The sequence below is a fragment of the Bactrocera oleae genome, chromosome 6, assembly GCF_042242935.1.
Source record: "Bactrocera oleae isolate idBacOlea1 chromosome 6, idBacOlea1, whole genome shotgun sequence".
In the NCBI taxonomy this organism is placed as follows: domain Eukaryota; kingdom Metazoa; phylum Arthropoda; class Insecta; order Diptera; family Tephritidae; genus Bactrocera; species Bactrocera oleae.
In genome coordinates, this window is record NC_091540.1 from 33,464,198 (window position 1) to 33,536,286 (window position 72,089).

At 35.4% G+C, this 72,089-nt stretch overlaps 1 pseudogene; it reads right to left on the reverse strand.

Moving 5' to 3' along the window:
• Positions 1-3,865: 3,865 nt before the first annotated feature.
• Positions 3,866-15,748, reverse strand: LOC138857895 (uncharacterized; annotated as a pseudogene).
• Positions 15,749-72,089: the final 56,341 nt, after the last annotated feature.

Here is a 72,089-nt window from a genome sequence, read left to right on the forward strand (position 1 = left end):
AGTGAATAAATTACAATCACATTTAGTATCTTCTTGACTTTTATTAAAGGTAATTAACTTAGACTTTATTTTATTCTTATATTTTAGTTCGCTTCAGATAGATCGGAATTCATTACATTAGGGATATGAGGTTTAGAGCAAGGTATAGACCAATTCCATTGTAATTAAGCGCTAAGCCACATAATTTTTAAGACAAGACAACTTGTCCGTTTAATTTTACCAAAATATCACACATTTTGACCAACTGAAACGGTTAAAAGACAGATGGAAAGACGGAAATCATTTTACGGGGTAAATTTTATTCATTGTAGATATTAAGATGCACTGTTATGATTAAAACACACTCTCGTATTGGCCATTATATGCGGTATAAAGTCACTCGGAAGTTCAAAAATTTGTATATTAGGTATATGCGATCTAAGGGAAGTGTTGACTCGATTTAACCCATTTTGGACATACAGACATACTAATGTCAGGAATGGAATTTCAATGATATATCTCACCCATTAACCGATATTTTCGTTAAAAAGTCAACAATATGTACTGGAGTGTTTTAATAGTTTTAAACAAAACCGTTATATGGGGAATGGGCGGGTTATTATTCATCATCACTAACGATGACGTAAGTTATATTCTAAGCGATGATCTAAGAAGCTGGTACAAATTCAGAGTCCTTTTGCAACAATTCTGTATTTTACTTGTAGGCCGAGATTGTGGCAAAAACAGAGAATATCAAGTAGGCTAGTAATTATCAAATCCACCAAATTTGATGTTAATATCGAAGCGGTAATTGAGCGCGATCCGTTGCGTCAGTATGAAGCATCATGCATAAAGTTATTGAAAACCCATTTGCAAATTTCAGAAATTTACTTTTTCAAAACTAAAATGTATCAAATATTTAATCTGTCTTGTCTTTATTAATGAAAGTAACTTCGAAATGCTAATTTTTCGATTTTTGTTGTTATTGAAAAATTAACATTGCAACGTTTCAAAAGAGATGTGACACTTGAAAAATGGTTTACGATATTTGCACGTTCCAGGTACTAAAGCACGCCTGTATGTGGTGAGTTGCTATACTCAACCAATAACAGAGTGTAGTAAGCGACATTTGAAGGGAAAATCCGAATTTAAAAATTTTAGAATTTCGTTTGAACTACTAACACATTGACCTGAATTATGTTCCTCTTAAAGCATTGACAAATCCGGATAGTGTAGGAAGTAGCTTGCTGTGGCCAGTTTAAACACCTTTGTGCACAATATAATTGTAATTAAACTTATTAGATAAATATTACAACATCATAATTTGATACAAACATTTGATTTTCAACTCTTTAAGGTTTTCCCAAAAATTTCGTATCTGGACTAAAAAACTGCAATGCACTCATGTTATTTTATTGAAATTCGGAATAGCACTTATATAATAATTCACATTAATACAACGACATGACACACGCACGGCATTCAGGTCTAACGGTATGTACAATAAATTCCTGATGTCACGAAACTTTTCAAAATAAGCAGGTTAATTGTTTTTAGAGAAGCCCTTAAAATTATAACGCAACTAGCTTACCCGGCAAACATGCTTTTGCCATAAACGTAATTTTTGTGAAATATTTTTAAAAATAGCTGACACTATAAGTGTGTAGGGGATGTAATTATAAAGAGGAGAAAGTTGTAGATAATTAAAACAAACTTTATATAGGTTAATAAATTATTATTCATTAAAGTACATAAACAAAGACTATTCTCTCAACGTAATAGGGTGTGCAATATTTTTGGTCAGCTCGTCTTTATCGAATACAAACAAATTGGATGGTTTGCTCACGCGAGAACACCCCACATAAAGTTGTCCCTGGGAAAAGCATGATGTACCCAAATCTAAGCCACAAACAGACAACGTTTGACCTTGTGACTTATTGATGGTCATTGCGAATGCCAGTCTAATTGGAAATGGAGTGCATTTGAATTCAATTGGCACATTTGTAAGAATAATAGGGATTCGTGGCAGTAATATATTTTCACCTTGGAACTTGCCATTCCAAATGATGGCGTCGATAATATTTTTCATAAATTTTTTAAGGACTAATAGTCTGCCACTGCGAACCTGTGGTGGGTTCAAATTTCTAAGTAAAATAACCGGACATCCAATCATCTGTTGTAAATGCTAAGTCCCTTGGCAACAACTGTCGTATCTTTGAATTTAATCCATTAACGTCTAGATTTTTTGCTGACTAAAGTGATCTATCTGCCAGCCACATCAAATACTTTATGTGTACATCGGGAAATATGTGTATGTATATTTTCGATGAGAGTATTTTGTGAGTTGATGATTGCGCAGAAATCCGTCGGTAATTTTATTCAGTATTTTCATGTATAGCAAATTTTTCATTGCCAATATGTAACAGTTGTTTTGAAAAATTTTCGGCAGATGGATCTTGGAGCATATGGACGATCATGTTCACTGTCAGTTGTACTTTTCCAACCTTGCGCCACAGCCGTGATAATATTAAGCAAACGTTGATTTCATCAGTGTATGTTCAACGTGAAGTAACGGGAAGTGTCTATCTAAAATCACCTGAGAGGAATAACAGAGCGCCGCCAAAAAGTTTGTCGTTGTTTTTTAAATCGGGCGATTATATGGTTGTGTTGCACACTGCATCTGGGTTATTTTAAATGTTTAATGGCTATATACTAAACGAGCTGATCTGCGTCCATCTAATAAAGTTCAATACCAGATGTTGCAACGGTCAATGCGATGCTATTTTTTGATCGTATCTCAGCAAGAAGTAGCGAAATAAGGAATGTTTTGCCAATTCCACCTGGTGCCTCCAATAAAAGAAAAAAAAAATCTTCCTTGCCCTGCCGAAACTGTCAGCATAATGCTATCGTAAATTGTGTTTTGTTCATCATTTAGTAGTAGAAGATTGCAGGTGACAGTCGCTGTCAATTCGACAGTTTCATACTGCAGTTCACGATTTATATCTGTGTTGTTTAAATCAGATGCACTTCGATTTTGGGAATTCATACCGAAATGACGGAGTGGTAAATTTGCAATGGTAATGCAATGATCCTCAATAGCAATCAATGCTTCATTGTACATTGCCGCACAGAATGATATCGTTAGATCATTGCACCTTGTACGATGTCGATACAATGTATCATCAGTCATCGAATCTTTGTGATTATCCCACAACATCTGTGATCGGGTTGGGGAACATTAATGTTGCTTCAGCAAGCATACTGTCCCATTGATTGCAAGGCGCGCGTTGGCCGTTTTCAAGATGCACAGCTAAATGGATAATAGCTGAATCCCGTTCATTAGTTTGGAAGCCGAAGATATGCCAGTCAGCTTCATTTTAGCTAATATATCGGCCAATTTGGTAATTCGTTATTTCATCATTTTCATTTATTTGAGGAGCAATTGCATTAGTATTATCAATTCTAAATACAGCCATAAATAAATCACTTCCTTTATTCACATAATTGCAAATATATTTGATGCTCTTCACCGAACTGCAAAACTCAACAATTATATAAGCATTGAATGTTTTACTCAGCAGAGGTGAATATGGTACCACCCATCAATTGTCCATGTCAATGTCTGCATTACTGATATGACTATTTCTTCGACGATATATTGAATATCCGTCAACATGTGTGATCGTATCGTTGGTGAAATCTTTAGGGAGACGCTTTGTACATTTTCGTCTACCATGCAAGGCGTCGAACGATTCAGATCTCTTTTGTTGGTTATGTTTCAATTATCGGAGTCGTTAACTCTCTATTTTTATATAAATGTCCACCATGAATTGTTGACAAAGCTCACAACATCGTAAAATGAGGTTGTCTTGCCCGCATCTAATCATCAAATGATACGCATAATAGTCTTTCGAGCTAACGTTCTTGTTTATTTCGGCTCCGTTAATAATATATATTTTAATTAATTGCCGATTTATTCTTTAAGAATAAATTAATTATGTTCTCAAGAATGAATGAATTACCTTGGCTAAATGACCACTCAATCCCCCCGCACCGTAAGACACTGTCACACTACACCAATTCACATCCACATCACCACACCTACTTACCATACATTCCACATCACTACACCATGCACCAACACGCACACAAATACAACTTAACACCGATCACACCACCATGAAGACATCAACAGATATATAAGGGACAACTGCCAACAAAACTAGCCAATTTTGAAATTACGGGAATGGGCGGAAGAGTAGTCCAAAACTCAAATAAAATCTGCCCCATTACCCTAATTTCCCCCCAAGCGGATAAGCACATACAAGCAGAAGCTATAGTCTTACCGCAACTTACAAATATGCTTCCAAGCTATCACATAAATAGCAAGCATTGGCAAAAGGTTTCACACCTAAAGCTAGCAGATCCCAACTGCAACACTCCCGCTCAAATAGACCTTCTATTAGGCAGCGATCTCATACCACAGATAATACTCGAAGGTATTGAGAAAATTTCAAATACACTATTAGCACAAAATACTATTTTCGGTTGGATCCTAAGTGGACTAGTTACGGAACCAGTTACAACCATGACTACTCAGGTTGAGGAAATCTCAAACGAATACCTCAATTCACAATTAAAGAAATTTTGGGAGTTAGAAGAGCTCCCCCCTATATCAATTACAACCCCAGAAGATCAGTATTGTGAAGACTTTTACAAAGCCACAACTACTAGATCAGATAATGGTCGGTACGTCGTACGACTACCACTAAAACAACAATTTCCTAACACACTCGCCTTAGGTCACTCTCGCACCTCTGCAATACAGCAGTTTTTAAGTATGGAAAAGAACTTACTTAAAAAAGGTGAGCTTAAGCCAGAATACGATGGCGTGTTAGAAGAATACCTCCATTTAGACCACATGGAGGAAGTAAGCCCATGCAAAAAAATTATCAACGGCAAATACTACTCATTTTACTTGCCGCACCATGCAGTAGTAAAGCCAGACAAAAAAACCACTAAAGTAAGAGTTGTCTTTAATGCATCAAGATCCACTAGCTCGGGGAATTCCCTAAATGATATTCTATTTACGGGACCCACGCTCCAACCAGATTTAATGCTCCTCATATTAAATTGGCGTATATTCAAATACGTATTTAACGGAGACGTTGAAAAAATGTATAGGCAAATAGTCGTACATAAAGACGATCATGATTTTCAGCGATTTATTTTCCGAAAATCTCCCAATAGTCCACTACGCGACTATAAACTTAAAACAGTTACCTTTGGCGTCAACTGTGCTCCATATTTAGCCATTCGAACACTCCACGAACTGGCAGAAAACACAAGGTCAGAATTTTCTCTGCCAACCAAAGTGTTAAAAACACAAACATATGTAGACGATATCTTGTCTGGAAGTCACAGTCTTCACGAGTCACTCTCACAAGTGGTTAAAGCCCTCAAAACCGCAGGGTTTCCGTTGAAAAAGATAACGGCGAACCACCCTAATATTTTAAAAAATATACCACATGAAAATTTGTTAGATACTAATTTCCTTAAATTCGAAAAGGAAAGTACAACAAAAACTCTGGGGATCCAATGGAATGCGATATCTGACCAGTTTTCATACACTACAGAGTCAATATCTGCGTTATCCGCCATAACAAAGCGACAAATTCTATCCTCTGTGGCGAAACTTTTCGACCCCGCAGGATGGCTTTCGCCAGTTATGATACAAGCCAAAATCCTAATACAAGAATTATGGCTAGATGGAACCGACTGGGACGAGCAAGTAAAACCACTTCGTTTAGAAAAGTGGTCCCAGTTTGCGAACAATCTAAACGATATCTCACAGATACAAATCCCACGATGGGCAAATTATGCCCCAGAGCACAAAGTCGAACTACACGGCTTCTGTGACGCTTCTGAAAAGGCATATTGCGCAACTATATATGTTCGCACACAAAATGACACTGCGACCACATGTCACTTACTAGTAGCAAAAGCAAAAGTGGCTCCTTTAAAAACAATAAGTCTTCCACGACTTGAATTATGTGGAGCGCTACTAGCCAAACTCGTGTCCATCGTACAAACGCATTTAAACATGGCACAATAAAAATTATATCTATGGTCCGATTCCGAAATTGTACTAGCCTGGTTAGAAAAACCACCACATGCATGGAAGACGTATATTTCCAACCGAACGTCTCAAATACTTGACCTAGTAGGATCAGCCACTTGGCGACATGTAGCCAGTGCTGACAATCCTGCTGATCTAGGTACGAGAGGATGCAAACCCCTGCATCTTGCCACCACCCCCCTCTGGTGGAATGGCCCCCGATGGTTAACAGAATCTCCCGATTCTTGGCCACAATCGCCCATGCGTAATATAATTGCCCCAGAAAGTCGAAAAATCGACTCTTTTCATACAACAGTGGCTGATACTGACATCCTCGAACGATTTTCATCCTATCCCCGAGCACTCATGGTATTCGCTTACATGCTCAAGTTCATAGAGCGACTCAAAATTAAACTTAAGGGAGTAACTTCATTACACTCCCAATGCGATACAGTGACGCACCTAGACTTACAAAAAGCAAAGGTCGCTCTTATCGCATCTACGCAAGCGCGCTACTTCAGCCGCGATATATCACTTTTGAGAGAATCAAAACCTATTGACAAGAGAAGTCCCCTCTTAGTTCTAAACCCATTCCTCGACACGAAAGGTCTTCTTCGTGTGAATGGTCGGCTTGCCAATTCAAGCCTAACGTATAACGAACGCCATCCCATAATTGTTCCAGAGAAGTCTCGACTTGCCACACTACTCATCAATTATATCCACATATTAATGCTTCATGCCGAACATCGCCTCATGCAACATATGGTCCGCCAGGAATTTTACATTCCCCGACTTAAGCCCCAAATAAAGAAGTGCATTTTCTTGTGCAAAGTCTGTACCACGCACAAGCAAAAGATGAGAACACAGATTATGGCAGCACTTCCCCCGGAACGCTGCAACTTCGCTCTGCCTTTCTCCATCACAGGTGTTGACTTTGCTGGGCCTTTTCAAATAAAGGCGTCCATGTTAAGGTCTCCCACTCTGATAAAAGGCTATGTGGCTGTTTTTGTCTGTTTTACGACAAGCTTTGTACTAATCTGACGAAGGAGACTTTTCTTGCGGCATTTGGTCGCTTCGTCGGTCGACGCGGCTTTCCATCGAAGATCATGAGCGATAATGGTAAAACATTTATCGGCGCTCAAAGAGCCACCGAAAAACAATTTGTGGACTTTATCAAACAAGTCTCACCTGAGATTGTACAAAAGTACGCGCCCCAAGGCATTAATTGGCAATTCATCCCCCCAAGCGCTCCTCATATGGGTGGTTTATGGGAACCAGCTGTAAAAAGCTTCAAGTCCCACTTCAAAAAAGTAGCTGGAAATTACAAATTAAATTACGAAAAATTCACGACATTATTAATTCGAATTGAAGCCGTTCTCAATTCACGGCCTCTTACAATCCTTTCGCAAGATCCCTCCGATTTCACAGGCTTAACTCCAGGGCACTTTCTCAAAGGAACACCCATTCTGGCCATACCTGAGCTAGGCGTGGAGTCGCTATCCTTATTAAATCGCTAGGAAAGAATTAAAATTCTCCATCCGTTGGAAGACTCCTGAACAAACACCAAAGCTTGGAGATTGTGTCATCATCCATGATGATTGGTTGATCTTCGTACACAAAGCGGAATGCTAACCAGACCGCTCGTGAAGCTATGCTTTCTCCCAACCGCCGATAATAGTGACACAGCAAATCGCAAACAATCAACCGATACTATCGCAATCCTATAAAATAATCAAATCAATAAGCAAAAAACCGAAAAACTCGTTAATAACCGTTAAAAATAACAAATAACTAATGAAAAAATGGTCGATCAATACGATTACCCATTCATGCCACATAACGTGGCACGATCATCCATATCCTTTATATGACAAGTCCGCATAATTAAACAACTCTTTCATACAGATTAACATGGATGTGGATACGCCAACTACTCCAACGCCAACTGTGTGGTCGGCTACCAACGTGCCACGCACGGGGCCTACCCCAACGCCCCGATCTGCAGCTGCAGCTGCCCCTGCAAGCGCACCTGCAACGACACCGATGTCAGCACCAGTTCCTCGCGGTGGCATGCGACCTTCACCGACGCTATCATCGCCGCCTTCAGAGGCACCTCGTATACGATGTCCCATTTGTCGGCGCCCACATCGCCTGCAGCATTGTGGGATTTTCAGAAGTATGCGACCATTGCAACGACAGCAAGTTGCCCAGGCACACGGGCACTGTCTAAACTGCCTATCGCACACGCATGGGACTCAAAAGTGTGTGTCCACGGGTCTGTGCCAAATTTGCAGCAGACCACATCACACACTACTTCATCGCATCTCGAGGCGCGACGTTGGTCGGTCACCTACTCTGCGAAACCGCGCAACAGGACCTCGACCCTCAACTCGTGCGGTACACCCGCGGAATGTAACACCACGGCGTCGACAGCCTAGACCGCAACCACGTCGTTCCAATGGTCTGAGCAGCGTTGTGGAAACGTTACAACAGCTGCAGCGACTACTAGGCTAATAATTTGCCTAGGGGGGCCGGGATGGCTAAATGACCACTCAATCCCCCCGCACCGTAAGACACTGTCACACTACACCAATTCACATCCACATCACCACACCTACTTACCATACATTCTACACCTACATACCATATATTCCACATCACTACACCATGCACCAACACGCACACAAATACAACTTAACACCGATCACACCACCATGAAGACATCAACAGATATAAAAGGGACTAAAAGAAGGATCCCGCTTCCCTTTTTTCATCGACTCGCTAGCGATCAGTTCTTTGAGCACCCGCCTAAATCGACTCTCTTTCTTTTTTAAATATTATTTGCTAACGGTGAGTGAAAGTAAAATTAACTTATTAATTATTCAAATAACCTGTTACAGGAACTCGTTGTTTAATGTTTATGCAATAACCGTCTTGTCCCTTCCAGAAAATTAGCGGGTATTGAAGAGCGTCATGTGAACGGTGGGTATCAGCAATGAACTTAAGATTTTATCTCTTTTTCGAATCACGATTTGTCGCGTAACAATACGGTCTCCAACTACGATTTCAGCAACATCGTCAACAATTACGTTGAACTTACATATATGCTCTCCAGCTGGTACTCTATCAGGATTGATTACAGTAGCGTGATTGTCACTTTGTAGCTGGGGCATTTGTGATTTGAATAATTTCAACAAATCATTGTGCTCATTTAACAGAGCGTCTAGCTAGCCGATGATTCGCCTGTAAAAAGGTGAGTTCGGGTTATTGTAATCGGAACGTGCATTCACGCGATTGCCGAGTGCGCGTTCGAAGTCCTCGCCACCTATGAAATAGATTTGTGTAAATTATGAGATTCGTTTGGCATTGAGAGCAATGAACCCACTTTGCACCAATATTTTGAACAATTTCTGTTGCTCCGAAAGATGTCATTTGGAAACATGAATTGAATGCATGAATTAACATTAGGTACTGGCTAGAATCTGGATCTGAACCGATAAGTAAACCGTTTAAAGATTCAAGTGGAGTTACAACTTCCATTATTTGCACTTTTCCTGATAAGCAACACATTCCGACAGGCTTATTTCTAAATTTAAGTGACCGACAATGGGGATATTCTTTGTCCAAAGTACCAATGTTCACTTTGAATTGAGTATAATATTCAACATCAGGATCATACTGGAATGCTAGTCGAAGGTATGATTCTGTTGTAAATGCTCGATGTACTTGTTGCCGTTGTTGGTCAATTGACCTACAATACGTTAGTTGACTATGTATCTGAGCGCATCTCTTCCTTGATTTCTCTTATCTCGTGCCTCTTGCGATTGCGATTGACGTAACTGCGGCATGCTCACACGAACATCTTCATTTTCTTGGCGGATTTGTTTGCCAGATGCGTCGTGTTGTCATCGTTGACTATACATAAAAAATATGAATAAATCAATTTGAATAGCCGGGAGTTCGCAATTTGTGCGCCTGCTGCTTTTCTTGAATGTGGTAGTCGTTGCTCAGGTTCCCTTTCCGGAATAATAATAATAATAATAAACCCAACGATTACCCTCCTCCCGCCCAACCGACGCGAGGGGCGCAATCCGCATACGTGCGGAATTAGCCGAGTCAGAAAAGGCAAGAGAGTTTTTTAAGTGTTGAGATCTAAAACTGCTCAGCTACAGAAACAAAAATTTCAACAGCAAAGTTACAATATAATAAATTGTTACATTTTCATTTATTAAGAGAAAACAATAAAGTCAAGTATCAGATAAGTCAAATGTGCTGGAATGAGAATTAAAATCATGACATATACGGCGGAATGGCTCGTTTAGTTTAAAATTTGATCTACAGGATTTTAACACTAAAGGTTTAAACTGCCTCGAAAGGCAAACCCGGATATTAAATTTAATTTCAGACAGGAGAAAAGAACTGCAAACAGTTCCATTCAAAAGTTTCACTAAGAACATTATGCCAAGTATTTCCCTACGACTAGAAAGTGTAGCTAGGTTAATAAGTTTTAAACGACTAGTGTATGGAGGTAGACTTACCCTAGCATCCCATCGGAAATGCGCTAAGGCGAAAAGTAAAAATTGTTTTTGAACCGACTCTAACTTGTCAGAATGGATTTGGTAGCTAGGGTTCCATACCACAGAGCCATATTCCAATATAGGTCTAACCAAAGTTGTATAAAGTGTTTTAGTAATATACGGATCTCTAAATTCTTTAGACCAACGTTTAACAAAACTGAGGACAGCTTTTGCTTTCAAGACCATGGTATCAATATGAAGACTGAAATTAAGCTTAGGGTCAATATTAACTCCCAAATCAACATAGTTAAAAACTTGCTCTAGAATATGGTGTTTTATTACATAAGAAGAGGGGCGCAGATCTACGGGAAAAGCACATCGTCTTACATTTATTGAGATTCAATGGCAAATCATTTCTATCACACCATGCAACCAAATTGTTTAAGTCTGTTTGCAACAGACACCTTTCCTCAGTTGAAGTGTATGATTTAAAAAGCTTTACGTCGTCAGCGTATAATAAAATTTTTGAGAATTCTATTACTGAAGAGATATCGTTAATAAATAACAAGAACAGAATCGGGCCAAGATGACTACCTTGCGGAACACCTGAAGAAACATTAATTGTATCTGAAGGTGTATCCTCAAATATCACTCGTTGTGTTCTATTATAAAGATAGGAAGATACCCATTGAAAGAATCTTGGCTGAAAGCCCAGCAGATCAAGTTTATGTATGAGAATCGAGATATTTACTTTATCGAAAGCTTTGCTAAAGTCTGTGTATATAACATCCGTATGCTTATGTTCCCTAAAACCCAATGATACATGGTTTACAAATTCAAGTAAGTTTGTTATAGTCGAATTCCCTTTACGAAATCCATGCTGAGATGAGGAAATTAACGGAGAAATCGAAAAGGTTATATGGTCAGTGATGATAGCTTCAAAAAGTTTAGGTATAACTGATAGTTTTGCGATACCTCTATAGTTTTCAATGTTGGATCTAAATCCACTTTTATGCAAAGGGATTATAAATGACTGTTTCCATATTGAAGGAAATATACCGTGTTTAAGAGAGGAATTAAATATCCTTGTCAAAGGCAGGTAAATATATTTGGCACTATTTTTTAGGAAGCATGAGGGTATCATGTCTGGGCCATAACTAAAAGATGGTTTTAACTTATTTAAATTAAATAGGACGTCTTCTTCAGAAATAATTGGAGCGTTAATTAAAGTATTCGAACACAGCACTTGCTGATAAGAAAAAGTTTTGGAAGAATTATTACAGTAGTTTGACTTGAAAAATTCTGCAAACATATTGGATATAATATCATTGTCACTTGAAATGATAGATTTGTATTTCATTGCGGACGGAAATTTGGAAATCCTGCGTTTGGAGTTGACGAAATCATAAAACGATTTTGGATTACTTACAATATTTTTTTTTACTTTATTTAAGTAATTATTATAACATTTTTTGTTTAGGTCAAAACATTGTCGACGAAATAGAGAATATTTAGAATAGTCGATAAGTGAACCGGTCATCAAACCCTGATTTACTACCGTTGTTGTCTGAGTTTAAAACACGTATTGATTTTTGTTATTAATTGAATGAATTCAATATGAGAAAATATTAACTTAAGAATTGCACTTATGATTCAATTAAATAGTCCAAAAACAACAATTTGTCAAAAGTGTTTTAATTCAATGTACACATGTAATGTCAAAATCAGCATTTTTTTATGATTCGAAAATTTTTTTTCAAATATTTCAACCAATGAAAATGTGAGTGATAACTGAATACGAATATATTGTCATATAAAATCATCAAAAAATGATGAGCAAAACAAAGCAAGGTTTTTTGATATTATGGATTAAACATTTTTTTTCGCAAGAGGACGCACGCTCCGAAGAGTACACTACAATTATTATATGCCATTGCCATCTTGTGGGTCTGTGAATAGAACAGAAAAATATAAAAATCGCAATTCAAAATTAGGGGCTTATTGTATAAGGGTGAAAATTTAGAATTACAAGTATGTATATATGTATTTTTCAATCCTGAATCGTGAAACAAAATTTTTTTTTTCCAAAATAATAAAAAAAATTAATATTTGGGGTGGTTAATCCTTAAAATTTAGGGGTATGCAAAATAGTTGTTGTCCGATTTTTAGACCTACCCGATAAACAAACCAAATTTCATCAAAATCGGTCCAGCCGTTTCGGAGGAGTTTGGCACCGTGACACGAGAATTTTATATATTAAAAAATATACTTAATTTATGTTTATTTTATGAGAGATATAAAATGTATATCAAACCAGTAAGAAAGAGCTAAGTTCGGTTGTAACAGAATATTTTATACTTTCGCAACTTGCAAAGATCAAAGCCGTGGAAAATATCTTCCGGTGTTGGCAAAACTTTATATTAAACAAGTTCAGGTGTAACCGGGAGTTTGGGTAATTCTATTACCCATTTCACATATTTTCGGCATTAAAATATAGTATATCCAATATTATACGTTCAGTTAATTTTGCTAAGATATCTTATTTATTTGGCGATATATGCGCTATAAAGTCAGTCGGAAGTTCGAAATTTTTCTATTAGGTATAAGGGGACTAAGGAAATGATTGATTGAATTCAATTCAATTTTGATACACAGGTATACTATTATCAGAAATGGATTCTCTCCAAATTTCTTTAATATATCTGATAGGCTGACCGGTATTTTCGGTAAAGTTCGCAATAGGGCTGTTCACATATTTGCTATCTGGGGGCCTGAATTTCGGTCCGACTTGGACAATTTTTGGTCATAATATGGCACACCTCAAAGGCGTTATTCGTGCAACATTTTGTCCGGATACATGGATTGGTTCTTGATTTGTGTACGGAAAATTATAAGAATGAGATGGAATTTAAAATTGTGTTATATGGGAAGTAGGTGTGGTTTTTGTCAAATTTCGCCCATTTGCGCACTGTAATGTAGGAATCTCATGTCATCTCTGGTGCATTTAGTTATAGATTTATTGCACTCTTAGTTATAGGTTTATTGCACTCAAAACCGTTATATGAGAGTATTATCCGAATTCAACAATCTTCACAGGGGATAGGGATACCAGAAGGATTTGCCCTGAGTGAATTTGATTATTATAGCGTGAGTGGTTTAGGAGATACGAACATTAAACTTATTAGAGGGCAGGTACACACTTACTTTTACAAACATTTTAAAACGACAGATGCATGCCCCTAATGGGATTCGTTGTACAAAATAACAGTTTTGTATCTTATTATTGAGCTTAGTTATGGCACTTTATATGTTTTCGACTAATGGCGTTTTGTAGGCATGAAATGACATTGGCCCTTCAGCTGTAAAAATTATGGACCAATAATACCTTCGAGGTGCAAACGCCACCAAAGTGACATTTTCTACATCCAAGGCATTCTGAAGAATCTCCTTCAAATATGAAAATTTTGATTACAAATATTTTTAGTTTCCACGTTTTTTAAGCGTTATTTCGGTAAAAGCCTCTGTATTGAACATAAATGTAAAACACAAGTGTTTATTTTCCCTGCTGGTTTGAAAGGTATTCTTATAAATACTTTATAAGTAAAAAACTTTACAGACGTTAGCCGATGAGATATCTGATAAGACTAGATTCAAAAAGTTATGAGATGAGAAGATACTGACAGACTATGTAGTTTACAATGTAAAAGTTAAACAGTAGTTGATTAGCTAGTTAAGTCAAAAATGATTTTTTGTCTTTCTGAGTAGTAATTCGGCGTCCAATTTATTCCAATGTGAGCGAGTTGCAAAGTTACCATTCGTTATACTTGACAAGAAAAATATGTACGAGACAGATAAGGGATCAAAATGGTTATATGATTTAAACAGCCGTGACCGTTATGAGGACAATGCAAACTTGTTGAACAATTTGTTTTTTTATGGACGTAGTCTGTCTTCTTTTGTATATATAGATCTCTATTAAATCAATTAAAGTTAGGTAATTTTCACTATTATTAGGTAATTTTCACTATTATATATATATAATATTCACTTCTCTCATGATATCTCAGAATAAGTAAGAATTTTCTATATTATAATTGTTTGAAATTAACAGTAAATTAAATTGCTCCATAACTACAAATAATTTTCGTTACTATTTCTATTATTTATTAAACTCCTCTCAACAAGTTAAGTTCATAACGAATGATAACAAAATAACTGATATATCGGGCACCAGGTGAGTGTTTGTCCTATGTATACATTAAATCTTTTAAGAGTATCAAACGTTCTGCATTCTTGAACTGCTCGGAGATTAAAATTTTTTATAGTACACTGTTTTTCCTTCATCACTAGTCCTATACAAGATGCATTCTGTCCAAAAATGTATTAAAATTAATTGTATTAAAATGAAGAGGGGACTGGGCAGTGAAAAAAGATAAATAAATTCCTACACTTCTCTTTTCGAAATCGAAATGAACTTTAATAATTATAATAATTAGCCGATTAACCGAAACCGTGAGTCCTTTTGAAACACCCTATATGCGACATATATATTTGTACCTTTTTAAAGTTCGTTAACCGCTATCTAACTGTCAAGTGCAACATTGACACCCACATGCCTTCACACCTGCAGGTGCGAAACTGTGAAAACTTCTAAGAAACGCCTATCCCCCGTCAGCTAAAAACTATGTAACAAGTTTGGACTTTCAATTCGCAAACTGTAACTAGTGTTATTATTACCACAATTGTGGTAACTTCAACTTACCATATTCCACTGTGGCTGAGTAGCGCTCCGGTGGCGCTCGGTAACACTCGGTAGCACTTGTGTATGACGATAATGATGGTGGTAATGACCAGGATTATGATTTATAGGAACTGTGTGAATGCGTGCGGCACGTCACGAGCACCAACAACACCAACTTTCGAATCTTGCAAGGAGCTTCGCCTGAGATGCACACGCTGGCTGATAGGCGTTATTTGATGGGCGTGGCGGGCACATAGCGTCACATACGATGCCTTAACAAGTCAAATATGGCGGTTGGGTGTTGCGGTTGCAGTTGTAGCCCAGCTTTAGCGGTGGCAAGTGTGCACGCGGTGAGCCAAGTTTGTCGCCAGTGCTAAGGTGTAGCAATGCCATTGCTTCCTTGCGGTTCAGTAGAGGGTAATCGAAGGACGCGCCTACTCGCCAACACACACACTTACGTACGCTTGAGAAGTCTGCGCTTTTGGGAGTTTACCGAGAGAAATGCAGGATATTTAAGCATCTTAATGGAAAAAGTTTGTAGTTGGCAAATACGAGCAGCCAAACCGCTTCATATGCATGGCACACATATATACAGTGCACACGTATGCCCTCGTCGGCAAAGTGAAAAGTTCTCCGCATATGGCAAGTGTGCGCCTGAAAGTTTCAGCTTTTCAAACCTAGTCCCCCTCTCCCCTTCAGAAAACCCGCGGGTATGCGACGACCTTCGCTGGGTTGCAACTTTGACACTCCTTTGTTTGCTTTTGCTGTTTTCCGCTGCTTTGAAGATGTCACCGAAATGCAAACAGACGACCGTTTTTGCAATCCAACTTATTGTTCATATAACATTCACTCCGCCGTCGTCGTCGTCTGCATCCACGTGCATGTGTGTGTGGCAAATCGTAAAATAGTAGGCAATTGAATTGCAATTTCGGCACCTCTTTGTGCTAAGTACTTACAGTCGATTTTTTATTATTTTTTTGCACTTTTGCTTCACTTACTTAACCTCCTTAGTATTTTCAAGTTTTTATAGTGTCTATTTGTTGTTGCTAAGTGCTCGCTTTTTATACACTTCGATTTTTGTTTTCCAACTTTGCGAATGAGAAATTTACCATATGCATTGATAACTGTAACCAGTCGCCTTCCTGTTCATTTTCCCATTTGTATTGTAAAAGGCGGTGAGTATTTGTTGTCGTGAGTCTGGCTGCCTACTTTTAGGCAGTAAATTTTTTATGCACCTCTGTGCGTTTTTTGGCTGCGCAGTATCACCAACGAAGTTAAAAGGAAATATGCACTTTAACAGAAGTTGAGGAACTAACCGATTCAGTGAACTCTATGCGCTTCTTGGTCGGGTTTGGCTGTACTCTAAGTGATGAATAGTAATGGCATAGAAATCCGCTTTGGGATTATGAGAGATTTGCCATTACAATTGTTCACTAATGGAAAATCCGAGCTGCTGCAATTTTTTAACATTCTCTGATTTTATAGTCACATATGAATAGACAGGCTAAGCTATTGACCTTTGTGATTGAAAACAGAATTGTCTCCTAAAAGTGTACTAAACATGTAAAAATGTATTCACCAGAAATCTGAGAAAACATGACTAGTAATGATTCTACCCATTTAAAATGTATAAAATAACTTAGAAATATGTTTGAAACTATTTCAAGATATTCTGGAGTACGATCGGAGTTAATTTCATATATATTTTCATCTACAAATTGATCCATCTTATTACCTTATCTTCTACTAAGATTCATACAATACAAGATTATGCTTCGCGGTATGTTGTGTCGTAGACTATGTAATTTAAGTTGTTGCCAGATTTCAGAAAAAAAGTATTAGCAAAAATATTCACTACATATATTTATGCCATACTACAATATTTAAATGTTTTGAATTACTACCCGACCTTGTGTTGTCTAACGAAGAGATGATTGAACCAATTTGACAATTTTTGATACCTGTGTAAATTTCAATATAACCCATAATACTACACCTAAGAAAATTACCACCACCCTGAGCTCCCAGGACTCACATTTTAATTAAAAACAAGTAAGGAAGGGCCAAGTTCTGGTGTAACCCTTGCAAAGTTTTTTGATCGGCCAATATGTGAGATATGTTATTAAAATTCAGAGCAAATCCTTTCCTGATAACACTACAAGTTTCCTTGAAAATGATTTGATATACCACTGATTACGAATGGAATTGGTCGAAACCTCATATCCCTAATATAAAGAGTTTCGATTCTCTGGTTCACGTTTTCACATCAACGCAATATAATATATTTAGCCACTTTGGATGCGTTTATGTTGCATATATCTCATTTAAGGATGATTTTAATATAATTTTCGTTGACGCGATTATTATTAAAATCAAGTCAGTGCATGACCTTCAATATAAGTTAATAAGATACCAAACCTGATCGTTATCCATTCACGATTTCGTCGAATAATGAATGTTGAATTCCTTCGCAACATCTTTGTAATATAAAGTTTTGCCAACACCTTACTTTATTCCTCCGGCTTTGATCCTTGCAAGCTGTAAGAGTATAAGATGTTCGGTTACATACGAACTTATCCCTTCCTTACGTGTTAGTTAAATTGTTTTAGTGGTTTCTATCCCTATTAAATTTTTAACAAAAATGTTTTCTTTCAATAGCTGATATAGTACCGTTATACGCAAACTTTTAATATACAGAGCTACCATATGGCCACTAACATAATCATTACACAGCATTTTATTAAAGTAGTTATGAATGATTAAAAACCAATGAATATATGTATTTGTCTACAACCCTCATGTGTTTTGTGTGTCTTGGCGAATCAAGGATATTCTTGAAATGAGCTTATGAGTTAAAGACGACTCTACTCCAATACAATTACTCCTCAGTAGATTGATAGTAATCTGACTTCCTGTGTTTACGGTCACAATTAGACACGTCCTCGCATCATGTGCAGATTCGCCAGTACTTAGCAATGCATTAAACGTGATACAAATGATACTGATTTAAGCTACAATTTTTACGCAGTGAGATTAATAATTTTACAATTTTATTGCAAAGTCGCGGAAAGGACTTTCTCGTTCAAATAACTGTATGTGCGCTAAGTTTCGCTTATATTTAGTTACTAGGGTTTGAATATCCGCTTTTGTACAGTTAGATATATATATATATATATATAATTTATGGTAAATATGTACTTATGTTCATGTCCGCCATCGAATTCGTGCAGGCATATGATAGTTAATTAATTTCCTCGTGATATAATATTATATAATTTTCCATCCATGTGGTCATAGAGATGTATTGTTGCAAAAGGCGAATTAAAATCTAAAGGCAAGTAATGGCTCACACTTGGCTACTAATACAAGGTGCGTTCCAAAGTAAACAGTAAAAAATTACACAGTAAAAAATTACAATAACAAAGTAAACTCTAGTAGCGCCATCTATATATCGACAAGTGCGTTAGAATCTGCTATCCTTTATCGACTTCCAATAAAAATTTCATGACATTTATTGGAAGTGAAGTTATTGCGTTTCAAGTGTCAGTATGTTTTTGTCATCGGGTCGAAAATGAGCTTCGAACAAAGAGCCAACATTAAATTTTGTTTTAAGATTGGTAAAACATTTACCGAAACGTTTCAATTGATGAAACAAGTTTATGGCGATGATTGCCTATCCCGTAGCAGAGTGCACGAGTGGTTTCAACGTGGTCGTGAGGACATAAATGAGAAATGAGCCGAAACCCAAAAAATCGCGCCTGGAGAAGACAAAAGTGAAGACAATGCTGATTTATTTTTATCATTCCAAGGGTATTGTTAATGCGGTTTCTACCTTCGAGTTTTGAAGCGCTTGGTGCGCCGTATTCGACGTGTTTGGCCCGAAATCGCGAAGATGGAAGTTGGCGTTTTTTGCACGATTATGCGCCGTTTCATCGATCGACGCTTGTGGTCGATTATTTGACCAAAAATCACATTTTAACAATCAACCACTCCCCGTATTCACCTGATATGGAACCGTGCGACTTCTAACTTTTCGGAAAAATGCATTTGCCGATGAAAGGAAAGCGTTATGCAGACGTGGAGGCCATTCAAAAGGCTTGCACCGGAATACTGGCGGCCATTCCAGGCAACGAGCTAAAACACTCGTTCGACATGGTTTTGGACAGTGCAAAAAGCTGTATTGAAGCAGAAGGAGACTATTTTGAATAAAATTAATTGATTTTGCCGATAAAACCATTTGTTCTGTCTTTTTTGTAAAGTTCTGTTTACTTTGGAACGCATCTTGTATGTACGTGCTTAGGACCCTTAAGGAAAAAGTACAGCTTGTATGGTAAAGTTCTAGGCTGAACCGATTTATATAACTTTCTGGATACGACCGATGTAGTAGTCGTACGGTTCAAAACCAAAGAAGATAGAATATTTTCAGCCATTTGAAATAGTTAATACAAAAAAGTACTACAGTATCAATTTCATATTCATGAAGTGTAGTATTTTCCAAAGAGTGTTTCTATCTTTTAAAAGAAATGCGATATCAAAATCAAGCTTAAATCGCTTAGAAAATCGCCTATAACAAAATAATTTCAGTTTTAGTTAAAATAAATTGAAATACATGAGAAATTAAATAAATCACTGCTATCATGACGGCCGATTTGATAAAAAGATGGTGCAGCTCCTGCTATCGATATTACTACTAAGTACGAAAAAATATTTAGTTCTTCCATTTTTGTGTATTTAAAAATTAAATTTTTATATTTAATAATTCCATAGGGCTTTAAGTACCGGGATAGCTCGTTATACGTCCTTTGGTCGTTCGTTCTTTAATATTAGTTAGGACTTACGGTGTGTGAGCAATTGCAAAAATGAACGTCGCTTATCGGGGTTTGTACTGGATTGATTATTTTTTATATAATACATACAGCTAAGGTATTGATATTTACCACGCGCCGGAAATTTTCCAGGGGCTTGCTTTTTACAGTTGTGTCTGCGTCGCAAGTACATACTTATACATATGTTGAAAACCAAATAAAAATGTAAACTATTGCTTGTATCGCTACAAATCAGCTATAATCGATTCAGAACATTTTTTCCTTGGATTGCATGTATGGTTCGGGTTATTCAACCTACACGGGCATAGGGTTGTGAGATTTCGAAAATCGAAAAGGCCCCAAGGATCTTCTCACAAATAGAATGCAGTGATACTTATATATTTTCGAGGGAGTTGCCTCCCTCCTTAAAATGTTTCATTCAATACAGTAATTGATAAGATAAACGAATTATAACAAGTAACGAAGGGCTAAGTTCGGATGTAACCGAACATTTTATACTCTCGCAAAGTCAAATGGTATACTCGTTTTAGATTTCTTTGTGGATCTTGCCGCCTTGTTCTATGTTGACCGATATTTTTGGTTTCCAGATTTGTTGGTTCAATATAGATAATTTTTGGTCACAATGTATACTTTAAACGTATTATTATCTACGCAAAGTTTTACGTTGATATAATCATTGTTGCTTGATTTGCATACTGGAAAGTGAAAAAATCAGATGGAATTTAAAATGATGTTATATGGGAAATAGGCGTGGTTGTAATCCGATCCATTTTCGTACTATAACATAGAAATATGAGAAGAATATTATGTACCGAATTTGGTTGAAATCGGTTAGGCAGATCCCAAGAGATAGGGTTTCATCTAAAAGTGAGCGGTGTCACCCCCACCATCTAATTTTGAACGTGGTTCCTATAAAATCATCTTATACCATCCCAGAGATAAAATTTAATGTCTCTGGCATGTTTAGTGCTTGATTTATCGCGCTTTTATTAGTTTTCAACAGTACCGTTATATGGGGAGTGGGCGGAGTTGTCACCCGATTTCACCCATTTTTACACTGTAGGTGGAGGTAAAAACATTTGCTTTCAGGGAATTTTGTTATTATAGCTTTAGCGATTTAGGAGATATACACATCAAACCTATTAAGGGTCAGAACCACGCCCACTTTAAAAAAAAAAATTTCAACTGCAGATGCCACTGCAGATGTGATCCTGTATACCAAATAAGAGTCTTGTACCTTGTTGTTGAGCTTAGTTATGGCAATTTATTTGTTTTTGATTAATGGCGATTTGTGGGCGTGGCAGTGGTCCGATTTCGCCCATCTGCAATAGCAATCGTTTACGGTACCAAGAATCATGTGTACCAAGTTTCATAAAGATATTTCAATTTTTACTCAAGTTACAGCTTGCGCAGACGGACGGACAGACAGTCACCCGGATTTCAACTCGTCTTTTCATCCTGATCATTTATATTATATATACAAGTATATAACTCTATATCTAACTCAATTAGTTTTAGGTGATACGAACAACCGTTAGGTGAACAAAACTATTATACTCTGTAGCAACATGTTGCGAGAGTATAAAAATGTTGGTATCAAAGTATGTGAAGGTTTATGGAATTTTTTAGGTTTAAAATATTATATTTTGTTCGGAATATTACCATCTTTTGAAAGATGTGAAATATTAATATATGGTAAAGGCATCAAACTAAATAGATTTAGGTAAGATTTTAAAATCATTTTTGAGAAGAAACTCTAATATATATCAATGAATTGACGTTATCAATTAGATTTTTAATAGTTTTATTAAAGAAAATATGTTTAGGAACTCTTTTTATACTGGTATATTTTTAGTAAGCGAATTGAACTGTTTGAGAAGAGGAAGGGCCTGTTATTATATTCTCTTTTAAAATTAGTTTATATTTAATTTGATTTGGTTTAAAATTCCAGGGATAAAATTAGACCTCTAGACCAATTAGACCAATTTACAGATATTCAGGAGATACTAATAAGAAGGTAGGTATTTTGTACCGACCTGGTTTCAGCAAGCGGTTTTACAAAATAAAGTTTACCGCCATATGTATGTATGTTTAATCATATATATTCTATATTTATACAGGGAAATAAGAAATTTTAACTCAAATACTATAACAATGGTTCTGCAAGGGTAAGCACGTGGCTTGTGCAGGAAAAAAGAGATTTCTTTATGTAAATTTTGAAACGTAACGAAGATATCGCTACTTTTACTACCGGCAGCGACAACGCCACTACCATTGCCATCACAACCGCAATCGCTATCGCCATGAGCTTCGTTTGGAGGTTAATTTCGCGTCGGATTTCAGACAGGAAAATATATTTATCCACTAACAACGACATGGGAGATATTATTGGTGAGATATTGCGGGTTGCTTAGGAATATCATATAGTCCATGTTTAATATTAAGTGATTATTAGAGGTCGTTATATATTTTGTTATTTGATGTAGTATAAAAATGCCATATACGATTTGCATGCAATAATTTTTTTTAGTAAATTGAAGGTGACATTCAGCTTTTATATTCTGATTCTCCTTTATCGTCTCTTATCGAAAAATCATTTTAATTTTTATACTCTTGCAACATGTTGCTACAGGACGAGTTGAAATCCGGTTGTCGCAGGGGGCATTCGTGGCATTTGTGGGCTAAAAATTTAGGAAAAATTGGCGTGGTACGCCCTCTAAAAAGATTAATGTACACAATATCTCAATCGCTCACAAGAAAATCCTTAAACACCCTGTAAAATGGATGAAATCGGATGATAATCCCACTCCCCATTTAACGGTTCTGGTAACTACTAAAACCGCGATAAATCAATAAATAAATACGCTAGAGACATTAAATTTTACACCCGAGATGATACGAGAAGGCTTTATAGGAGCCGGGGTCAAAATTAAACAATGAGAATACTACCGCCAACATTTAGGAGAAAAACCAGATCTAAGGACCTACTCAATCGATATCAACCAAATTTTTTTTGTACTATTATATTGACAACTTTAATTAACAATGAATATATCGGGATAAAACTTTTCACAAATAGTGCACTCGAAGTACGCCACCTTATGATCAAAAATTGTCCAAATCGAACTAAAACTATTCAAGGTCCTATACATTGGCCAAGATGTAAGTTATCTTAGTGAAAACGAGAGAGCGTGTTTTACTAATAACAATGTATCTTTGTGTCTAAAATGCCAATGCGTCCCTTGGAGCCCATATGCCTAATATACAATTTTCAAATTTCCGGTTGGTCTTATACCATATACTCGTATACAAATTACCCTCACTCCCATTTAGGTTTTTCTATCAATTCTTATGACGAATAGGTCGTTCAGTGTGTGTGTTTATAAAATTGCTTGAAAATATGTTCTCAAGTATACCTGAGCAATGTCAAAATTAATGCAGTCTGCCCTTCCCTCTCTCTGTCCCCGAGATACCTTATATACTTGTAATTATTTTCTTCTTTCCACTGAACTTTAAACCATACAGGTTGGTCAAAATTTGTGATAATTTAAATAAATTAAATGGACAAGTTACCTTTAAAATTATTTGGTTTGCCACTGAATATGAATGGAATTGGTCTAGACCTCATATTCCTAATATAAAGAATTTCAATCCTCTGGTTAACGTTTTCCACATCAACTCAATATAATAAATTATCCTCTTTGGATGAGTTTATATCCCATGTTTCTCATTTAAGGATGATTTTAATACAATTTTCGTTGGCGCTATTAAAAAATGTTAAGATCAAGAGAGTGCATGAACTTCAATATAAGTTAATAAGATACGAAATGATTGTAATCCATTAACGATTTCGTCGAACAATAAAGTTCAACTATTTCGCCATACTTTTTAATATACAATTTTGCCAACACCTAGAGGTAGGGTTACACCGAACATAGCACTTCCTTACTTGTTCTCTCTGAAACTGCCCAAATTAAGTTACCTACGACAACTAATTCCTACTGGAATGCATGCGAGTAGCATACATAGTACATATGCATGTAGGGTATATCATATAGAAATTACTGGTGCAGGAAACGTGTCTTATAAGTATTGGTGAGAAAATTTAAATATGGTTTAAGTAGAGCGCACAGATTTGCTGAACCATAAAAACGAAAAATCTCTAGAGATGCTCATTCGCATTCGAAAATACGTATAAACACATATTTACGTACATTTGTGTCTTTATTGCGAGTATATTCCGCACATGACACGGTTATTATATATGTACTTGTATATACGAGGTACATAGGCAGATAAAACAAGAAAAAACATTAATTTCGGTTGCACCGAAGCTATCCCTACAAGAACAGTGACGGTCATCTGATGGGTAATATGACAGTCATAGCTGAAAAAATTTTGTCAGCGCGCAGAACAAAGTTTCTATCATTTTCTTAAGAGTCTTGTGCAAAAACTGATGTAAACAAACGTATGTGTGTGAACTTGCGTCTCTCTTTAACACATGGGTATTCGGAATTGATTCACTATATATCTATACTGCTCACTCTAATGTCTTTTTCTGAGTCATTGCTGACAATAAATCCGTCATAGCTGAAAATTGTCAGTTATAACTGAAAAGCTATCAGAAGTGAAAAATTATTTTGCGCAGTAGATAATATAATTTTTATTTCTTTAATAAATTTCAAACTTTTAATCAAAATTAGTTATAATAATATACCTAAATATAAAAAGGAATGCAACAAAAAAAATATAATTAAATAATAAAATATGAAAATATAAAAATAAATTTTCACTTGATGCCTTCTCCTCCTCTCAATAGCTCTGCGTACGTCTTTCTCCAATCAGTGGATAGTTCTGAATTTAAAAATGCAAATGTAAATTAACTAAATATATACTTTTACTTGAAACTTATTTAACTTACGTATGTATATTATATTTGAAAACACCTCTCTTTCATAAAATTTTATATTTTTAACAAAAAACCCAAAAGAGTTTTGCACAGAAGCGTGCAACATTTTTCGTTTGTGGCAAGAAGAACAGTAAAATTGTTTTGCGCAGTTGTTGAGAAACTTATATGGAATTTTATGCGTCCCTTTTTGATATGGTTTTTCATTCTTACACATGTAAGCAATATAATTCAAAAATAGTTCTGTTTACAAAATAACAGTAACGGTCAGCTGACAAGTAAACTGTTCGTCAGTACTGACATATCAAATGTGAGTGTATTTGTGAACCCATCAGCAGTTTCTTGTAGGGTATAATACCCTTCACATATACAAAGGTCCCTTTTAAAAACTGTTGTTCAATTTGTGTGGCAGCTATGTGCCGTTTCACATTGGGATTCAAAAGAGTCTGATGCTTTTCAAATTTTCTTTTGGTGTCGCTCTGGGCATTCACACGGTCAAAAAGAGTCCAGCAACTCGAGTCTAGTTTTTCTGCATTTCTTTTCACAAAATTTTCGTAAATATTTGTGCGGTTCGACTACGCAACACTGCGTGCTGCGTATTTCATTTGTATGTTGAGATGATGGTCACACATTTTGCTTGCAATGAATTACCATGAATATGGTAGAACAATATGCATAATACAAGTACCTACCCGCTAAATAGTTTCAAAGAAATACTAAAGACGGGAATTTCCTAATCCACAAGAATGTATTGAATATCCGCTACTAATATTTTCAAGGCCAAATTTATAATAGGAATTTCCTAATCTTTAAGTATTAAAAACTCATAATTTCTTTACTCCGTATTAAAAATTCATAATTTCTTTACTCCATAATCTATTCCTTAATTTTCTCCTTATTTACAATTTGTCATAATATTTCTATTGTTCTATGCATACGTATTTGCATATTACATACAAAAATAGATAACAGAACTCAAATTTGCGATCGAATTCATTTGAAACCGAGCGCTCTTGCAACCATTCAAAGAATTTGAAAGTGAAAAGGAATGCTGAAAAGGATAGCAGCGAGCTGTTACGAACAAGAACACAAAGCGTGCCACCTGAACACGAGTGGCACGGTCCCTTCGTCTTTCCTCGTCGTCCCCTCGCCCACAATAAACTGGTATGAGACTCTTTTGAGTCCCAATGTGAAACGGCACTATGTGATATACAAGATACAATTCAACGCGGCTTCAAGTGGCGCCATCTGTCTGAAATTGTTATCCCTCAATTCTGTATTCTTCAGTGTTGTCGTATAAAAATTATATAACAGCTGACTTGTATAACAGCTAAGATATCGCGCTACATGTGACATTACATTTGTAGTGTCGGTCGGAAAATGAGCATCGAACAAAGAGCCAACATTAAGTTTTGTTTTAAACTTGGTAAAACTTTTACCAAAACTCATCAAATGATGAAACAAGTTTATGGCGATGATTGTCTATCCCGTATAAGAGTGCACGAGTGGTTTAAAAGTTTTCAAAGTGGTCGTGAGGACATAAATGAGAAATGAGCCGAAACCCAAAAAATCGCGCCTGGAGAGGTCAAAAGTGAAGACAATGCTGATTTGTTTTTATGATTCCAAGGGGATTGTCCACAAAGAATTTGTTCCACCCGGCCAAAATGTTAAAGCGGTATTCTACCTTGGAGTTTTGAAGTGTTTAGTAGCACGTATTCGTCGCATTCGGCAGAATATCGCGAAGATGGAAGTTGGCGTTTGTTGCACGATAATGCGCCGTCTCATCGATCGACGCATGTGGCCGATTATTTGACCAAAAATCAAATTTTAACATTCAACCACTCTCCGTATTCACCTGATATGGCACCGTGCGACTTCTACCCTTTCGGAAAACTACATTTGGCCATTAAAGGAAACCGCTATTCTGACGTCGATGTCATCCAAAAGCGTCATTCGATAACCTTCTTGAACATGCAAAACGTTGTATTCAGGCGGAAGGAGACTATTTTGAAGGCGACCAATAAATTTTTCAAAAAAAAAAACAAATAATATTCGTTTTTTAATAAAAGTCCTGAAACTTTTGAATTACACCTTGTAGTGATCTGATATGAACATTTTCTTCGGAGAATACATTGTTGCTTAAAGAATAAATCATTCCTAATTTCCTGAAGATATCTCGTCAAATGAAATAGTTTTCCAAGCAACCGATCGTTCAGTTAATATGGCAGCTACATATATGCTATAGTGATCTGATCTGAACAATTTCTTCGGGGAATACATTGTTGTTTTAAGCAATAAAAAATTTCAGAACGATAGCTTAAAAGCTAAGGGTTCGTATATATACATACAGATGAACGCAAAGACGGACATGGCTAAAGCAACTCAGCTCATCATGCTGGTCATTTATGTATATATTTTATAAGGTCTCCGACGTTTCCTTCTGGGTGTTACAAACTTCGTGTGCGGATATAAAATATGTATGAAGTGTCGGCCATAGAAAATTAGCACTATGAAAATACTCGCCGGAGAGAAAAATATTTCAGGCAAAGACAATAGTTTCAATCAAACGCCATCATTTGATGGACTGTATTGCGATGAATATTTAGTGAAATTTGCATTCGATTGTTGTGAGTTGTTGTTGTTGTCAGAGTTGTGTTTGTGACTGAATGCAAATATTTTTCCATGTTTATCTCACTTTGTGGTTGTGCCTATTTGCCAGCGACAAAACGCATATCGGGATATACATATGCAAACATGTGTCGAAAGAGGCACCAAGCGGGAGAAGCCAATGATTGATCCCAGTGGGAAAAAGTAAGTATTCTATCGCTTAAGAGCAAAGTGTGTCCAAGTTCCATTTTTCAATGAAATACTCACATGAAATCGGGAAAGTTGTATTTTAAATTATGATCACTACTTTATTCATAATTTCATTAAAAAATTTTTACTCAATAAGCTACATATATGTTCCAGTGAAAAAATAGGGTTATATGATTTATATGTTATATTATTACTTAATTGAGGTTAGGAAAATATGTGGTGTGACAATTTGGTGCAGATTTTAGAGTAGCTCTTTCGGAATTATCAACGGTATTAGCCCGGTCTTTTTTGGGGCCGGAGATTTGGAACATGAACTTAAATGTTTGCTTACAGCAGGATAATTTGTGGGAGAAAAATTGAAGTAAGCCTTATCTATGGTGATATAAAACTATACTACGCTCTCATGAGTTAACAAAAAATACAGTTATAGTATCGGGTCTACAAAATATTTGACGTTTTTAAAGCGTTTAAAACTTAGACTCAGCCAATAATGGGCAAGTCAATAATCAAACCAGTCCCAACCTAAATTAACTATTTTCATGTCAGCTTGAACATCTATTATTCTATACATGTAAATAGGAGTAAAACCAAAAAAGTTATCAGTGTTATTGGCACGTTGCTCATTGCTCATATGGTCCGTTCGTTCCGGCCTTCCGACTTACATGCAAATTTACATACTCCAAACAACCAAACAAGCTGATCAATAGAATAGGCAAACGAATTGTTTGAATTTGAAAGCTTTAAACCCATAAAAAAGCACGAAATCATTTTGTATTTCGCACTGTCTCGCAACGTACACAACTGTCATTGTTTATAGCACTGAAGGGTATTTCAAGGACTTTCCCTGCATAACCAAATTTATGTGTAAATGTATTAGTCTAAAGCCATAAGAAGCGAAATTGAAATGATGACTACGCTAGAGATAAACTTGAAGGCAGTTTTGAGCTTGCATTACACATACAAGGGCGGTCCGATAAGTACTTAACCTACAAGTAAAAATGAAAATTTTGGAAAAAAATGGCGCTTTATTTTTTAACATAATCTCCTTCTTGCTCAATACACTTGTCTAACTTCTTTGACCCGTCTTAAAAATACGTTGTCTGCAGCCCTGCATAGTAGGCCTCAATGGCGGCGACCTCTTGATATTATTTAAATTCCTGCCCGGCGTGAAACTTTCTCACCTTTAAAAAAAAAGTTTTACTGAGGCAAATCTGAAGAATGCATTGAATGGAGCAATAGTTCGTAACGGTGACGGTGGAAGTGTAGGCTGGTGTAGGTGGAAAAACATTTTTTCACACACAATAGTTGAGGCATGCCCCGTTTTTTCAAATCAAATAGTTTGAGTCGTACTGCTTTTATTTGCGACTGTTGTTGGTTAATGTCACCAGATCATTGTTATTTAAAGATTACCAAGTGGGCATCTAACTGGCGTATCCAAATCAATTCACGTCGACTTTCATTGAAAAAATAGGCATATCGTCCAATTAATATAAATAATACTTCACATAAAAACAGTGCTAAGTACCTATGTATCACCTAAGATGCTAAGCTTTGCTGGAAAGAGCATGTAAAAAAAAAAGAATTGAGCTTGATATGAAATTTGCCAAGCTTTACCACCTAGTTGGCAGGAGATCCAGTTTATCAGTCCAAAACAAGTTGTTAATATACAATAAAGTTCTAAAGCCAGTCTGGGCCTACGGAACCCAACTATAGGGTTGCTCAAGTCAAAGCTCTATTGCCTGCATTCAGCGCTTTCAAAGTAAGGTACTAAGGACTTTAGTTAATGCTCTTTGATCCGTTAGATCTGCTGAATTCCGTGATCTAGCCGTGAATTCAGTGTTAAATGAAATGATCAAAATTGCAAAGTCTCACTAACAGAGGCATAGATAGCACGTTAATGAGGAGGCTTCTAGACCATCGAAACTATTGGGCGAGAAATCCGGTTGAAACGTAAGAAGCCTTCCGACCTAGCAAGAGAACAGTAGCAACAAATGAATTCCATTAACATTTAGTTTTAAGTATTTTATTTTTTTTTGTATTTAGAAAATAATTGTTTGTTACTATTTTGTTTTTATATACTAGGTACAATTGTGAAATAAAAAAAAGCCAAAAATAAATAAAAATTAAAGATTATCAAGGATGATGAGATGCATACCTTGAACTAAGCTTGTTAGAAGATGACAATCATTGGGAGAGTATGCCTGCAGAAGCAACATAGTACTGCACAGGGACACAAATTCGTCTACTAATCGCTATAGTACCGACGAAATGCTTTCCGGCCCGATCACAAATGTTGTGCTATCATCACAAAGATTCGATGACTGATGATATATTGTACCAACATCGATCTAACGACATAATTCAGTGACGCAATGTACAATGATGCATTGTTCGCTATTGAGGATGATTGAATTGTCGTTGCGAATTTACCAATAAGTTCGGTATGAGTTCACCAAATCGAAGTGCATCTGATTTAATCAACACTGATATAAATCGTGGAATGAAGTATCATATTATAGAATTGGCAGCGACGGTTTCTCGCAATGTTCTACTTACATAATTTATGAACAGAAAATAATTTACGGCAAGGGGAATTCTGTTTCTTTTTTTAATTGGAGGCTCAAGGTGGAACTTGCAAAACATTCCCTATTTCGATACTTCTTGCTGAGATACGATCAATCAATGGCATCGCATTGGCCATTGAGCAACTTTATTAGATGAAGTGCAACAGAAGTTAATGCGTTATCGTGTTTCTTTTTAAAATAGGAATTAAATAATTGCGCGAAATTAATATTTTTACATTGTTCAAAATCTGTTCTAAAATCCGGTAAAACAAATCAGTGAATCTGGTTTTGCTGTGAAAGTACGAGAATGTACTACAAGTTAGTAAATTTTTATTATTCTTTCTTTTGGTAGTGACGTCATTGGGCGGTTGGGCTAAGTACTTATTGGACCGTCCTCTTATATCTATGTGTGTATATACGTCTCTAACTGAGTTTTTGCGATTCGGCATGAACATTTGTTTGACCAGTGGGTGTATTTGTTGTAAGCGGAAACCTTTTCTTCATTGTCCTCATCTTTTGTCCATTCGGTGTGGTGTAATTTGTGGCATTGCATTCAATTTACTTAAATACATTCAACTGTAAACATGTTCAGATTTACCCCCACCATCTGACGCTCTTTAAGGCGGTTTCAGCAAGTGGCCATATGGCAAGGGGAAAGGGAACGGTGGAAGAAGTCAGAAATATATCCTTTCAAACATGCATGTTTTATAACGATGATTGGATGTGCGTGTTGTAGGTTCATAAAAATCTCTACATTATTTAAATAAATACTTATGTAGTTCCACACAGCAAAGTGCCTAAGTACTTGCAATCTATATGCTGCGACTACGAGTTACATTCATGTATAATATTGAATTAATTTATTTCGCTTTTTTGTTGTTTTCTCTTTACTCGTATTTGTTTTTTAGTTTTCTTATGTTCCTTTCTTATGCTTTGTGCAGCAGCGCGTTCATAAAAGCAGCTGTTTTACTACTTTACCATCACTTTAAATACTCGTAGTTTTGAGTTATCTATGAGTGTTAAATAACTGCTTTTGATTACTTTTGGAGTGCATGCGAGCGCATTTTATTTAGTTTCAGCACTTATTTTTTATAGCTATGCCATACTACCTTTACATAAATCTATTCATATACTTACGGATACACTTATGTGTGTGTGTATGTATCATATATAATATCCTTGTGTATGAATGTAAGTATGTATGTTTGAATGGGTGAATGTAACTTTATAGAGTAAGTACTCGTATCTGCAGCGTTTCGTTTCGGTTTTATAGTCTAGACGTGTTTAATACATTCAGCACATGCCATTGCGTCCCAAGTTGGGCAATAAGGCGATTTTGGTGCCTTTATAGCAATCCATATATGTATAAGACATACCTACAAATATACTTTATGACATAACGTACTTATGCATATTACAGTGGAGTAGCTTTTCAATGGCGGAACATTTGAAATTTTTATCTAAACATTATTTGATAAGGACATCCGACAGTATTTTGAAATTTGGAAAATCATCTAACTTACCTGGCATCAAATACTTAAAAAAAGGCTAGTCGTGAAAGTTCGTAGTATTTTAATGATGCATGTTCTGGAACTTTGAGGAAAAATGCTTCAAACGAATTTTCATACGTTAAATATACCGTACTTTTGGATTAAAAATGCTGCTGTTATCAGAAATCGGCTTGGTGAGAGCTATCGTTCTCTTCCATACAGTTTATGCAGTTGGTGTGGCCCTACAACTAGGTCTGAGGGCAAAGAGCACACTAGATCGCTTACGATCGATCTTGGGCCAAACGAATTTTGCGACAGCGTATGAACCGATAGTAGCCCAGCGCTGGCCAAGTTCCCACGAAGCCCAGCTATCCAGTAGTAGAACACAAAACCAGTCACTATTATATCTAATATATTATATAATAGGTGATCCAAGTGGAGGTACATTTTTCAATAGCCTTTATTGACAGATTGCGTATGAGTCTTGTCAAGATATGATACTCTTTTTGTTCAGTATCATTTCATTCAGAATAAAAAAACTTACGCCGCTTCGCTCAACTTATGGCCAACATAATCGGTCATCACCCATCTTGAGACCCAGTATTCAATATTTGACCGAATAGATCACGTCCAGAACACAATGAAAAAAATATAGCGGCCGTAGCTGAGAGTGTACACGAAGACCGTGGAGAGTCGATTCGGGGTCGTTCGCAGTAACTCGGACTGACGTATTGAACGACTAAGCGCATTTTACGCCGAGATCTTAAATTGAAAGCGTACAAAATACAGCTGTGCAAGAACTGCTCAAGTGACATCGCTTCCCTCTATGGGCTCCTAAAAAGTTCCAAGAAGATCCGAAGTTTTCGGGCCAAATTTTGTTCAGCGATGAGACCCATTTCTGGCTCAATGGGTATGTAGAAGAGATATCACGAGCTGTCATTTTATTCAGAAAAAAAAACGGTTTGGTGTGGTTTGTGGGCCTCTGGAATAATCGGGCTATATCTCTTTAAAAATGTTGCTGGTCAGAACATAACCGTCAATGGCGACCATTATTGCGCCATGATAACCGACTATTTGATACCTGAAATTGAAGCTCGTGATCTTGGCGATATTTGGTTTCAACAAAACGGGGCCACTTACCACACATCGTATCAATCAATGAATTTATTTAGAGAACACTTCCGTGAGCAGATAATTTTACGTTTTGGGCCGGTCGATTGGCCACCAAGATCGTGTGATATCACATCGCAAGACTTTTTCCTGTGGAGCAAAACATCACCAATTACCAGTCGAAGGGGTCGAACGAGTTATGGAAAATTGGACTCAACGGATGGACCATCTGAGCCATAGCGCCGGCCAACATTTGAAAGCTAAAATCTTAGAAAAATAAATGCCAAGGAATGCTGGTTCAAATGAAAATAAACAACAAACGCCAAGATTGAGTCTTATTTTGAGCAAATAACAATGAGTCCTACAGATATAATATAAGTTCGGGTGTAACCGAACATTTTATACTGTGGCAAGGTAAATTAATGTATGGGATTTTCGAATATACTATTTTAATTAAAAGTAGGAAGTATTGCATTCATTATTTATAATCACAGGAAAGAAAATACACTAGCATTAGAAAGAGATTCTTTCTGAAATTCATTCAGATTTCTAACATATTGACCGATGGATGCGGTTTAAAGTCAACGAGAAGTTCGAAAATATTTATATTAGGAATAAAGGGGCTAAGGGAAGGATTGGCCCTCCTTTTGGCAAAAGGCATCTAGTCATCACAAAAATATTCTCCCCGCATTTCAGTACCAAAACTCACATATTGATCGATATTTGGTAAAAACCAGCCATATGCACTGGGGTCCACATATTTGTTGTCTGGGTCTTTGAAATGTTATAGGTATAGGCTCACTTATTCAGTGAGTTATCGCACTTTTAGTAGTTTTCAACATAACCGTTATATGGGGATGTATGTATGGGATTGAATGTACATTTAACCATATAGGGGCGGGGCCATACCCACTTTTAAAATGTTAAGCCCACAGATGACTCTTGTTAATGCGATTATCTGTACGAAATTACATTTTTGTATATGAGTTAAGCGCATGGTTATGGCACTTTCTAAACTTTCGTTTAATGGCGTTTTGCGTGCCAAGCAACACATGTAGTGAGTTTCATCAGGATATCTCAATTTTTACTCAAGTTATCAGTTAAAAACAGACTGTTCAAATTTCAACTTGCTTCTTCATCCGATTATTTATACACTTTTATATAACTCTATAGCTATCTCGATTAGTTTCCAGTGATACAAACAACTGTTAGGTGAACAAAGCTGTTATACATTGTAGTAACATTTTGGGAGAGTATAAAAATTGGAAGATTGCTATATTCGGTATAACGTCGATGTTGACGTCGAAAAACAAAAACAATATTTGGTAACACAAGAATGTGTGTTTTTCTTTAAAAAGAAACGAAATTTTAATTCTGACTTGCAGAAAAACCAATTAAATATCTGAAACTAATTTTACAACGGAAAAACCCGTAATAGATCATTAATTCCTTCCAATTTTTCTGAATTATTTCCTACTCGGATTTACAGATTTTCTTCCGTGAACTCTTTATGGCAAATGTATACTTTTGTCGATTTTTATTTTGGATAAGATTTTCGGGAGGATTGAACAGATGATGGTAATTTTGATTTCTAGTACTCGACTGAGATACTTAGTCTTATGCTTCTTTGATCTCTTATTTTGGTAAAAAGGACAGTCTGTCTACTCAATTTCAATAGAGTGAGAGCTGATAGTGAATATTGGAACTCCCTACGGCTTAGGCCACTGCAGATACTTCACAGATGCTGCAGCTACAGCTGTGTTCTGTCGACATTAGCGTGTCTTGAACATGAACTGTTTCACTAACTATTTTATATTGATATATTTGCAATTTAAATATATTTATTGAGTTAAACCGTACTCTCACTTGTTCCAGCAATGACGTGTCGTAGGAGCTATAAGGGCAATAATAAGCTACAAGAACTCACATCATAGCAGAAGCATAGGTATAATACAATTGTCGATTGATTGACGGTAGTTGACCAAGCTAACCCCAAATTTGTACTGCATACAAAACTTCATATTTTGAGCGTTTTTCGAAAGTTTCTTCGGGATTGATTATTTAACAAGATTTAAAGGTAAATAATAGGTAGTGTTCAATCAGCATCTAAACCGTTACAGAAAACGCTTGTATATCTACAGTAAAGACTTGCAGCAAAGACACCATTTTAATCTTGCGGCCGGTTAGGTCTTGTAAACCCAGTAGTATAAGGCACAAGAAATTTGACCGAAAACCACAAATATGACACATTGTACCTAATTTTCTAATATACTTAAATTGCATTGAAATTGGATATGGAGTTAATAAAATTCTTTTAGCAGTGACTCTGCTGTATCGTTAACGAAAAAATCCACGGTGAGGCTCACTGTTCTGTGAAGTTTTATGAGGAAAATGATGATGAACACCTGGATATATTTTCAGCAATAAAAATCTAAGTTTTTTTAATAGCGGTCTTATCTTGTTTACGTATTTACTTATTTCTTTCATGGAAAAGCTTTAGCTATTTAGAGATACTTCTTAGTTTCGATTACATATATTTACAGTATGACATCAGTGGATGTATCGAGAATTCCACACATTTCTCGATGTATGGTATGTATAAAAGGAAATATGGAAACTCAAATTTATTTATAAGGAAAGAGAAAGCAGCAAAAGTAAAAAGATCTCTGTTTACTAAAAATGGTTACGATGAACTGAGAGGAAAATTGTATCACAACTTCACTCAGATTGTGAGTACTGATAACTGTACTAGAAAGAAACTCCGCTTGACTACTAAAAACTCCATTAATTTATTGCAATAAATCACCATTTAACACCATATGCAACATCACTTGGTTTTATCAATCATAAAAACCCATTGAAATAAAAACAAATAGGAATTACTTATTATTGCTAGTGTATATTTGTGTGTGCACTCAGTAAATATTTTTTAATTGCAAATGCTAATTTCTTAAAAACTGCTGCAACCTACTAATTTTAAATGGCGCACAACACATTAAGCATGGGTTTGCATAATTTATGAGTATAATTAAATTGTTTTCCAATTACGAAACATAGAAAAATCGTTTTTGTTATTAATGAAACAAACTAAATTGCTTTAAATTATCAGCTTTTTCTGAATGAGCTTGTTTAAGGTTGTTTTTGCTTTTGATGGTTTTTTTTCACTTTTGTGTTATTGCAACAAAAGCGCATTTGAATTTTAATTAGTAGACACTTGCCACTCATTAATTGTCGATATGTTTACTTTGCAGTAACAGCAGTGTAATATACATTTGCGTTTTTTGTTTATTTTATTTACTCTTGTTCATAATTATATACAAACAAAGATTAACACTACCCATACTACTTCATATTAAAGGACTACCCAGCAGTGGATGCAAGAATATTACTTTTGTTGATGAGCTCGATATTAGTAAGTTATTGAAGTTATCGGATACACGGGTCCATTAAAGTATTGAAAACTTCGAATATGTTTTAAATTTTTGGAAAAGTTTGAGTATTTTCGTAAATTACTGCCCATTCATTTAAAAAAAAAGAAGATTAAATTTTAACACCTCTTGTTAAGTATGGGGTGCATTTAAATCCTGCTGGAACCTTCGAAAATTTTTTGATATTTTAGTTTTTCAAAAATTCAAATGGTTTTTAAAAACGTTCCCTAAAAGTTACTTGACAACTTCTCGGACAGAGCTTTGAGTGTACGTAAATAAATTTATATAAAGTTTAACTTTAAAAATTATAATAAAGAATGAATATATAATTTCATCAAATGCTAATCGAAAAAGTCCCAGACATCTTAATAGGTATTTCTTCTTGATAACATTTTCTACTGATATCGTCGCTCAATATTGGTGATCCGCGTACTCGTTTCTTTTATGAAAAAGTAAAGTTTCTATTTACCCAAAAATAAAGGAACCGCTAGGCTAATGAATCCAATCATTTTCAATCCGAAGATAATAAAGAAACAAGTAAGGAAGGGCTAAGTTCGGATGTAACCGAACATTTTATACTCTCGCAAAGTCAAATGGTATACTCGTTTGAGATTTCTTTGTGGATTGACTGATATTTTCGGTAGAAGGTCAACTATAGGCACTGGGGTCCACATATTTAGTACTTAGGGTTTGAACAGTTTCGATTTAGACAATTTTTGGCCGCAAGGTGGCATACTTTAATTGCATTATTCACGCAAAGTTTTACGCCGATATAATCATTGTTGCTTGATTTGCATAGTGGAAAGTGAAAGAATCAAGTGGTATTTAAAATGGTGTCATATGGAAAATAGGCGTGGTTGTAATCCGATTTCGCCCATTTTCGCACTATGACATAGAAACATGAAAAGAACGTTACGCACCGAATTTGGTTGAAATTGGTTAAGCAGATCTCAAGATATGGGTTTTCACCTAAAAGTGGGCTGTGCCACGCCCACTGACTAATTTTGAACGCGGTTCCTATAAAGCCAATTCATACCATCTCAGAGATAAAATTTAATGTCTCTGGCGTGTTTAGTGCTTGATTTATCGCGCTTTTAGTAGTTTTTAACAGTACCGTTATATGGGGAGTGGGCGGAGTTGCCACCCGATTTCAACTATTTTCACACCGTCAATAGAAGTGCTAAAAACATTTGCTTCTAGTGAATTTTGTTATTATAGAATTAGCGGTTTAGGAGATATGCACATTAAACCTATTAGAGGCGGGACCACGCCCACTTTTTAAAAAAAGGTTTTAACTGCAGATGCCACTGCAGATGTGATCCTGTGTACCAAATAACAGTCTTGTATCTTATTGCGGAGCTTAGTTATGGCAAGTTATTTGTTTTTGATTAATGGCGTTTTGTGGGCGTGGCAGTGGTCCGATTACGCCCATCTGCAATACCAACCCTCTCACGGTACCAGGAAACATGTCTACCAAGTTTCATAAAGATATCTTAATTTTTACTCAAGTTAGAGCTTGCACGGACGGACGGACGGACAGACAGTCACCCGGATTTCAACTCGTCTCTTCATCCTGATCATTTATATATATATAACCCTATATCTAACTCGATTAGTTTTAGGTGATACAAACAACCGTTAGGTGAACAAAACTATTATACTCTGTAGCAACAGGTTGCGAGAGTATAAAAACGTTAACTTCGGTAGCACCGAAGCTATAATACCCTTCACAGATACAAAGGTTCCTTACAATAACTAGATTCAGATCTAATTTCGTGAATCGGCAAAAAAAAAAAAAATTTTTTTCCATGCAGGCACTTTATTCCCATCGTTCAGTTTATTCTTTTCTTTCTTCGGAGATTATATTCTTGCCTTAGAAAATAACTCATGCCAAATTTCGTCAAGATACCTCGTCAAATGAAAGAGTTTTCAATACAAGGATTTTACTCCGATCGTTCAGTTAATATGGCAGCTATATGATCGGAGCTTGCTCTATTACTTTAAATAATATTCTATGCCAAATTTCGTGAAGATACCTCGTCAAATGAAAAAGTTTCCCATACAAGGACTTGCTTCCGATTATTCAGTTTGTATGGCTGCTATATGCTATAGTGGTCCAATATCGGCCGTTCCGTCAAATGAGCAGCTTCTTAGTAAGGACAGGTACAAAATTTCAGATCGATAACTTAAAATTTGAGGGACTAGTTTGCATATATACAGACGGACGGACGGACGGACGGACATGTCTAAACCAACTTAGCTCATCATGCTGACCATATATGTATATTTTTTATAGAGTCTCCGACGTTTCCTTCTGGTTGTTATAAACTTCATGGCAAACTTAATATACCCCGTTCAGGGTATAAAAATCTTTATTATGATTTTGATCGGTCAATTTATATGGCCGCTATATGCTATAGTGGTTCGATCTGAACAATATCCTCGGAGATTGTAATGGCAGCTCAAATTGTGCCTAATTTCGTGAAGATATCTGGTCAAATAAAAAAGTTTTTCAAACATGGACTTGAGTTTGATCGATCAGTTTGTATGTCTGCCACATGTTAGAGTGGTCCGATCTGAACAATTTCTTTGAGGATTGTAGCGATTCTTTGGTGATTAATGTATGAAAAATTTCTTGAAAATTCCTTGTGAAATAAAAAAATTTTCCTTACAAGGACTTGAGTTGGATCGGTAAGTTTGTATGGTAGTTATTGTATATGCAATAGTTGTCCGATATCGGTTCCGAATGAGAAGCTTCTTGGTGAGAAAAGGGTGTGAGCAAAATTTCAGAGCAATATCAGATAATGAATAATGAAAATGTGCTAGAATTATAGAAACGATTGATTTAGTAAATTTATTATCATATTTTAGTATATAATTTCTGTTAAATAATAATATTATGCTAGAATTGAAGGTGGTAAAAAAATTTCCGGAATAGCTCCAGTGCTGAGAAAAAGTTTAATCATAATTTGAGATGAGTGCATAATGGCTCAGAAATATTCTCGAAGCACTCCACAGAGCAATGGAAGATTTGTGGTAAACGGCAACGATGAAATTACTACTGTCTAATGATTCGGTCATTCTACACTTTTCTTAATTCAGGATTAACAAAAGTTTTGATTGACCAAAAATATGCGTATGCAGTTACAAATTAATTAACCAGCACAAATATATTCCGAACAGTTGCTAGAAATTGGGAATGGTATAATAGAATTACAACCAAATGCTCAATGCATTAAATTACCAGACATTTCCTGCACTGCTGTTCAGGACAAAAATTTAATAATTAAGAATATTTTCCTTGAAATAAAAATTAATTACTTGTATCATAATAGGCTCATTAACTGGGATAGCGGCCACAAATGTAGACGTTGACGAAATTTTTTTCTAGGTACAAAAGTTGTTTTGATCTGATGGATTTTAAATCAATCGCTAATATTGTTGACGGAAATGAAAATCACCAAGTAAGGAAGGGCTAGTTCGGGTGTTACCGATCATTTTATGCTCTTTCAACTTTCAATGAGCAAAGCAGGGGAAATACTCTCAGGTGTTAGGAAAACTTTATCTTAAAAAATGTGCGAAGGAATTCAACATTACTTATTCGACGAAATCGTGAATGAATAACGATCAAATTTGGTATTTCTAAGTTATATTATAGGTCACAGACTCAATTAGTTTTAAAACTATATTTTACTTCCCGTCAGCGAAAATTATATTAAAATCATTTTCAAATGAGATATACTTAACATAAACTTAACCGGAGAGGCTTAATTTAATATATGATGCGCAAAACGTCAACCAGAAGACCAAGGCCTAGACCAACTCAACGCATGTTCATCGCTAAACCATTCAGATAATACGGTTTTTTTGAATAACGGTAATTATTATATTATTATAGTATAATTTCACATATTTTCAGCATTAAACTAAATTATATCCAATATTATACAAGTAAGTACAATTAATTTTGCTAAGATATCTTACATATTAACCGATATGCCATATAGGGTACAAGGTTTGAAAATCTTTCATTAGGTATAAGGAAGATAGGTGTAGTATTGACCTGATTTTGTCATTGCTACATATTATTAACTGAAAGAGATGTTCTCTGAGTTTCATTACGGTACCTCATATATCATCAACAATATATAAGGAGTAAAGTCAGTCCGATGATTGAAAATCCTAATATTAGTTATATGAAGGCTAGGGCAGGTTTTCACCCGATTGTATCCAATTTAGGCACACAGATGCACTGTTGGAAGAAAAATACGCTTATTTAATTTAATTAATATAACTTACATATTTGCCGATATAAGTGGTATTAAGTCAGTGGAAAGTTAAAAAAATTTTCTATTAGGTATATGGGGACTTGGGAATTATTGATCTGATTCATTGCAATTTTGATAGAAAGGCATACTATTATCAAAAAAGGAATTCTCTCCGAAGTTTTGATTCGACTTTAACAATTTTTGGTCACAATGTGGCGTACTTTAAGGGCATATTTTTATTCCATTATATTCATTGGTGCTTGATTTGTATACCGAAAAGTGAAAGAATCAGATGGAGTTTAAAATTGTGTTATATGGAAAGTTGATCAAGTAGGTCCTGAGATATGGGTTTGCATCTAAACGTTGGCGGTGCCGCGCCCAAAGCCTAATTTTGACAGCGGCTCTAAGAAAGCCCGAGTGTAAGATTTTATCTCTCAGACGCATTTATTTATAGACTTATCGCAATTTAAATAGTTTTTAACAAAGCCGTTATATGGGGAGTGGGCGGGGTTATCAGTCATTTTGAATACTGTTGCTCCGAATTTTTTGGCAACTAGTTAAAAATATTCTTAATTTTGCGGCAGTTATGTGGATCACAGCCATCACTAATTACGGTGTGGAAACTTAGACACATTTTCACACATTTGCATTACATAATACACGCTATGTCCAGGGCCGTCACGTAAATCGACTGCTCAACAAGGGGTAAGACTATCAAATGCAATTATCGTTGAAATTGAAAAGGAATAGAAAAAATAAATTAATTTTAATGGCAAATTGTCAAGCAGTGTAATTAAATGAAGCTAATGGAAAAGGCAAATATGTGTGTTACAAATACAAAACAAACAATTCTAAATACATAAATAGAAATAGCAATAGTAATAAAAGTCGCACATTCCTCACACTATATTATTATATATTAATATTAATTTATTAATGATGTAGCTCCAGTGTCAATGTGGTGCACATACTCACGCATATGCATTCACACTTACACACACATAAGTAAAGGCCCACCTGCCGGCATTTCGCTGCAAAGCAAATATTACATATGCAGATTGCAAACCAATTTATCTCTGAAATCTATCCATCCGGGGCTAAGTAAAGGAGAATTCGCCCTAGAGCCGAAAGGTGGTGGTGTCGACAAGAGGTAATGCCGCTCACACAAGCTGCTACTTAGAGCGCACCGATGTAATCAGCAAATATCGGTATAAACTAAGTTGTTCTTTGTGTAGGCGGTCGCAACAGGTGAGCGGGGCGCAGGGCCGAGGAAGGGCGTGTAACGGCCGATTCGATATCAATTAAGCTAACAATCTTTAACATACACACTGAAATATATATATGTGTATGTGTAGGTGTGCATTCTTGCACATTTCTGCTTGTATCTTTTGGAATGTGATAGGGTTCTACAAAAGTATTTGCGACGGTAATGATGTCGGTATGCGTTTATGTTTGGGTAGGTATGCAGTAATTTCTTGTTACTGAAGTTTGCATTACAGCTTGGGAGTTTGATTTTATTGAAGCATTGACGCCAGCAGGTGGCGCCATAGCCGGCAGCGTGGGCATTGGCCACCGGTTACAAGCCAATTTGAGTAATATGAGCAGTTCACGTTTACCTATGTACACATATATGTATGTATGTGTTTGTAAACGGTAGCGATAAGAGCTCTTGAGCTTTGTACTCGTCAAATAATATAATATGTAGGACAGGAATTGATATTTAGATGCACACAAAATGCTTTATATAATCTGTTCAAATCTTACTAAGTAAGTTAAAATATTTCCGCTGACCTTTTGTTGATAGGTATGGTATACCATTGACAGATTTATACGGAATAGGATCGACTGAGAGTATATATAAGAAGCATTCGGAATTAAATTATAGTATGTCCAAGCATATACATTCACGTAATTTTGCTGAGATATCTTGTATATTGACTGATACTTACGGAATAAAGTTAACCGGAAGTTAGAAATGGAATGTACCGGAAGTACTGAACCGATTTAATAAATTTTTAGTTCCTTGCCACATTATTATCAAAGAAGATGACCACTCCACTTCATTAGGATATTTTACGAGTTCGATGGAGAAAGTGGGAATTAAGTTGTTATATAAATAAATTTGGATTCCTTGCCTTGCTTCTCGAAAATATTTTTAAAATCCACAAATAATACGAATATGAATATGCTATTTATACGATTAGAACAAACCTTACATTGAACCCAAAACCTTCTGTGGATCCGCAGCTTCTTGGGGATGAAAAAATTGTGCTTACCGACGGACACGACTAAATCGACTCAGCTCGTCATGCCGACCATTTATATATGTATGTATATACTTTAAAGGGTCTCTGACGTTTCCTTTTAGGTGCGACAAACATCGTGGCAAACTTAATATACCCTGTTCAGGGTATAAAAGTATTTGAACTGCTCTACAGCGTTTATTATACATACATCTTTCTAAGGTACATACATTTATATTGATGTACAAAAGTATACCCTTATAACCATAGTATAAGCTTCAGAACCAATCAAAGCTTCAGTAGTTTTAGGTATTTGATGCACTGATACTGGAAATTAAAATATATAAATATATTTAACATATAACATGCATGCGCTCGTTGTAATTCCTGCAAATGTGTCTATTGCGTGTTACATAGGTTTTATAATAATATTCGTCATCTTAGAGCTTACGGTTTCCAGCAACAACTTTGTTGCCACAGCTGTACAGACAATACCGAGGAAACTTCCTGTTTCGGAGAATAGCGCTACTTGGCGATGTGTGTTTTTATAATTGCCTTGTTACAGATTGTTTTGCAAACATTTCAGTAAAATTAACATGAATTTGCATATTGAAGAGCCATGTGATTCGGCTACGGTCTTACGATTGCAACTTAGACTATGTTTCCTTCGTGTTAGTGGCTCTTCGTACATACATATCTACAATATTCGCTAATGCCGTTATTCATGTTGTGAGCCCAAATTTAGTGGTATGTGTGTGTGAGGATAAGTGTCCAACATTGGTCTGTGTCGGACAACGGATAATGTGTTAAGAGGCATTGAAAACAAATGGCTTCATTGTCGGCCTTCGAGGAAATAATTAGTTAATGGATCGTAGGTTTGTTAGGAATATTGGATCCTTTGAAAGGAATTAGTGAAGAGCTGCTTAAGTCGATACTAGAGAGTGGGCATTCGTATATTACTACATTGATTTCTTACCTAATGGTTGCTGTAAGCCAATAAGCGGTTTTGACGGAACCTGCTTGTTTCATAAATCGCTCTCCAAACACAAAGTGAAAGTATTGTCCTCTCAACGTGAATTATAAAGCCTTTATTTTCGTCAAATCTTATTTTGTCGATAGACATTTGCGCGGTGAAAAAACATAATTTGGTCTTTGTTTGAAATTCATCCTTTCTCTTATTCGGTATTACGGTTGTAATGCTCGATGGGTATCTGACCATGTCTAGTAATGTTCCTAATAAATGTGAGATCTTTGGGTTCCATCCATTTGTTGGAGCAACAAATTTTTCCTAAACCGTTTTGCTTTAAGGGTTTGCATGTACTTATTTCAGTGCATATAGTTTTGCAGTGGGCTGTCTTGTTGCTCGATATTATGTTTAGCCGAATATTGTTTTGATAAATACCTATTTTTGTAAGCAATATACATTTTTTTGTGATAACTGACTCCAAACAAGATTAGTCGCGTAAGTTTTTATTTGAAAATTGCTACTGGTATTTTTTTTAATATATCTCACTATCCTACACGAGGATCTCTTTATGATTGTTGCCACTCCAATTATGGCAGTTTTACCAATTTAGTTATTCTGCAAGCCAGAAAATATCTCGACTAAAATATGTGCGAAGTGTTTTTTAAATTTTCGCACGAAACAGAAGCAATTCAAATACATATGTCGATGTCTCGCTATTAAATTGTATTAAACGGTAAGAACGGGTTTCATTAATTACTTTCATTATTATAGAAAAATATTTAATTAATTAGTAATAATTAAAACCAATAACAAACATTCCAAAACCAAACACTCTTTTAAATTATAATAGAAAATAAGGGCGGTGGTAAGAAAAGAAAAAGTAAATGTGTTTGTGAATTTTTTTTTGGAATAATCTAGATTTTCAAAAATTAAGGAAAACAAATAAAAACGTTAACTTCAGTTCCACTGAAGCTATAATAGACTTCACAGGTGCATTTTTATAGCATAAAAGGGTATACAAATATATTTATCTTGATTGTGATCGGTCAGTTTATATGACAGCCATAAGCTATAGCTTTCCGATCTGAACAATATCTTTGAAGATTATGGCGATGCCGTGGATAATAATCTATGTGAAATTTCGTAAAGATACCTTGTCAACTAAATATTATTCCAAGCAAGGAATTGAGGTGGATCGGTCAGTTTTTGTGAAACCTATATGCTATAGTTGTTCGATATCGGCGGCTTATTGTGACGTGTTCAAAATTTCAGGTTGATATCTCAAAAATTCATGTATATACGGACAGACAGACTCAGCGTGTCACGCTGGTCATTTATATATATACTCTATCGGATCGCCGACGTTTCCTTTAAGGTGTTACAAACATCGTGGCAAACTCAATATACCCTGTCTAGGGTAAAACGATATGTGAATATTCAAATAACATCAACTATACCAGCTAAAAATATACCAAAAATCAATCAGGAATTGTGAAATTGTAGACTTGTAGTGATTGACAGAAACAATGGAATAGTTCTAATTAGGACAGATGGACTCACAACCTCATTTATTGCATAAATAGGTGGTTAGAAATCAGTCATGGAGAGACTGACCTTTTTCTACTTTTTGCAGAAATCTAGAGTTACGACGATGTTGATACAACTTTAGGGATACTAGTCGTACACACCGTTTTGTTGCTTTCAATTAGATTAGACGAAATCGTGAATGAATTACCATCTAATTTGGCAGTTTATTAAGTTATATTATAGGTCATAGACTCAATAAGTTTCAAAGCTATCTTTTACTTCCTGTCGGCGAAAATTTTATTAAAATCATCCTCAAATGAGATATACTTGGCATAGACTTAATCGGAGAGGCTAAATTTAATATTTGATGTACCAAATGTCAACCAGAAGATCGCAATTAATGATATTATATTAGTGATATGAGATTAGGACCAAGGTCCATTTCCGACTACATTCATGTTCAGCGGCAAACCATTAATATACAAGATGTATGGTAAGAAAGTTTGTTGGAATAACGGAAATTATTATATGTAGAAAAATATATACCTTACCATCAACAATATATGCGAGATAAAGTCAACCCGATGTTCAAAAATTCTAATATTAGTTACATGGGGTCTTGGAAAAGTTTTCACCCGATTTTATCCATTCTAGGAACACAGATGTATCATTACGAGAAAAACACGATATAGGGTATAAAGTCAGACGAGAGTCGAACACTTTTCTATTATACTATGGAATTAAGGGAATTATTGATCCAATTCAATTTAAATCAGAATAATGTTGCTTACCAAATTTGCTAAAATCAGTCAAGGAAGTTCCGAGATATGGGTTTTCCCCTAAATGTGGGCGGTGCCAGCCCCAAAGTTCAACTTTGACAGCGGCTCTAAGAAAGCCCTTTTTAACATATACTATAAGGAGTCGTCGGGATTATCATACGATTTTCACACTGCCGATAGGGGTGCTAAAGCATATTAGAGGGCGGGGTCACTTTTTCAAGTTTTTTTCAACCGCAGATGCCCTTCTCTAATGCGATTCGTTGTACCAAATAACAGCTTTGTATCTTGTTGCGAAGCTTAGGTATGGCTATTTATTCGTTTTCGATTAATGGCGTTTTATGGGAGTGGCAAGCATTTCAGAGTCCGAGTAACATGTGTACTAAAATTCATGAAGATATCTTAGTTTTTACTCAAGTTATCGCTTGCACGGACAGTCGGACGGACAGACAATAACCCGGATTTTGACTCGTCTCTTCATCCTGATCATTTATATATTAATTTTATGTCTAACTCGACTAGTTTTAGGTGATACAAACAACCGTTAGGTGAGCAAAACTATTATACTCTGTATCAACATGTTGCTAGAGTATAAAAACAGAAATTATAATATATAAAACTATTCAAATTTGTACTTAAGGACCATCCAGAAACCGATTAATATTATTTTATTTTATATAGTTATTCATGAAGATTTGGGCAAATCTGTCAAAGTTGTTCAGATTAAGTAAGTTATTTTCCAATTGGATTGTTTAAATTATGTCAATCATATATTATATATTGAATAAAATTTTGCTGATTGGCCTTATAAATAATGCCAAATAAGCTAGGAAATCTAATTATGCGCACATGCTTTGTTACCAAAGAGACTTGTGTATGTCGCTCAAGTGGCAAAATTTTCACTGGATATAAATGAAATACCTCATTAGGTAATAATTGTGGAAATTCAGATAAAGTAGAGCAATTTGGGGACATAAAAAGATGATACTTTAAAGGTAAAATGACGAAATTCCCAAGAAGCATGCAGACAACGTAATGCAGTTTATTTATAAAGAATTTTGCAGTATTCATTCAATTTGATTACTTTATCTCGCACAAAGAACACACACACATACACAAAATGAATATGGAACCATAAAGACGTGCGTGTGTGTGGTGTGCCACCACTTGCGAGTGACCAAAATGCCCGGAGCGCATCGTAAATAACAGTTTAGTGTACATAAATTCAGGCAGAATTATGAATGCACTGCAGCAAGCGACCAGTGTCTAGCACGAACCAAGACTAACCGGGCAATTCAGCCAGAACAGCAGGCATAAAGGCCCGTCGGAGTAAAGGTAAGCCGTAAGGGAGGTCATCAAGTGCGCAATAAAAGAACTCGATGAGTCGTCGTCCTCGCTGCTTGCAATGTCCTCTGATTCGCCTAGTCGTCTTTTCGTCTTTTAGTGCTGCCGTTTAGTCAACAGACCGCACCGAACTGTTCCGAACTGAATTGAAGCATGCGATGTTAGCTTGAACGGCATCAAAGTTTCGTGGCACTGCGACAATTTAACTCTTCAAAATGAGTGTGTATATGTATTAAAAAGTTAGGGGAGGGCTGAGAGCGAGGTCAAATTGTGGGCAACGAGTGCCTGTGATGGCCTTAGAAGTTCAGTCGAGTTGAGTTAACTCTTGAAAGAAATAATCCTAGTTGAAGGCAGAAATGCGTTTGAGGACCCAGTCAGTCAACCTCCGTGCAACCAATGCGAAAAGTAACAAAAACAAGTTCAAATACATACTCACGCTTAACGATCGACGGAAGTGAGACGACAGCCGCACGAGATGAAGATAAATTTGCCGGCCCAAGTAGCCGCAGCGGTGTTGATGGCGCCTACTAGACTAAACGATAAAGATGCAGATGCCCACAAAAGCATACGCTCCGCCACACCGCAAGCATAACAAAATGACCAAACTAAAGTGATAATGCAATGTGTGCAATGAAAGCTTGAGTGCAATGCGAATGTTGTTGTAGACCATAAGTTCATAAAAGACACAACAACATACAAGATTGCAAGCTCTTATAAGCAACGAATTGTCAACATAATGGCGTACAAATGGTTCCCACTTGCGACACTTACACTTACAAGTGCTTGATAAATGCGTGTGTGCAATGTGTCACTTACTTTCAAATTGTTACTGTTGTTGTCCATACACGAATGACAGAATGTAGTGGCATTAAGGCCGCGTGATCGCCAGAATCATTTGACCGTCGACCCGCAATCCACCAAAGCAACATTGTCGCATAACAATGAAATAAATTTTCTGTGCGCCGTTTTAGTTGCAATATCAGCTGTTTACCATTGTTGCATTCGTGCAACTGCAAGTACGCATTTACCATATAAGTATATGTATATGAGTATATAAATGCATTGTTCACATGCCTTTGCAGAAAATTTAGTTTCATACAAGTTAATGAACATTTGTAGTCTTGTTGGCATGTAAGTGTAGAAATATTTAGTGCTAACATTCGCTACATTTAATTGTCTGTGAGCAATTAAATTTCGCTCATACATTTCGCGAGCATGTGGCGAATAGAGATTTTATCCAATTGAAGATTCATTCTAAGGGGTTGAGTTCGAGTTGAGTGGAATGCAATTACGTGCTGTATTATGTCTTGGTTATAAAGTATTAAAGTATTGCTTATAAAGTATTAATTATTATTATATTATATTTTCTTATAAAGTCGGAGCACTGTGAGTAAATTACTTAATTATTTCATTAAGTTTCATTAACACTTCAACATATTTATTATTAAAAAAAGAAACATAACCTTGAATGTTTGAACATATTTTTCAGATTCCTTTTTGAAACTTGCCTTAAGACAAATAAAGGGCTAAGATATCTTGAAATGTTTTTTACCTATAAAGTGCTTTAATTGCATAAGCTCAAATCAACTGGAATTACGTGTAGCGAATTGCAGTAGGAAGAAACATCTGTGGTTTTAAAAATTAAAAAATTGGACTACTAAAAGTCCGATATTTCATGTAGAGAGGTTCTTATATATTTATATTCCCGTAACATGTTGCTATAAAGTGTAATTTCCATTAAACGCCATTAATCGAAAACCTATCAAATGCCATAGCTATGCTCCAAATTAAGATATAAAACCGTACTTCGGTACAGGGATTGCAATAGCACGGGGTACCGATGGGCTCAAAATTCTGAAAAAATTAGCCTTGTCCCATTCTCTAATAGGTTTAATGTATATAATGATATAATAGGATTATGACCCCGTCATCTTTCCATATAATGGTTTTGTTAAAAACTACAAAACCTCGATAAATCTATATCTTAGTGCTACAGAGACATACAATTTTACATCCGAGATATTACGAGAGGATTTATGGCAGCCGGTGTCATATGTGGATACTGGGTGTGGCACCGCACACATTTAGGTGAAAATCCATATCTCGGAACCTACTTGACCAATTTCAACCATGTAATATTATTCTGACATCCCTACAACACTGTGTAAAAATAGGCGAAATCAGGCAAGAACCACGCCTACTTCTCATATAACACAATTTTAAATTCCATCTGTTTCTTTTACTTTCCAGTATATAAATCAAAAAACAATCAGGGCATCCGGATAAAACTTTGCACAAATATCAAGGTGATCTTACGCCTAATAATGATCGAAATTGGATCAGAACTTTTCACGAACCCAGACGCCAAATATGTGGACCCAGTTCATATAACTGACTTTTCCCGAAAAAAACGGTCAATCTGTGCGATATATCATTGAACATCAATAGAAAGTAACAGTGTATCTTTGATCTTTATGCTTAAAATGGATTAAATCCGGTCAAGACATGCCTTAGCCCCCATATAACTGTTAATCAGCATTTTGAAACGCTCGGCTGATTTTCCTTCATATATATGTTTTTAAACTCTCGCAACATGTTACCGCAGAGCATAATAGTTTTGCTCACCTAACGGTTGTTTTTATCACCTAAAACTAATCGAGTCCGTCCGTCCGTCTATGCAAGCTGTAACTTGAGTGAAAATTAAGATATTTTAATGAAGCTTGATATACATGTTTCTTGGTACCATAAGACGAATAGTTTTGCAGATGGGCGAAATCGGACCACTGATCACAAATCAAAAAATAAATAAATTGCCATAACTAAGCTTCACAGCAAGAAACAAGACTCTTATTTGGTATACAGGATCCCATTAGAGAAGGGCATCTGCAGTTTAAAATCTTTTTTTTTAAAGTGGGCGTGGTCCCGCCCCCTAATAGGTTTAATGTGCATATCACCCAATCCGATAAAGCTATAATAACCAAATTCACTGAGAACAAATTTGTTTACCTCCTCGCCGGTGTGAAAATGGGTAAAATTGGGTGGCCACTCCACCCCCTTTCCATATAACGGTACTGTTAAAAACTACTAAAAGCGCGATAAATCAAGCACTATACACGCCAGATACATAAAATTTTATTTCAAACTTAAACAGTGGGCGAAAAGTCATATCTTGGGATCCGCTTAACTGATTTCAACCAAATTCGGTACATAATATACTTCTCATATATCTACCTTATAGTGCGAAAATAGACAAAATCGGATTACAACCACGCCTATTTCCCATATAAAACCATTTTAAATTTCATCTGATTCTTTCACTTTCCACTATGCAAATCAGGCAAAATATGTAAAGAAATTTCAAACGAGTATACCGTTTGACTTTGCGAGAGTAAAAAATGTTCGGTTACATCCGAACTTAGCTCTGCCTTACTTTTTATAATTGTTTGAAAATAAGTTCTCAAGTAAACCTGAACAATGTCAAAAACTAATTTAATCCCCCACTGATTTTAGTATAATTTTCACTGATGGGAAGTACCTGTTATGTACATGCCAGAACTGACTTCTCTGATGCTTTTAGGGAGTATATCACGAAATTTTGCAAGTATACAAACCACCATTATTTGTTTGACTATCTCAAAACAAACTCTTTATTCTTTTTTTGGCCTGAATCGTTCCCTTTTCACATCTGCTCTTATACTTGTAGTCTGTAGGAAATATCATCAAGCCACTGCTTGGTATCAGCAGCCTCTCCAAAACGAATTGTGCGACTTTTGTGAAATTATACTCTTGTATTGTTAAATTTTATGATGATTGATGAAATAGTTTTCAGATTGAGTTTTGTCAGTATGAAGGTGTGTCTATTTTTAATTAACCGTTATATTACCTTGAATTTTAAATCCGTATTGTATTTTTCAAGATTAAAATTTCAAATTTGAATTAAATTTAATTAAATAAATTTCATGAGTGAAATATAATAACAACATTTTCTAAAACCAGACAATTGGTCATTTAATATTTTTCTCACTCTTTCTCTCTCTCCTTTAATCGCATTGATCATAAGTGCTGTTTAGACTAATTTAAAACCTTGTCGCGGCCTTTGAAGCTGAGAAGGCACACACATGAGTAACCCTGTATTACAGCGACTACCACATATTTTATTAGATTATGGTTTAATTTTTAAACACAACTGAATTTAAGAAAGAAAGTAATTAATACATTTTTTTTTGGTTGCAACGGCTTAACGAGTTTTTTTTTGTATTTTATGTGCCATATGATTTTGTATTTAATCAAATCAAAAATGTGTGCAACAAGAAAAAAACTTTCAAAGGAATATGCTCAAATGAATTATGAATATGTTATTAACTTTTTCTATGCAAATTTTAAATAGTAATTCATTGCAAATCGTACATAATTAATATCTACTTTCATTTATTTATTTATGCATGCTTATTCTGTCATTCCCAATAACTTATACATCATGTAGATATTGACGTAATAATATATATAGTATGTAAATGCATATGGTTTTATGTATATGTTTAGCCGCAAATTTCCGGGTGATTATAAAATTTAATTAAACGCTGTTAATTAAAATCAACAAACAAATGAAATATCGTTGTAAAAAGTTATAAGTGCATATACAAACAACTAAATGATTGAAGTCTGTAATGCCGGCAATTGTGTTATGCCCATGAGCATTTTGCAGCAATTCACTCTTGAAAGCCACTTTTCAATTTAAATTACAAAATCGTGCACAACATACGGCGCAAGCCTTAATCAAAACAAATCCTAAAACAGATTTATATATTTAATTTATATATACATATATATGCAGAGTTTTAACTGTATGTATGTGTGAGTTTGTTATATGAATGTATTGTTGTTCAAACAAATCATGTTTATTTTGCGGTTAAAAGCATAACACTATTTCTGCACAAATTTAGTCCTTTAATTCGGAATATTAGCTTTACTTCAGAATCAATCGCTTTGAATATCTTACCGGCATGACGGGTATTAGGGGCGAATACAAGTTTTTATTGGGAATTCGCATATTATCAACATATCGTAATTATTGTAATGAACGAAATAATTCGAAAACATTTAAAAAAATGAACTCAGGAAGTAAAACATTTCGAAAACCGTTATATTTTAAAACATAACGTGAAACGAAGGGCAAAATTTTGGGCGTAACCGAACATGTTATACTCTCGTAATTTGCAAATTAAAAAATTACACAGATTGACCAATATATAAGGTATAAAGTCAAGTAAATGTTTCGAAATCTGAATATTATGTACGTACGTACATTAGTAAGATATTATTTTTGAATTTAATTTAGATTTATTACATACTCATTGTATGTAGTATTGACACATTAATGGGGAATAAAGTCAACTGAAGTTCGAAAATATCTCGATTAGGTATATGGGGGCTAGAGAAAGTATTGACTTGATTTCACCCACTTCTGTCACGTTTCTCATTAAATTTGAATTTTCTGTATTTTTTGTGTTTAAAAAGCAGGAAACTTTGAAATGGATCACCCGTTATAAGTCGGAATGGTTAAGATTGGGTGAACCCTTGTTATTCGCTATTTACTGCAAATAACGGGAAGCTCTGTGGTAGACACTTTCTTATTTGTATATGGTTGATATTAGGGGGAAATTATGGACCGGTATTACTTGCTTTCGGTACCAAATCACATTATGTAAAGTGTAATATTATATATATTTCTTATTAATTATCCTGACCCATTTGGTGGATATTAGACATTATAATAGGTAAAATATTAAGAAATAACCTATGAGTATCAGGCAAGGGAACCGAACATGTTTAAAAAGTAAATTTCATTTCTAGACCTACTTTCTTTCAGAAACAAGCTCTTCAAATCACAATAGCCTTTGCAAATTAAACTACAGAAGTAGAAATCAATATGTGGTATGTATGGTAGCCCAATTTTTAATAAAAGGGGAAAAAAATTATGAGCGAAATTCGAAATTTCAAAATGAGAATCTGTGTAAAATCTGCGAACTTTATCTGTAACTGAGTTAGACAGTTTAAGTATATTTGAATTAAATAATTATGTGTTCCGATTACCTCAGTTTATGAAAGCAAACTTTCTCTCCGAATTTAAACAAAAGATTTCTGTTACATTTAAAGAAGACGCGGTTACAAGATTCCCATTTTTTAAAACTTAACCTTAAAAGACAAAAACCCAATATTCATTCTATGTAGTTGTACTAAAATCATAGTTCGATGTTTAAAATTTGTTATCTGAATTTTTATAATTCCATTCGCTACTGGATTTTTTAAAATTTTTTGTAAATATGAGAGCTTTGATGTATGCCCTAATAAGTTTATAGAACATTTTTCATATTGTTGCTGTATATCAAACAAAAGTATGATTACATCACTAAAGACACGTACCTTTACCTTCCACGAGTTTCTGCAAACCTGTTTTGTCAGCAGGACTTCGGGAATTCATCACCGCTAAAGCTGTGATTTATTGCCACGGTCGCTACTGTTGAGACTGGGAGTAGAGTGTCACCAAAAGGACTGGAAGTATACAAATTTATTGCCCCGAAAAAGGGGAAATAAATAAATGGTAATATGCTCAATAAAAATCCGTTTTAATTGAAAACAGCCGCTTTGCATCCATTTATCAATCAATGTGATAGATAATTGAAATCCTCCTTCCAATGGGGCATGAGCCAATATTGTATCTAAAATAAAAAAAAAATGTAGTAATTTACGTTAAAGTAGTGTTAGTGAATATTTAATATATTATATATAAGTCTCCAAATACTACTAATACAAATCATAAACATCTACATTGTATTTACTTCGATGATACGTTATTCAAAAGCACTAGATTTACCTTACATACCATACATAGATAAAAATAACCATTCCTAATAGGTGCATAAGTTCGTTAAAGGGTTGAACTAATGGAAGAGTTCGATCCCAACATCCGGCTAAAATAAAAAAAAGCTAGTAAGAAAGAGCAAAGTTCGCAAGTAACCGAACATTTCATACTCTTGCAATATACAAGGGTCAAAGCCGTCTACTTACCTTCAACGTCATTGTTCGCCGAATTCGTAAATGGATTACAATCAAATTTGGTATCATATTAACTTACTTTGCAGATCATAGACTCCATTAATTTTATTACTATATTTTACTTCCCGTCAGAGAAAATTATACCAAAATCATTGGAAACAGAGAAATGGAAGTGCTGATTGCACTAATTTTTGACATTGTTTAAGTTTACTTGACAACTTATATTTAAGCAATTTTATGAATATAAACATATGCTCGAGTAAAGTCAGTTCGAAATCCTGAACATCAGTTATACAAGTATGCTAAGGCAAAATATTCTCTCACAATTTCATTTAAATAACTCCCACATTGGCTGATATATGGGATGTAAGAACAGCAGAAAGTTCGAAAATATTTATATTATTGTAGTTATATGCGGGGTACGGAAAGTACAAGTATTGATCCGATTCAACCCATTTTTAACACAAGGGTATATTATTATCAAAGAAGCATTTTCCCCGAAGCCTAATAATATATATCACAGATTGATCGATGTTTACGCACTCAATTCCGAATATTCTGCATTTGGTTTCTTGAAAAGTTTTAACCTAGTTTGTATACTGGAAAGTTTTCTATGGGATGTCGGTGTGATATTCTTCTGATTTCGCCTATTTTTACACAGTACTTTAGCACTGTCAGGATAATATTACATACCGAGTTTGGTTGAAATAAGTCGAGTAGATCCCGAGATATGGACTTTTGCCTAAATCTGGGCGGTGCCACACCCATCATTCAAATTAGGCACCGGGTCCCATAAATCCTCTCTTACTATCTCGGGTGTAAAAGTTTATGTCTCTGAAGCATTTAGTTATTGATTTATTGCAGTTATAGTAATTTCTAACAAGATGTCGAAATGATATGTTTCACGTAAATTTGGGGGATATAGCTTGAATAGTTTGGGAGATATAACATATACATTAAACCTGTAAGGAGGAGAGGCCACACCCACTTTTAAAATATTTTCAAACCACAGGTACTCCTTACTAATGCGACTCGTCGTGAGTTCTGTACCTTAATTTGCGACTTAGTTGTGGCTATTTTGTGGGCAGTAGTCCGATTACGATTATATAAGAACTAGTCCTGGACTTTTTTAGCAGAAAAAACGTGCACCAAGTTTCATTAAGATATTTCTATTTTTACTCAGTTTATCGATAGCACAGACGTGGAAAGTCGCTGCAGCATTCTTCGCACTCCAAAATATAATTTGACTAATTAGAAGAAATGTGCGACAATTTCTGGACAAAATCCGAGTTATAAAAATAAATTTTCACGATTTTTAAATGTGGTTCCGGTCTAAGCCTTTGTATAGTAAATTATTAGAATACACTTTTCTTACATTGACAGCTAAAATATATGGTGCGAAAACTTGTACGAAAACTTGTACGAAAACTTGAAACGAATTAGCCGATCTATTTCGGAGTTGGTTTTTTTGACAGCTGTTATTTGATTTATACTCAATTTGGTTTCCCATTTTACAATGAAAAGACATACTCCGGCACAACGTTCGGCAACGAGATGGCCACCAATCTCGATATTCACAAGAAAAGCGATGAATGGGTACGCTAATAAACAAAATTGTCGCATTTGGAGTAATGATCATTAAAAAGCCATTGTTGAGACGCCGTTACATCCTCAAAAGGGCAGTGTTTAGTGTGCTCTATGGGCAAAGGATATGACTGATTCATATTTCCTCAAAAATTAACCCAGCTATAATGTTACAGTTACTGGAGAACGCCATAGAGCCATGATTAATGACTTTTTCGTGCCTGAATTGGAGGATGTTGATGTGGACGACCTTTGGTTCCAGCAAGACGGCATAAACCAACGAAGCAATTAACTTAAACTTTTGGTGAGCGCATTATCTCGCGTCGTAGGCCTGTAGTTTCCAAGATAGTAGGATTTAACATTGCTGGACTATATTTTGTGAGGTTATATAAAAGCGCGTTATTGCTGTAAAAAGTTGTAAAAATTTAGGCCTTTTGCCTGAAATTTATTCCAGACAGCCTCGGCGGTCACTTGGATGTTATCATTTTTAAATATAACGGCAAACCCTTAACTTTCAGTTAAGTTCTTGGCCAGAACATAAACTTATATGTGCTTTTGTTTTCTTCTTAAAAACAATATGTCTAAAAAACACCCTTTAGGTATGTAGAATTAACTCTACAGTTTTGAAGGACTGGCACCAGTGCATAAAAGACGGAAGAGCTTTTGTTTATTTTATAACGGAGCTGGTAGCTCTATAGTGATAGAAGGATAAGAAAGTTCAAATGTGATATTTATATGTTTGGTATTTAAAGTGTAACATAATGAAATCAATTATTTTCAAAGTGATACTGACATTGTTCTTTTCAAATTGCCATTGTTCTTTTAGTCACATAATGACTATGTTATGTTATGACGTTAATAGACTCATACTTCTTCCATTTGGACAATTGTTCTAATTTCAATTTTGCAGTTTGAAATTCGATTATTTTTCACTTGAGCTCAGACAGTTACATTTGTAAGTGTGTAAAGTGCAGTATTTTTAAGCTTTCCACAAATGTCACTGGCACATTTCATTTGGTAAGCGGCTTGTCGCCGTGGCACTGACATTTATCCACATCGAACATATGTTTTTTGCGCTCAACAAAAATTGGACGTTTGCAAAGTGAACACAGAATATTTGCACCGCATTACATAAAATGCATTTGAATACGTCTGACTGAACTTGCATTACATACATATGCCTTTTGTATATATATTTATGTATTTGTGTTTATGTAAAGTGGCGCAATTACATGTGCGCGAACATGTGCCAGTTGCTGTCGGCTTTTGTTTACATCGGAGTAAAGGGGCTAAAAGAACGCGGATTTGTGCAGATAAACGAGTTGCAGCATCCAGTGTGCCGAAGCAGAGTGCAAGGCGTTACGCACAAAGAGAGGTTAAGTGCAGTGAAGTGTGATGAAAACATGGAGAGCGGGCTAAGTTATGCTACATGCGATACTTGCCAAATACGTCGATTTATGGTTTAACACTGACATGACAGACGTCGCATTTACATATAACACATTTGTAAGTGTATTTACAATTCAAACGTACATATCGATGGCTTAAAGTGAGTGCGCCAACGCTTCAGCGGCCATTTGCGTTTTGACATCTTCGCACAACTTTGACAAGTGGAAGGAAAATGTGGAAATATATAAAAATATTTGCTCATTTCGAATGCGGGAAAGTAATGTAGCTCCAACGCATCTATCCATTAGTAAACCGATATAATTGTTCGTGGAATTAAGTTTAATACTGAGTCGGCCATTATTTAATCGAACTACCATTTCAAGATTAACTAGAAATGTAGAGTTTTCTGCATTCTTGACAAATGTTTACGTTTAGATTTGTAAAAAAATGAAATGGTACAGGACTTAAAACTTAAGATTGTGATCATAGTCTCAGTTTTAACTCAGACATGATAAATTCTAAATTATAAATACAAAGGGACATGTCATTGAAGGGACCATGTTACATAACTTTTTATTCCAACATCACTAAATTACTAGGTGTCTAATGAAGATTAATCAAGTGCATTTCTAGAGATAATCAGTTAACTTGGTATTAATTTGGTATCTTCTATTAAGAGTTATTCATAAACGGGTTTCTTTTTAAAGTTATGGCCAAGAATAAACTTAATTATAGAGTTAGAACCTTTTTAAAAAACGCGGTTGGCTCGAATAAATTCCAACCGATTTTTGACTACTTTTTCCAGCAATTGGGGCCGTATGTCAGCAATACCGCGCCAAATAATCTCTCCCAAGGCGTCAGTCGTCTTGGGCTTATCTACGTAGACAAGCGACTTCATATAACCCCATAAAGAATAGTCCAGTTCAGTGATACATCGCACGATCTTGGAGGAAACGCCAGAATCCCACGACGCGACAAAATGCGCTCACCAAAGTTTTCTTTAATAAATTAAATGGACAAATGATTCTCTCTGCCTATAGAACACCCGCAACAGTGACTTTTTGAGGATGTAACGGCGTGTGGATTATTGTCATTTCAAATGCGTCAATTTTGTTTATTTGCGTACCCACTCAACCAGAAATGAGCGTCATCGCTGAAAAAAATTGTCTTGTGAAAAACGGGATCGGTGACCAACTCGTTTTCAGCTCATTCATCGAACGTGGGACGCGCTTGATCGTCGTTCGGCTTAAATACTCGTAGGAGTAGGATTTTATAAGCTCGCAAACTGTCAATCACTTCGAAAAAAAATTCGTAGTCTGCTTATTTGGTGCTTCTCCAGAAGGCCGTCGGCATTTGACGTCTTTCGTTAGCTCAACTGCCTTTCCGTTTATATATGCCCCCATCGTAGCATGATTTGCATTTGGAATCATGAATTGTATCCCATTGGCGCGAATGGACCCTTGATTGCATCTTTGAACATTTTACAATGTCCGGTGAAGCAATTACGTCGAAAACTACTCTGTGCTTGCTTTTAATAAAAAAATGCAGCGAAACAGTTCAACTTCAACCGTCAGCTAAAATTATACTAGCATCATCCTCAAATGAGACATATGAGATCTAAATTCAACCGAAAAGACTAAATATATTATATTGAGTTGATGGGAAAAAGTCAATCAAAGGATTGGAACTCATTATATTAGGAATTTGAGGTTTATACCAAGACCAATTCCATTTATATTGAGTGCTAAACCATCAATATAATTTTATAACTTTTAAGAAAACTTGCCCACTTAATTTCATAAAGATATCCCACATTGTGACCAACCTAAGTGGTTTAAAGCTAGGCGGAAAGTCGGAAATCACTACATTGGGCAGAGAAATGGAAGCGCTGATTGCATTAACTTTTGACACGTATACTCGATAACATATTTGCAAGCAATTTTATAAATATATAACTCATACACTGAACGACATATTAGTCATAAGACTTGTTAGAAAAACGAAAATGGGAGTGTGGGTAATCCGTAAAAGCCCAACCGGAAGATATAAGGGTAGTATTGACTTGATTTTATATAATTTTATCAATACCACATATTATTTACAGAAAACAAGTAAGGAAGGGCTAAGCTCGGATGTAACCGATTATTTTATATTCTCGTAAAGTCAAATAGTATCTTGTTTGAGATTTCTTTATATATTTTAATAATCTGAAGTAGGAAATGTTGTCTCAGTTATTTATATTCACTGTGAAATTAATTGGAGCAATTTGTAAACTAAATTTTTTCAAATTATGAGAAATATTTCTTGTGTTTTATTGTATACACTTATAATTAATATTATATAGAATGCATTACAACTGTATTGAGGAGTATGAAAAGACATTTTTTGACAATGAATACAATTTTTTATTTATTATATCGATATGAGTAAAACACGCTCTTTTATTTTCATTGAGATAACTCACATACATATTGGCCGATAAATGCGATCAAAAATCTTTATATTAGGTATATGAGGGCTATATAGATATATTGATCCGATCCAACCCATTTTTGGCACAAAAACATACTATTATCGAGAGTTTCATTTACATATTTTATTGTACGAATTTCAATTATATATCTTACCCATTGACCAATATTATCGGCAAAAAGTCAACTATAGGCACATAGGGGTCCACATATTATATTTATTGTAGTACCTACAGGCTTGAACAGTTTCGGTTCGATTAAGAAACTTCTTGGTCACAAGGTGGCATTCAACATTAACACATTATTCACGCAAAGTTTTACCGTGATACAATTATTCTTGCTTGTTTTGCATAGTGGAAAGTGAAAGAATCAGATGGAATTTAAAATAGTGTTATATGGGAAATAGGCGTGATTGTTATTCGACTGCACTGTAACAGAGAAATATGAGAAGAATATTATGCACCGAATTTGGTTGAAATCCGATCCCACTGTCTAATTTTGAACGCGATTCCTATAAAGTCATCTCATACCATCCTAGAGATAAAATTTAATGTCTCTGGTTTAGTGCTTGATATACGGCGCATTTGGTAGTTTTTAACAGTACCGTTATATGGGGAGTGGGTGGGGTTGTCACCCGATTTCACACATTATCACACTGTCAATAGAGGTGCTAAAAACTTTCGTTTTCAGTGAATTTTGTTATTATAGTTTTAGCGGTTGAGAAGATAAAAACATTGAAGCGGAACCATTAAAAAACAATTTAAACTGCAGATGCCCTTTCCTAATGTGATCCTATATACCAAATAGCAGTCTTGTATCTTATTGTGGAGCTTAGTTGTGGCAATTTATTTGTTTTTGATTAATGCCGTTTTTTGGGCGTGGCAGTGGTCCGATTATGCCCATCTGCAAACCCAACCGTCTTATGGTAGCAAGAAATATGTGTACTCCGTCTCATAAAGATACCTCAATTTTTACTCAAGTTACAGCTTGCACAGACGGACGGACGGACAGACAGTCACCAGGATTTCAACTCGTCTCTTTATCCTAATCATTTGTATATATATAACCCTATATATAAGTCGGTTAGTATTAGGTGATACAAACAACCGTCAGGTGAACAAAACTACTATACTATGTAGCAACATGTTGCGAGAGTATAAAAAGATGCTCTCCGAGTTTCATTAAAAAAAGTACCTCACATATCGTTGGTCAGTCAACCTAATGTTTGAAAATCCTGACCAATTTCACCAAATTTTATCAATTTTATTCACATAGTTTCACAGATAATAGAGAAACACTCTATCTCAATTTCATTAAGATAACTCACAAATTGGCCAATATATGCGGTATAAAGTCAACCGGAAATTCAAACCCCTTTATATTGAGTATATGCGGGCTAAGGGAAGTATTGACCCGATTCAAACTATTTTTTACATACATGTATACTGTTATCAAAAAAGGATTCTTTCAGAATTTTAGTAATACTTATATCTCACAGATTGACAGATAGTTCCAGTAAAAGTTAGCAATATCACTGAGGTCCCCATATTTGGTTTGTGGGGCTTGAACAGTTTTGGCCCGATTTTGATATGCTTTGGTAATAGGATGGCACACATTAATGATACTAATTTTTCAAAGTTGTATCCCGATATATTCATTGGTGTTTGATTTGTATGCTGGAAAGTGAAAGAGTCAGATGGAATTTAAATTTGTGTTTATTTGGATTAGGCGTCTACTGGTATGTAATAAGATTTCGCCCATTTACGCTCTGTAACATAAGAATGTCAAGGTTTAATATTATATTTATTTATAGATTTATCTTATTTTCAGTAGTTTTAATTAACACTCTCGGTAGGAGTGCTAAAACTATTTTCCTGAGCGAATTTAGTTTAGGAAATATGCACATTAAACTTATAGAGGGTGGGCCCACGCATACTTTTTCAAAAGTTTTTTAAATCACAAATGCTTTCTTTAATTCAATTCGTTGTACCAAATAACAGTCTTGCATCTTATTTTGGAGCTTAGTTATGGCACTTTATAAGTTTTCGGTTAATGACCTTTGGTAGGCGTGACAATGGTCCGATTACGCCCATCTGCAATACCATCTTTCATATGGTGCCAATAAATATATGTATCGAGTTTGATTGAGATATCTCTGATTCTGACTTAAGTTACAACCTGCACTTACGGAAGGATGGACAGACAGACGTGGATTTTAACTCATCTCTTCACTCTTCCCCTCAATCACTCAATCATCAAACTTTGCGAACCATTCCAGCATGCATTTTCCGCAGAAATCGAATGGTTTACAATCAAATTTTGTGGCTTATTATTAAGTTATGTATATTGAGTCGTATACTGTCTTACTTTCGGCCTGCTTTCATTACAATATTTTGCGTATTCAAAATATTCTTATTAAGATCATCCTCATTAACTCAATTGAGATATATGCGATACTCTATCAATACTAAATTTCATATATGGAGTATATGATGAAAATATTAGCAAATGAATGGGAAATCTTAATTTTATTCTGGACTAATGAAAATTATTTTATGTAATTTTATAAGTGAGCTGGGGTAATTCGTTACCAGTATTAGATGCTCTCTAAATTTCATTAAGCAACTAATTAAGGATAAAGTCAAGCCGATGTTTGAAAACCCGTATATTTGATATGGGGACTAAGGGGACTAAGGGGACTACTGATCTGATTTCATCCACTGTTATTAGAAAGAGATTATTTCTGAATTTTAATAAGATTTTTTACATCTTGGCCGATAGATACGGAAACTCGAAAATATTTATATTAGGTATATTTTACCAATTTTGGACCAGTAGCATGCTGTCAACACAAAACTATTCTTCCCAAATTTCAATACTAGATTTCGCAGATTGACCGATATGTTCGGTAAAAAATTAGTTTTCAACAATTTTTGTGGTGCATTTACGTATTCAGTGAATCATCGCGCTTTTAGTAGTTTTCAACATAACCGTTATATGGAGAATATTCGTGGTTGTTAACCATAGAGAGGGCGGAGCCACGCGCACGGACAGTTTGTTACTCATAATTCAATTCGTCTCGTCATTCTGATCATTTATATATGTATATGTAACTCCATATCTTTCTCGATTTTAGGTGATACAAACAACCGTTAGGTGATCAAAACTGTTATGCATGTTGTAAGAGTATACAAATTATTTAGTATCGGGTTATATTTTTACCCTTCTGCGGACTCAATGTGTGACATCATTACCCAGTCTAAGTATCAGATATTTCGATTTAATTAAAGCTTAGTATTTGGATGGTTCACTAAGATTTCATCACATTCCCAAAGAATCTGTGAACGTCAACGATGAGCATAATGATTTAGCGTGGTTCTAAAGTTATATACAGAATACTCGTTTATAGGTATTTAGGTATACCATATATTTATATTTAATATTATTTATCTTTCGCTTTTTGTCGTATTTTGTATAATTATATGTCACTTTTTCTGCATAAATGCACATTGCCAACAACGAAACGATATAAAAGACACATCTGGAATTCAATATATATATTTACACACATACATATATATATGTATGTATGAATAAGTGGCTAGTTGGCGATATATTGTCATTGTGCCGTTGCCATCTTTACTATATTATCAGCGCTGCAATATCAATTTGCATGCTATCGCATATCCTGAGAGGACACTATTGTTAATCCAAGCCATTCAGCGGTACTTTATGTGTCACAATTGTTCTCCTGCCTTCATAAATATGTACAGGACCAGATGGCACTCGTATATTTCTACATTTACTTATGTGCTTATTCGTATGAGCATGTCCGTGGTCGCAATCGATTCGTACCAAAATAGCTGTAACATACAAGAATGGTATTGGCAACCATCGTGATAATCCCGTGTGATCTCACATACCAACACACATAAGTAAGTGTGTTTGTGTCCAGCCATATGTGAGCTTTAATGCAACGGCTTGCATATGTTATGCTGTATTATGGCTATTTAAAAGAGCGATTGTTAAGCTTATGCCAAAACCGCTTTTCACAGGAGTCCATATGTCTGTAGTAGTGTAAGCCAGTAAGTGTGTTGAAGTATGTGCATGTCCGTCTGCCCTTATACATACGCAAAATCATGTAGTAAGTATGAAAAGCCAATTAAAATGTCTCCTCACTGTCAGACAATGTAAACTAAATTATTATATGCCCAGGGACAGACAGACGTACATATGTAAATGCAAACACACACCACTACATGTTCCTGGTATTCACCACGAAGTATAAAAATGATCCTGGTAAAGTCGTTAGCAGAGGAGTATAATCGAACTCAACAACGGAGGCTACAATTGTATGTTATCACTAAATTTAAAATGTTATATCGCAATTGATAATGTATTGGCAATAATCACATTAAACAGTTTTTGGTATACAATTTTCTATAAAGCACTTTTTATACCCTCGAAAATGTTTGACAACAGTGTGTTTTTTTGCATTTAGTTCTTATGCAAGGTGCGTTCCAAAGTAAACAGTAAAAAAGTAACAAAGTAAACTCTAGTGGCGCCATCTATATGTCGACAAGTGCGTTAGAATCTGCTATCCTTTATCGACTTCCAATAAAAATTTCATGACATTTATTGGAAGTGAAGTTATTGCGTTTCAAGTGTCAGTATGTTTTTGTCATCGGGTCGAAAATGAGCTTCGAACAAAGAGCCAACATTAAATTTTGTTTTAAGTTTGGTAAAACTTTTACCGAAACGTTTCAATTGATGAAACAAGTTTATGGCGATGATTGCCTATCCCGTAGCAGAGTGCACGAGTGGTTTCAACGTGGTCGTGAGGACATAAATGAGAAATGAGCCGAAACCAAAAAATCGCGCCTGGAGAAGTCAAAAGTGAAGACAATGCTGATTTGTTTTTATGATTCCAACGGTATTGTCCACAAAGAATTTGTTCCACCCGGCCGAAACGTTAATGTGGTATTCTACCTTGGAGTTTTGAAGCGTTTGGTGCGCCGTATTCGACGTGTTCGGCTCGAATATCGCGAAGATGGTAGTTGGCATTTGTTGCACGAAAATGCGCCGTCTCATCGATCGACGCTTGTGGCCGATTATTTGACCAAAAATCACATTTTAACTATCAACCACTCCCCGTATTCACCTGATATGGAACCGTGCGACTTCTAACTTTTCGGAAAAATGCATTTGCCGATGAAAGGAAAGCGTTATGCAGACGTGGAGGCCATTCAAAAGGCTTGCACCGGAATACTGGCGGCCATACCGGGCGACGAGCTAAAACACTCGTTCGACATGCTTTTGGACAGTGCAAAAAGCTGTATTAAAGCAGAGCGAGACTATTTTGAACAAAATTTATTGATTTTGCCGATAAAACCATTTGTTCTGTCTTTTTGGTAAAAGTCCTGTTTACTTTGGAACGCACTTTGTATGTCCATATATATAGATATACTCAAGTAATAAGCGATATCTGTCCATCCGTCCGCTATCTAATATGTTTAAGCGGTCAGTTTAGTCTGGAGGCCTAAAAATAGCCTAACTATGACAACTTATTCTGGCGGTAAGGAAAATAGTCGCTATTCTCTCGCAGTGAACATTTTGTTGATTCTCGAGTTGAGATGCGTAAAAAAACGACCCTAATTTCAAATCTTAATCGTTTCTTCTCAAATTTATTATAATTTGAAAACAAAGACATTCTAAAACTAAAAGACACATTTTTATAATGAAATTTTCCTTTGTTCTCAATTTGAGGATGTCGAATTCTCAAAGATTTTCTGAAATCGCCACTGATGTAAAAATAAATAACTGGTTTAAATTAAGTTTGAATATTGTCTATTATTTATGTAAAAATTTATAAAAGAAAATTGTACACATGTACATATCCATGCACGTATTTACATATATTTTATTAATCAATAAATAAAAAAATTCAGTAACTAAAAATATTTTTCTAGTTTAAATTATCGTGAAAATTATACCATATTAAGATAGTAAAGGGAATAAAACAAATGATAAGTTCATTTTAGTGCAAAACATAAAAATAATTCTATTCAAAATTCTCACGCATTATATAACAACTAAACGATTATGATAATATATTTTTTTTTGTTTTCGTAATGAACTCTTTTCTTGTTCCATTTGTGACGTGTTGAAAGAAGTTCAATGTTGTATTCTATTCCATGTGGTAGAAAATTTTTGATGGTAGGCTTCTATAATAGAAAAAAATTAGTAAATAAGAATAAAACCATAAAATCACAATTACGTTTTAATGCTGTAGTCACAGTAAGGGCTGTTGACATGTTGCTACGAAGTACAATATGACAGTTTTATTTACCTAACGGTTATTTATAATACCTAAAACTAATCGAGATAGATATAGGGTTAGGTATATATAAATTATGGGGTGACAAGACGAGTTGAATTCCGGGTAACTCTCTGTCAGTCTGTCCGTCCGTCTTTCTGTATGTGCAAGCTGAAACTTGAGTAAAAATTGAGATATCTTGATTAAACTTCGTGCACGTATCCCTTGGCAAAAAAGTGAGAACGAGTTCGTAGATGGGCAGAATTGGACCACTGCGACGCTTACAAAACGCCATTAATCGAAAATCTACAAAATGCCATAACTAAGCACTAATACAAGATATCCAACCGTAAGACTCCTAACTAACCTAATGTACATATGTACATATCTCCTAAACCAATATGGCTATTATAACCAAATTCGCTCAGCCAGTTATAGCTAAGCACCAGCAATAAACTGTAAAAATGGATGAAATGAGATGATAACCTTGCCCACTCCTCATTTAATCCGATTTTAACGAAGTTCGGTATTATTCTGACATTCTTATGCCGCAGTGTGAAAATTGGCGATACAACATCCATTATACAAATTAAGCACCAATGAATTTATCGGGATACAATTTTGCACATATGCTGACTTTAAAGTGTGCCAGCTTAATTCTTATTGTGAAATCTGTACATTTTGCGGATATATTATAGAAACTCATACATATATATTTATGGTAGAGAATTTACCAAATCGTTAAATTTTGTTTCTGAAGTTTTAATTTTATCTTCAAACGCAGCGAAATCATGCGCTTCTGCAAAAGGATTTTGTGGCAAAATTTTTTTTTTTTTAGCATTATTTGAACCTAATTTAGCTTCTTCTAATAATCTCTTTAGAAGATTTTGAGTTGATTGATGTTCGAAAATTATGGAAATTATCATATACAAGTATGTTCTCGTATATAGCATAAATACAATATGATGCGAATAAAATAAATCTGCATACATGTATGTATGTACCTTTTAATAACTCGTCTACCTTCTTATCCAGAGTATCTATATTTAACTCGTTCAAATATACGGTTTAATTAAAATGTTCGAACCACTTCAAAAAACAATATTATATTAACAGCTTACCTACAAACTTAGTGGTTTGGTTAAGCGATATAAATGTCCATCCACGTCCAAAATCCATCTAAATATGAATAAGAGGAATAAATACATATTGGTTACTCTCAAAATTACTAAGAAATATAATTTTTTGTGATATTTCTTCCAATGAATGCTGATAGTGGAAGCTTGAAAATTGTAAAGCAATGCAATATTTCATATTAAAGTTTGATGATTTTAGTGTTATAATAAAGTATCATCACATCGCGACCGCCAACGGATCCGTTCATTTACGATAATGTTTTCTGCAACTTTAGAAACAACTACGCTTCACCATTTAAATTTTGTGAGAAGTGATACAAAGAAGTTGCGACAGGTGAAAAGGGTCACAATCTGCGACTTGAAATGACACAAACAATTGATACTACAACTATATGATATTATATGATACACTATTAATATAACCAGATCATACAAATCTCCAAGCTCTGCAATGATTGCACTAAATAAGCACTCAGCACAATGAACAAATGACATAAGAGTGATAAAAGGGGTCAAAAGTGTCATGAAACGGATTGTAACACAACTGCCCCGCCTGGTAATAACAACTGCATAAATATCTTAGGCCTTTATCCGGCTATCATACGCGCAGTTATGATTGATATGCCAAGTAGTTGACCAAACTTGCTTCGACCCAGCCCACCTACCAGTGTCACTAAAGTCTGGGCGAGCTCGGCGCAGAAGTGTGCCGTGCCTTGGTAGCGAAAAACTACTGGCTAGATGAATATTTGCCTTGCTACAGCTATGATTACACAAGCGAAGGAGGCAGCTGGCAAACGCGAACGGCTCGCTTTAATACTCCCAGCACAGGGCGAATCAGTTAGGAGGACCTTGTTAAAATTATATTTTAAGGATGTTTACTTTGTAGCAGAGAGAGTATTGTATTGATGCCAACAGCCCTGTGGCCTTTCAGAAAATCCAACAGAACCGACAAAGCACAAGTTCGCCTGCAGCTCTAGCAAGAGCACAGCTGAACAATGTAAGGCCGATGAAAAATAACTGCAAGTAAATTTCCTAGGCAATATCTCTCGGTACTTTACAATATACGTTCGTGTGGTTGTAGAGCTAGATGAGGTGCAGAATTTCCGCCTAAATAGTTGTCTAACGAAGATCTACAGTGCGATTTGTTAAGATTTAAGTGAAAGTAAATAACTAAGCTTTGCCTTTACTTTAGCACGAGAGTTATAAATTTGCAATTGTGTATGTAAATACTAGGTATGTAAAGTTAGGTGAAATTATTTTAGGCTTTCTGAAATTCGAGTTGCTTTGACAGAAAAGAGAAGGGTTCGCTAAAATTGTCGAAAAGCCAAGAGCCGGTAAATTTATTTCACAAATTTAAAGAGGGCTCATTGGACAGACATGCAAAGTTTAAAACTGAATTTATTTTGTGGTAATTCAAGCGTAGAATCGTATTGAATCGTTAGTTTCAAGTATGCTTAAAGTTTTAAGTTTAGAACAAATTAGAAAAAAAAACGTATTACAATCCGCTTTTCGATATTTTGTAACATAAACGTATTTTTGAGTGCTTGCCGGATGCCGGAACTTCACTTCCAGATCCAAATACCATTTTTATATACTACCGTGTGACCTCAGTAGTTTCCGCTATGATGTTTCATTACTGTGTTGAAGCCACCGATACTTTCGATAAATTTAATAACTTTTGATATTTGATATATTTATGGATATCTTTTCTCTGTATGGTAGCTGATGTTCTCCAAAAGCCGTAAACTAAAAAAAGTTGATTTTCTTAGTCGTTCATAACTGAAAAACTGTTGGAGATGGTGGTTGATTGATTTTAAGTCCATTGATCAATTTTAAGTGAAGTTCTCTCATGTCAGTATGCTCAACCTTGGGGAATATAATTTGACTTGTAAAATTGTGGTTTAGTATCGATAGGGCATTCTCTTCATTTTAAACTTTTTTTGCGAGCTACTCGCATTTAATATTCTAGGGAATTTTTCCTGGGATTCGTCTTTGATTTCGCCTGATAGTCAAGGTTGGAGTTGCCATTCGAGGAACTTTCCAGTTGTCTCAACGAACACGGTGGCGAAATTGAAAATATATATCTTGGAGTTACTCTTTTTAGTAATGTGTAAAACTTATATCAATTTTTTCATATACCTAGAGTGAATAATAACGAATTTACCCTCTCTGAAAAAGCTTCCTTAACAATTTTGGCTGATTGATTAATGAGACCTTACCCATCATCGAATCTCCATTCCTCTATTCAAAAACTTCAATAGAGTGCTAAAGATTCAACGACATCAAATTTTGTTTCACTATCAACAAGTTTTTCTTTTGTATTAAATGTGTCAAATATGAAACATTGACTGTCTGTTCGAACAGCCGGTGTCGTTTGCTCAATTCGTTTCTCTTTAATGCTTGGCGAACGGAAGACAGCTGTACAGTTTTTAGTGTAGCAATTTATTTAATCAAAAGAGCGAGTTTTCGAATCCATCCCATAAGAGATCTTCTAAAATGAAAATTTAGCTAATTAAAGTAGAAACCTATAGGCAAATGAAGAAGATTTTGCAGATGTGAATAATTTGTTTTCATGCAAATATGTTGTAACTCGAAAAAGTACATACCATTATAAACATTCAGATGTTAGATGAACTGAAAGCTGTTGTATTTTAAAAATATTAATTAAAGATTTCTTATGAATTAAAATAGAATGAAACTTATACTCTCGCAAAGTCAAATGGTATACTCGTTTTAGATTTCTTTGTGGATCTTGCCGCCTTGTTTTATGTTGACCGATATTTTCGGTAAAAAGTCAGCTATAGGCACTGGGGTCCACATATTCATTCCTAGGGGCTTGAACAGTTTTGACTCGATTTGGACAATTTTTGGTCACAAGGTGGCATACTTCAAACGTATTATTCACGCAGAGTTTTACCCCGATACAATCATTTTTGCTTGATATGCATAGTGGAAAGTGACAGAATCAGATGGAATTGAAAATGGTGTTACATGGGAAATAGGCGTGGTTGCAGTCCGATTTCGACCATTTTCGCACTATTATATAAAAATATGAAAAGAACGTTATGCACTGAATTTGGTTGAAATCGGTTAAGCAAATCCCAAGATATGGGTTTTCACCTAAAAGTGGGCGGTGCCACGCCCACTGACTAATTTTGAACGCGGTTCCTATAAAGTCATCTCATACCATCCCAGAGATAAAATTTAATGTCTCTGGCGTGTTTAGTGCTTGATTTATCGCGCTTTTAGTAGTTTTTAACAGTACCGTTATATGGGGAGTGGGCAAAGTTGCCTCCCGATTTCAACTATTTTCACACTGTAAGTAGAGGTTCTAAAAGCATTTTCTTCCAGTGAATGTTGTTATTATAGCGTTAGTGGTTTAGGAGATATGCACATTAAACCTATTAGGGGCGGGAATTTTAATTGGAGATGCCCCTCCCTAATGTGATCCTGTATACCAAATAACAGTCTTGTATCTTATTGCGAAGCTTAGTTATGGCAATTTATTTGTTTTCGATTAATGGCGTTTTGTTGGCGCGGTAGTGGTCCAATTACGCCCATCTGCAATACCAACTGTCTCACGGTACCAAGAAACATGTCTACCAAGCTTCATAAAGATATCTCAATTTTTACTCAAGTTAGAGCTTGCACGGACGGACGGACAGACAGTCTCCCGGATTTCAACTCGTCTCTATGAACAAAACTATTATACTCTGTAGCAATAGGTTGCGAGAGTATAAAAAAGGTCCAAGGAAGGATATGAAAACCTATGAACATTTATGTTTTTAAACTTACCATCTATTGACCTGCCCTGTAGGAATATGGTACCGTATGGTTCAGAGGAAGGGAAGTTTCGCCAACTTGTGACAATGTGGAAGTATTGTGATTTTTTATTAAGAAGGGTTTCAGATGGTCGTATTCACAAAAGGCTACATTTTCATGTTATGATGGTTGTATGTTCGAGTCAAGTTGAGAATTGCAGTTTAATAAAAACACATTTAACGTTAATGTTAAATTTAGAATTAACGAGACAGAACGGGGACTTAAGGTACTTGGTGTATCCTAGCCTTGAAACAGATGGAATTTCCTACAAGATATCTTCACGAAAATGTGAGTAAGCTCCTAACAAAAGTAAATAACATATGTGTGTGTATCTATCAAAGAGTATATAAAATGCATATTTATATACATACAAGTATGTGTATGTTCAGGAAAGCATTAAAACCAAGTTGTACAAATTGATCAAGCTTGTGAAATTTTGTATATAATTAATTTGCTCTTTGTAGTATTTTCCTTAAGTGCATCGTTTCATTTGAAGACTCGATGGGAAACTAAATAGATGTGTTAATCATTTTCAAATAAAATACAATTTAATTCAGTTTCTTGAGCAAAACAAATAAATAAGTAACTAACTCACGGATATTCTGCCTTAGAAAGAGAAAAAAAATAAACAAGTGCTCAAATCGAATCAAAACATAATTGTTAATGGTGTCAATTGATATGCAATACAGTTATT